Source organism: Lutra lutra, chromosome 2 (assembly GCF_902655055.1).
Source record: "Lutra lutra chromosome 2, mLutLut1.2, whole genome shotgun sequence".
Lineage (NCBI taxonomy): Eukaryota > Metazoa > Chordata > Mammalia > Carnivora > Mustelidae > Lutra > Lutra lutra.
The window spans coordinates 187,974,676-188,046,764 of NC_062279.1; the positions used below are offsets into that span (position 1 = coordinate 187,974,676).

The following is a 72,089-nucleotide window of genomic DNA, read 5'->3' on the forward strand; positions in this document are numbered from 1 at the left end:
TTTTTGTCCTCAGTCCTGAAGCATATAAATAGACATAACCAAAATAATTTTTTCCTTTTCTTCTGAGCATTAGCTTCTGTTGTTCCTGGAGGAATTTGATAAGCTCTGAAAAAAATATATATTCATATTTTCAAATGTGCTTTTCAACTAAAGATTTTAGTGCATCCATGTCCATGTGTTTGGGAGTATTCGTTCCATCATCTAGACAGCTCCATTTCTCCTTCTTTTATTTTCTTATCTCCTTCTTGGAAAGCAGCAATTAAATTCAGTGCTGTATCAGAATTAGAAAGTAACAAAAATATCCATGGTATTATCGTTTGGGTTCACACTGTTTTAAACCACAGTCTTGAAGAAGATTGAAAAATTGGATTTTGGGTTTGAACACTGACTGACTCACCAGTAGTTACCTTCCTGTGGAGATTAATGTTTTCTTCTGTGTGGAGAAAAGAATGACTTATAAGATGTATTTGACTGTTAGAGGTCGAGAACTCCTAAAATGGCTTTACTACACAATAATAGCTGTGATGTATTGTTTCTCTCTCTCTCTCTCTCTCTCTCTCACACACACACACATATGAAAACATAATTTGCAAAACAGCTCTGTAAAGTAGGTATTATCCCCATTCCAAAGTGAGGAAACCAAGGGTTAGGGAAGTTAAGAATCTTGTTGCAGGTCATGCACAAGAGGTAGAACCTGGCTTTAAACCAGGTTCTGCCCTCTGAGATGCTGCTTCTAACCACGTCATTCAGCTCCTTCCACTTCAGCAGGCCAACTTTCAGCAAAGTAACTTCTGTGGACCTCAGTTTCCTATACATTATAGAAGTTGGACTAGATAAAGAGGTTGGGCTAAATTATCTCTAAACTTTGTAGCTTAGACATTCCTTAAGTGGTCTTCCTCTTAGACATTGCCAGTTATGAGCAACAACATTATTTAAAGTAATTACTTTACATTTGGTTTTCAGAAACCATTTTCTTTATAGGAAGCAATAAGGAATCAAGGCTGCTGATAGTCCAACAGTGAACGATGAAGATAGGAGTTTTAACAATCCAGGCATTGGAGCTTGAGGTAGTTGGATGCCAGTCCCAGCTCTGACTGACACTCATTCACTATCTGAGTCACATAACATTTCTGAGCTCCTTGTCTGCATAACTGTGATGATGATATCTAACTTGAAGAGTTGTATGAAAATTAGAGGTAATGTTTGTTTTTAGGTTATCATTGATATTCAGTGAGTATTATCATCTACATTATTATCATTGACATCAGTGTTCTTATCAGAAGCCACAACTTAGTGATAGAAAAGGAAGAACTTGCTCTGATTTCCCTTGATATCTACTCAAAAAAAGGGTCTGAATTAAAGAACTGGGTCATGCTCAAAACTCTGGGTTAGAGCTAAGTGGATATAAGTTGAATACAGTATTTATTCATTCAACAAATATTAATTGAACACCTACTTTATAGCCATGTGGCTATTTTATTATTATCACTTATTGTTTTTTTGAGAGAGGGAGAGAGTATGGGGGAGGAGCAAGGGAGAGGCCGAGATAGACTCTTAAGCAGACTCCATACCATGTGCAGTGCCCAACATAGGGCTCGATCTCACAACCCTCAGATCATGACCAGAACTGAAATCAAGAGTTGGATGCTTAACTGACTGAGCCACCCAGGTACCCCTGCTATGTTGCTTTTTAAACCATGGATTTAACAATAAGCAAAACAGTTCCTGTTTTGTAAGTGGGCATGACAGAAATAGATATAAACTAAGTCCATAGTGATTAGGGCAATGATGAATAATAAAGCAGGGTAAGTGGAGAGAGTGTAAGTAACTTTTTTTTTAAAAGTTTTATTTATTTATTTGGCAGAGAAAGAGAGCCCAAGCAGGCAGAGCTGCAGGCAGAAGGGGAAGCAGGCTCCCCACTGAGCAGAGAGCCCTACAAGGGGCTCGATCTCACAACCCTGAGATCATGACCTGAGCCGAAGGCAGATGCTTAACTGGCTGAGCCACCCAGGCACTCTAGGAACTTTGTTTCATATATACAGTCATGAGAGGTGAGCTCTCTCATTAGGTGATATTTGAGGAAAGACCTAAAGGAGTGAAGGAGCAAGTGATGTGGACATCTGGGGAACATTCCAGGCAAAGGGAACAGCATGTGCTAAGACTTTGAGGAGGGGATGTGCTTCAGTGCTTAAAGAAGACCAAGGAAGCCAGGGTGTCTAGAGCAGAGTGCAGAGAGTAGAGTGAAGAGATGATAGAGTGATGGCAAGAGCCCTTCACCATTATTTCTTTCATTATTATTTACAACAGTCCAAATTGGGGAGAAGAGTAAAATGTAGGCAAGGGTTTGCAGATGGACCAGAGCCCCCTCTGCTTATTACCAGCTCAGAGATTTGGGGCAGGACACTTAGGTTTCTGAGCCTCAGAGTCCTCTGCTATAAATGATCATAATACCTGTCTGTTGACTTTACAGATTACTGTGAAGAACAGATGAAAATGCTCAGAAAAAAAGATGAAGTAGATGCTCCTTTGCTGGGGTACATGGCCAGGCTTCAGGCATGTTTAGGAACCTCCTGAAATTGAATGTGAAATTTGCCTTTATTATTCTCTCCCTAGATTCTCAAAGGTTTGTCGTCAGATTCTCAAAGGGTTTTGTGATAATGTTGCTGAAAAGCACTAACATCAGAGATGGCAGAGTTGGAATTATTTGCTCTGATCAGGTGTGCTATCCCTAAATCACAATAATGTTTTCAGTGCTCAAATGTGGATTAAAAATAGCCCTGCATAGAGTAGTGGTTCTCAGAGTTGAGCATGCCTCAGAATCATCTGGAGGATTTGCTGGTCCCCACCCCCAGGGCTTTCTGATTCAATAGGTCTGAGGTAGAAACTGTGAATCTGCATTTTTTTTTCAATTTGGAACTTAATTTATTTACATGGCATCTGTTATCACATGTGTCATTAATGAAAGGATATCACACACACAGAAGTATAGTTGACAACAATGTTACATTAGTTGCAGGTGTACAACATTGTGATTTGACAGGTTTATACGTTATGCTATGCTCACAATCTGCATTTCTAATAAGTTCCCAGGTGATACTGCTACAGCTGCTCTGGGACCCACATTTTATTTATTTATTTATTTATTTTTTTAAAAGATTTTATTTATTTATTTGACAAACAGAGATCACAAGTAGGCAGAGAGGCAGGCAGAGAGAGAGGAGGAAGCAGGCTCCATGCTGAGCAGAGAGCCCGATGTGGGGCTCGATTCCAGGACCCTGGGATCATGACCTGAGCCGAAGGCAGAGGTTTTAATCCACTGAGCCACCCAGGTGCCCCTGGGACCCACATTTTAAGCATCACTAGCATACAGTGTGGATAAGATCTAGACAGTTAATAGGCAGGTCATTGGAGAAGCTGCTAATGTCCCTGAATAGATAACAGTAATGGCCTCTACTTCAGACTTTTCTTTTTCTTTCTTTCTTTTTTAATTTTTTATTTCTTTTCAGCGTAACAGTATTCATTGTTTTTGCCCCACACCCAGTGCTCCATGCAATCCGTGCCCTCCCTAATCCCCACCACCTGGTTCCCCCAACCTCCCACACCCCGCCCCTTCCAACCCCTCAGATTGTTATTCAGAGTCCATAGTCTCTCATGGTTCACCTCCCCTTCCAATTTCCCTCAACTCCCTTCTCCTCTCCATCTCCCCTTGTCCTCCATGTTATTTGTTATGCTCCACAAATAAGTGAAACCATATGATACTTGACTCTCTCTGCTTGACTTATTTCACTCAGCATAATCTCTTCCAGTCCCTCCATGTTGCTACAAAAGTTGGGTATTCATCCTTTCTGATGGAGGCATAATACTCCATCGTGCATATGGACCACATCTTCCTCATCCATTCGTCCATTGAAGGGCATCTTGGTTCTTTCCACAGTTTGGCGACCGTGGCCATTGCTGCTATAAACATTGGGGTACAGATGGCCCTTCTTTTCACTACATCTGTATCTTTGGGGTAAATGCCCAGTAGTGCAATTGCAGGGTCATAGGGAAGCTCTATTTTTGATTTCTTGAGGAATCTCCACACTGTTCTCCCAAGTGGCTGCACCAACTTGCATTCCCACCAACAGTGGAAGAGGGTTCCCCTTTCTCCACATCCCCTCCAACACATGTTGTTTCCTGTTTGCTAATTTTGGCCATTCTAACTGGTGTAAGGTGGTATCTCAATGTGGTTTTAATTTGAATCTCCCTGATGGCTAGTGTACAGAAATTCAGACTTTTCTATTGAAAAGAAAAATACGTCTCTTTGCATTTTGGTCAGTGTGTGTGAATTCATTACTAACGCTGTCTTCTTTCTTGAGCAGCATGCCACAGCTCAACAACTCTTAACATCTTTTGGGGGGCCAAAATGGTATAATATTCCATCTGACAATATGCCCTCTATTTCCCTACTAATCTCACAGAGTGGCAGAGTAAGAGCCTTGCTGTCTCAAGCCCAGGAACTGGTAATGGCTGCCATGTGGGCTGAATGGGCCCTTTAATTAGGGAAGTCACAGGGTTCTCTGTAAAGCCTTTCCAAGAATTTGAAAATACATTTTCTTTTGAAAGAGACAGAAAGAGGCTTTTGGAAGTAAGTACTTTTTGAAGATATTTACATCAGTAGTGAATAGGGAGGAATTGAAATGTAAGCACCATTTGTAGCTTGGATTCTGTAGTTTTTATTGTGTAACATGGTCCAAAGCCATCCCCCCTATTCCTTCTTTAGGAGAATGATGCACACACGTTTTACATGGTGGTCCTGGACAGCAACAAATAACAGTGGCGAATAGCATTGAAATACAAGTGCTAACTGGCAGCCCCCAGGATGAGAAACACTTGGGCAAAATGGCACTGCAAAGCAGAAGAACATATTTTAAACAGGCTGAAAATGTGCTCTATGATAGTTAGAGTTAAATTTGGCTAATTTCATTTGTCCTCAGAAATGCCATTTTTCAAAATCTTACTTCATTGCTATTTTAATTTTCTCTGTCCTGCCCTCATCTTCATTTTCTGTTTGCCCTTAATCCTTTAATACATTCTTCTTATCTTTCCTTGACTGTTCCGAATACTGAATGTTTGGAGAAACTCTTTTTCAATCAGATCTTGTACCTGTCAAGGAACAGTAAATAAGCATAGTATTATAGATTCAATTTTAAAAAGGCTATTTAAGTCACATCAGTGTGAGCCATATTAATATCTGAGATGCTAAGGGACTTTCACAGACCTGGAACTTGGACGAGGCTGAAATGTCTTAATCCTTGAAATGTGGAAGAGGAAGAGAGAGAGAGCACCTTCACTTTTACACAAGCAAAACTTGTTTGTCCAAGGACATGTAGACCCTTAGAAGCACAAAGCAAAAAGCCCTTTTGCTGGTTGGGGGGCAATTTTGTATGTTTGCCTGTACAAGTTTCTTCAGTACCCCCAACAGCTATCCCCTTCAAAATCAAATAGGACTTACTCTCAAGCACTTGCAAACTATTTTTAAACAAGCCAGAGCTAGGGCATTAAAAATGGGGAATAGCTGTAAATCCCAGAAAAATAGTGTATGGGTAAAACTGCGGATATTTATGTAGTAGTTTTGGTTCCAAACATCCCCATTTCTCAAGGCATTTGAATATTTTTGGTTTACAAAATACTTCCACTTGTTTTTTTAATGTTAGAAGTGTCTACATTTTTATAACTCCTACTAAGGTATCTTATGTTCATTACTGTCTCCATAAAAACTAGTGATTTGGTGGCAGTGGTACACTTTATGAGCTGTCGTGGGATATGCTACATATTATGTTAAGGCGAGGAGGGAGAAGATGACAAACAAATCATAAAGTTGTTCGTTCTCCTAGACAATTTTACATCTGTTTTCCTCATTTTTTCACGTTTTAAATGATCTATATGTTTGGCAAAGTAAGATGTTTGTGTTGCTTTTTCATGCTTGGTGCAATTAAGGACCGTGTTCTTATCAAAACATACGTTTCACACAGTTGTGTGTGTTTTAACCAAACAATGAAGAGGAGATTTGGATGCTTATTTTGTTATGCCATTAACAAAGTCAGTCATTTCTGAGTCTCTTTCTCTGTTGCAAAGGGATAATAATAGCAAGTCCTGGAGGTCCAGGTATAATACTGACTCCAAGATATAGGAGGATGGTATAAAGTTTTTTGTACTTATCAAATTGCCCATGTGGTATTTGAGTTACTGCTGGAGTACAGTCCTTATTATAAATTAATACATTGACATTTTAGTTTGTCAGTTCATTTATGGACATTCGTTTAATGCAGCGTAATCCCACTTGGACCTGACTGCTTTTGGGCTAATTTGGGACAAAGATAAAGGTACATTGTATGTAAAGCTGGCTCGAAAGGCTTAGATTTACTTGTGTATTTTGAACTTTTGCACATAAATGATCACCATAATAAAAATTAAAAGAAAAAATGATACATTGGGATAAAACATTTATAATGAATGTGATGACTAAATGATTAATGGCCTCAGTGTAGAAAGAGGTCTTAAAGATTGATAAGAAAAAACTTGAACCACAATAGAGAAAAGAACAAAGGACATGAATAGGCAATTCATAAAAGAAGAAAATTAATGGCCAATAAGAATAAAAAAGTCAAATTTCATTAGTAATCAAAGAAATAAGAGCTAAAGTCAAACTCCGTTCCTCTTGATCGAGTTGGCAAAGATCTAAAAAGATAATGTTTAATTCCTACTTACTCAGTACAAATGGCTGCTTTTGCACCCTTAGGACGGCCCTGCGATTTTGGTGTGCACCATTGTACACACGGTCATTTCCTTCCTGGAAAATGCAACAATGGGGATGGAATCCAAGCTCTGGATTCCGGCACTCCAGGTTCGATTCTCAGTACTACTACTTAGGTCTGACCTTGAAGAGGCTGCCAGTTTCTTAAACCTTCTGAGCTATACAATGTGGATAATGGCTCATTGGCAAAGTTTTTGTGAAGAGGCAGTTAGTAATGCTTCTAGAAGAAAGTAGTGCTTAATCAATGGTACCTATTCTAGACTATTTTAGACTATTTTCTATAGCTTTAGAGACAAAATTTCAAAATTTGTGTTTTGTAATATAAAATATTTGACCCTTCAGAATATGTGTTAGATGCAAATAATTGGGCAGGAACTGTCTAATCAGTAAATTTCAGGCTGCTAGAGTTAGGGAACTGCAGTTGATGAAGCTACTGTATTTAAAATGTGAACACTGAACAACTGAGGACAGAGAGACAGAGAAAGGTTCTGATAATGATAAGCAGGTTATGTGTAAGGTTGTGGAAGAGCTTTGGAGCACAGAATAAGAAGACAGGCAAGACCAAGTCAGGAAAGCAACTGGCAACTTATGCCGGGAAGAGGTTTCTCTAATTGTACAGTGAGGAGCAATTGGAATGAACAATTATCAAGACATTTATAGTTTATTCTGTATATGTATAGACTTCATATCTACCAGTTTCATATCTATTCTGCCTGGGAAATAACAAGGCTTTAGGTCTCCCTCATCCAAAATGCATCTTTTCCCTTATTTGGGGGAATTTTTGCAGAATGTCCGTCGGTTAACTGAAGTCACTAGCTAGTATTAACTTCTGTCCATCAGCTTCTTCTCCATGCTGGCTCCCACCTGTCTATACCAGCTGCTGGCAGACTCTGGAGAGGTACTTCTTGTGGCTCTGACATGATGAGAATCCAGTATCCACACAGTGGGTGATGTCTTTGGGGCACCAGAATTAAGCTGGCTCCCAGCAGAAGCTGAGCAAAGGACCTCCTCATCTCAGCCATTCTCATCTAGGTCCTTGAAGTTGATCTACTTGTGCCCAGGGAACAAGTGGACCTGTCCAGGAGACTGCCATGGACAATGCCCACGTCTGGTCAAAATATCATCCTTATCTTCCTTTATGGTTTTCTCACTCTGTCAAAATGTTCTCTCTCCTCCCCCAAGTGTAACCATTTCCCTCTCCCCTTCTTATCCCAAAGTGGTCCTACAGGAGACCGGCAATATTGCCTGTGTGTGGGAGTGTGGTCTACAGCTCAGAGGCTTACCTAGCTAGTTCTAAGCCTACTTAAGTCTTAAAAGGGTCTTCATTCATTTCACCATGTAAAGGGCAGCCGTCCTCAATGTCTGTTTGTCTTTATAAAGTTTTCAGGAAAAGAATCTGCATCCTGATGGAACAAACTGAGTAAATTTGAAGTTAAAAGGAACATTCTGCTTCCTGGGGCTGGCTGACAAGTTTGGCAGGTCCTTACCCCTTCCATCAGGGCCTGAGCAAAGCTTGTTTTGGCCTGGGTGTGCCTCACTTTCTCTATGCTTCTGAATAGGTTATGCTTTCTGATGCTCCGTTTTATCAGCTTACAATTTTCCTCGGATAACAGCAAGCAATTTCTCATTTCCTTCCTCCTTTGATGTATGATCTTTCAAATATTCATAGATGTTTTCCCTGCCTTTTTGTTGTGAACTGGGGTATTTATCTTCAGTCCTTCAGTCATATCAGTTTTGCTATTCTGAGTTCTTACCCAAATCTAATATTACCCAGACTCTAGAAACCTTCAGTTGCTAAAGTCTGGTTCGCAGAGTGGAATAAGAAAGCAAAAGATTTTGGGCAAATGGCCTTGGGCCTTGTAGCCATAAACAAGGATGATATATTCCTGCCTGGACCGGACACTGTGTCATTTCTCTGAGGTGGAACCTCAGCTCAGGTTATACTGTCCAGTCTTTTTGTTTTTTTCTTGGGTGGAATGAAAACATTAAATTTAGGAAGCCCTGTGTTATCTTCTGAGTAGAATGGGGTTCACATGCAGGTGTCAGGACTGAGAGAATGGAGATGTAAGGAGCCAGCTCCATAACTTTGGGTAAGTGACTTAAGGTCTCTAAGCTCAGTTCTCTTAACTGTAGAAAGCTGATAATTTTGAGGATAACTGAAATGTTTGAACAAGGTTCTGACCGCTGGGACCATATAGTAGGCTCAAAATAACAAAGAAAGATTGCTGCTATTCATCTTGGAACTAGAGAAACAGTATTATTATATTCTACCTCTGCTACTCTCTAGCCATGTGACCTTCTGTCAATGGTCAGCAAGTTTTCTGTAAAAGGCTGGAGAGTAAATATTTTATACTTTATGTGCCACATCATCTCTGTTGCAATTATTTGACTCCGCCATTGTAGTGAAAGCAGCTGTAGTCTATATAGAAACAAATGGACATCATTGTGTTCTGATAAAACTTTATTGGTACACTTGAAATTTGAATAGCATCATGTCACAAACTGTTATTCTTCTTTTGATTTTTTTCAATCATTTAAAAATATAAAAAAGCATTTTTAACTTGAAGTTCACACAAAAAGAGGTGGTGGTGAGTGGATTTGGCCTGTGGGCCGTAATTTGCTGTTCCTTACCTTAGGTCCATACTACATTTCTATAACTTTTAGTTTCTTTTTGCATGAATTGTGCTGATGTGTATTTCAAAGAGGTTAAGTGCTTGACATATAATGGGTGTTCAATAAATTGTAGTTGTTATAATAATAACATTAATAGTAATATTATTAACATTAGAAAGTGGGGACTCATATGCTACTATGATCTATATTTCTCGTTTAATATGGTTACAGTTAAGGAAAAAGACTTCATTTGGTTGCTCTTCCACTTCCCTTATTTTGTTCATTTATTTTAGTAAGAAAGTATTGTTATCCAGCGGAATCCTAATAGCCAAAGAGTTCCTTTCAGTAAAGTAATGTGACTTTCTTTAAAGATTAGTCGGTTCCAGTTCACCCTAGGGTATTTTCAAAGGAAAAAAAAAACACATGTTTTTATTTGTGTAGAAATGGAAGTAAAATGTCTTGTTGAATATTTATTTCCACTGATCAACTCAGATAAATTGTTTTCTTTTTTAAAAAATTTAGTTTCAGTGTCATTAACATACAGTGTTATATTCATTGCAGTTGCACCATGGAGTGATTCAGCAATTCCATATATTACTCAGTGCTCATCAAGATAAGAGTACTCTTAATCTGAAGGGTTTGAAGAGGTTGGGGGGGGTGGGAGGTTGGGGGAACCAGGTGGTGGGTATTAGAGAGGGCGTGGACTGCATGGAGCACTGGGTGTGGTACAAAAAACAATGAATACTGTTATGCTGAAAATAAATTTAAAAAATGATTAAAAAAAAAGAGTACTCTTAATCCCCATCACCTGTTTCACCCATCCCCACACCCCCATCTGTTTGTTCTCTGGTGACCATCTGTTTGTTCTCTATGGTTAAGAGACTGTGTTTTTAGTTTGTCTCTCTCTCTCTTTTTTCCCTTGTTTTGTTTCTTAAACTCCACATAGGAGTTAAATCTTATGGTATTTGTCTTTCTGACCAGCTTACTTCACTTAGCTATATTCTATAGCTCCATCTCTGTTGTTGCAAATAGCAAATTTTCATTCTCTTATACAGCTGAATAATATTCCATCACACACATGCACACACACACGCGCACACACACACAGACACCTGACGTCTTCTTTATCCATTTATTTATCAATGGACACTTAGGTTACTTCTATAAATTGCTATTGTAAATAATGCTGCAATAAACATAGGGGTGCACATGTCTCCTCAAATTAGTGCTTTTGTATTTTGGGAGTAAATGCCCAACCGGGAAACTACTGGATCATAGGGTAGTCCTGTTTTCAATTTTTTGAGGAACCTCCATACCATCTTCCATAGTGGATGCACCAGTTTGCATTCCCACCAACAGTGCATGAGGGTTCCTTTTTCTCTACCTCCTCACCAATACTTGTTTTTTCTTCTTTTTTTTTAATTTTAGGCATTCTGACAGATATGAGGTGATATCTCATTGTGGTTCTGATTTGCATTTCCCTGATGATGAGTGATATTAAGCATCTTTTCATGTATCTGTGGACCATCTGTATGTCTTCTTTGGAGAAATGTGTGTTCATGCCCTCTACCTATTTTCTAATTGGGTTATTTGTTTCTTAGGGGTTGAGTTGTGTAAATTCTTTATATATTTTGGATACCAACTCTTTTTCAGATGTGTCATTTGTAAATATCTTCTCCCAGTCAGTAAGATGTCTTTTAGTTTTCTTGGTTGATTTGCTTTGCTGTGCGGAAGCTTTCCATTTTGATGCAGTCCCAAGAGTTTATTTTTCCTTTTGTTTCCCTTGCCTCAGGAGACCTGTCTAGAAACATTTTGTTATGGCTCATGTCAGAGAAATTACTGCCTGTGCTCTCTTCTGGGATTTTTATGGTTTCAGGTCTCACATGTAGGTCCTTAATGCATTTTGAGTTTGTTTTTGCGTATGCTGGAAGAAAGCGGTCCAGTTTCACTGTTTTGCATGTAGCTGCCCAGTGTTCCCAACACCATTTGTTAAGGAGACGGTCTTTTCCCCACTGCATGTTCTTTCTTCCTTTGCCAAAGATTAATTGACCATATAATTGTGGGTTTATTTCTGGGCTTTCTGTTTGGTTCCACTGATCTATGTGTCTGTCTTTGGGCCAGTACCATACTGCTTTGATTACTACAGCTTTGTAGTATAACTTAAAATCTGGAATTGTGATGCCTTCAGTTTTGTTTTTCTTTTTCAAGATGGTTTTGGCTCTTCAGGGTCTTTTGTGATTCCCTATAAATTTTTAGGATCGTTGTTGTAGTTCTGTGAATAATGTTGTTGGCATTTTGATAGGGATGGCATCGGATGTGTAGATTGCTTTGGGTAGTTTAGATGTTTTAACAATACTTGTTCTTCATCCAGGAGCATGGAATATCTTTCCATTTCTTTGTATCATCTTCAGTTTCTTTCATCAGTGCTTTACAGTATTCAGAGTATAGGACTTTCACCTCTTTGGTAAGTTTATTCCTAGGTATTTTATTATTTTTGGTGCTATTATTAAGTGAGATGGTTTTCTTCATTGCTCTTTCTTTTTCTTCATTATTAGAAAATCTGGAATGCATCAGATTTCTGGATATGGATTTTTGTACCTCCTGACCTTAATGAATTCATTTATCAGTTGTAGTAGTTTTTTAGTAGAGTCCTTGGGGTTTTCTATATAAACTATTTCTATATAAACTATCATGTTATCTGAAAATAGTGAAAATTTTACTTCTTTCTTACCAATTTGGATGCTTTTACTCCTTTCTCTTGTCTGATTGCTGTGGCTGGAACTTCCAATACTGTCTTGAATAAAAGTGGTGAGAGTATACATCCTTGTCTTATTCCTGAGCTTAGGGGAAAAGCTCTTAGTCTTTCACCATTGAGTATGATGTGAGCTGTGTGTTTTTTGTAGAAAGCCTTTATAGTGCTTAGGTACATTCCCTCTAAACCTATTTTGTTGATGGTTTTTTATCATGAATGGATATTATACTTTGTCAAATGCTTTTCTGTGTCTTTTGAAATGATCATATGGTTCTTATCTTTTCTCTTATTGAGATGATGTATCACATTGATTGATTTGCTAATATCGAACCACCCTTCCATCCCAGGAATAAATCCCACCTGATCTTGGTGAATGATTTTTATTAATGCATTGTTGGACTCAGAGTGCTAGTATTTTTTTTTTAAGATTTTATTTATTTATTTGGCAGACAGAGATCACAAGTAGGCAGAGAAGCAGGTAGAGAGAGAGGAGGAAACAGGGTCTCCGTGAAGCAGAGAGCCCGATGCGGGGCTCGATTCTAGGACCCTGCGATCATGACCTGAGCCAAAGGCAGAGGCTTTAACCCACTGAGCCTCCCAGGCGCCCCTCAGAGTGCTAATATTTTTTGAGGACTTTTGCATCTATGTTCATTGGAGATACTGCCCTATAGTTCCCATTTTTTGTTCTGTCTTTATCTATCTGGTTTTGAAATCAGGGTAATGTTGGCCTCTCAAATGAATCAGAAAGTTTTCTTTCTTCTTCTATTTTTTGAAAAAGTTTGAGAAGAATAGGTATTAACTCTTCTGTAAATATTTGGTAGAATTCACCTGTGAAGCTGTGTGGTCCTGGACTTTTGTTTGTTGAGAGTTGATTTGATTTTGTTGCTGGTAATTGGTCTGTTCAAATTTCTATTTCTTCCAGCTTTAGTTTTGGTAAGTTATATGTGGCTAGAAATTTATCCATTTATTCCAGATAGTTCAGTTTCTTGGCATATACTTTTTCATAATGTTCTCTTAGAATCCTTTTATTTCACAAGTGTTGTTTGTTATTTCTCCTCTTTTGTTTCTGATTTTGTTTATTTGAATCCTCTCTCTCTTTTCTGGATGAGTCTGGCTAGAGGTTTATTGGTTTTGTTGATCTCTTCAAAAAACCAGCTCCTGGTTTCATTATTCTGTTGCTTTTTAAAAAAATTTTTGGAAGTGAACCATGAGAGACTATGGACTCTGAAAAAGAATCTGAGGGTTTTGAAGGGGCGGGGGTGGGAGGTTGGGGGAACCAGGTGGTGGGTATTGGAGAGGGCACGGATTGCATGGAGCAGTGGGTGTGGTACAAAAACAATGAATACTGTTACATTGAAAATAAATTAAAAAAATTTTTTTGTTATCATTTATTTCTACTTTATTATTTTTTTTTTAAAGATTTTATTTATTTGACAGAGAGAAATCACAAGTAAGCAGAGAGGCAGGCAGAGAGAGAGGAGGAAGCAGGCTCCCTGCTGAGCAGTAAGCCCGATGTGGGGCCCGAACCCAGGACCTGGGATCATGACCTGAGCCAAAGGCAGAGGCTTTAACCCACTGAGCCACCCAGGCGCCCCTATTTCTACTTTAATCTTTAGGATTTCTTTCTTCCTGCTGGATTTGAGTTTTGTTTGTTCTACTTTTCCTAGCTTCTTCAGGTGTAAGGTTAGGTTGTTTATTTGAGATTTTTCTTGCTTCTTGGAGTGGTAGGTCTGTATTGCTATAAACTTGCCCTTAGAACCAATTTTGCTGCATGCAAAAGGTTTTTGGATCATCGTGTTTTCATTTTGATTTGTTTCCATGTATTTTTTGCTTTCCTCTTTGATTTCTTGATGGGCTAGTTCATTGTTTAGTAGCATGTTGTTTAACCTCCATATACTTGCGCTCTTTCCAGATTTTTTTTTCTTATGGTCGATTTCTAGTTTCATTGTGTTGTGGCCAGAGAAGATGTATGGTATACCTCTGATCTTTTTGAAGTTGTTGAGACTTGTTTTGTGACCTAATCTGTGACCTATTCTGGAGACTGTTCCACATGCCCTTAAAAAGAATGTGCATTCTGCTGTTTTAGGATGGAATGTTCTGAAAGTCTGTTCAATCCATCTGGTCCGGTGTGTCATTCAAAGCCACTATGTCCTTGTTAATTAGATGATCTGGCCACTGATTTATGTCAGGTGTTAAAGTCCCCTACTATTATGGTATTACTCTCAATTAGTTCCTTAATGTTTGTTATTAGCTGCCTTTTGTATTTGGGTGCTCCCATGTTGGGTGCATAAATATTTACAATTGTTATGTTTTCTTCTTGGATTGTCCCCTTAGTGGTTATATAGTGTCCTTGTTTATCTCTTGGTACAACCTTCATTTCACTGTTTTAAAGTTGACTTTGTCTGATAGAAGTTTTTCTATCCCAGCTTTCTTCTCACATCTGTTTGCATGACAAATATTTCTCCATCCTGTTGCTTTCAACCTGCATGTGTCTTTAGGGCTGAAGTGAGTCCCTTGTAGGCGGCCTATAGATGGGTCTTGTTTTTTACCCATTCCAATACCTTCTGTCTTCTGATGGGAGCATTTAGTCCATTTACATTCAAGCAGTTATGGATGGGTATGGATTTATTGCCATTTTGTTATTTGTCTTGTGTTTGGTTTTGTGGTACCTCTTTGTTCCTTTCTTCCCTTGCTCTTCTTACTTGGCTTTCTTTACTGATGTACTTTGATTCCTTTCTCTTTCTTTTTTGCAGACTTATTATTGGTGCTTGATTGGTGGTAACCATTAGGTTTGTATGTAACATCTTCTGCCTATAGCAGAAGTTGGTTGCTTAAATTTGAACTCATTTTGACTCTACTTGTTTTAGGTATATGCTGTCATATTTTACTTCCTTTGCTTAGGGAGTCCCTTGAGTCAGATTTACTGATTATATCAGATTTACTGATATTATTACTGCTTCTGAGTTTTCTACTTTTGTTACTCTTACTTTTGGTCTTTACTTTCCATTCACAGAATCCTCTTTAACATTTCTAGTATGGCTGGTTTAATGGCCATGAACTCCTTTCACTTTTGTTTGTCTGGGAAACTATATCCCCTTCTATTCTGAATGTTGGCTTTGCTGGATAGAGTACTTTGGCCACAGATTTTTCCTTTTTGGCACTTTGTTTTGTTTGTTTGTTTGTTTTTTTAAAGATTTATTTGTTTTTAGAGAGAATGCAGGTGAGTGGGTGGAGGGACAGAGGGAGAGGGAAGAGAATCTCCAACCGACTTCCTGCTGAGTGGGAAGCCTGATGCAGGCTTGATTCCATAACCCTGAGACCATGACCTGAGCTGAAACCAAGAGTCAGATTCTCAACTTACTGAACCATCCAGGGACACTTCTGCTCTTTGAGTATATCATGCCACTTCTTTCTGGCCTACGAAGTTTCTGTTGAAAAATCTGCTGATAGGCTTATGGGTTTCCCCTTGTATGTAACTACCCCCCCCCCCCCCCCCCGGTTTCTTTTAGAATTCATTGTTTATCACTGCTTTTTGCCATTTTAATTACTTTGTGTCTTGTTGTGGACCTCCTTAGGTTGATTTTATTGGGGGATCTCTATGCCTCCTAGATCTGAATTTATATTGCCTTCCCAAAATTCGAGAAGTTTTTGCCTTTATTTCTTCAAATAAATGTTCTGCCCCCCTTTGCTCTCTCTTCTTTTGGGATTCCTATACTGTGAATGTTATTACACTTGTTGGAGTCACTGAGTTCCCTATGTCTGTTCTCGTTTTGTATAATGTTTCCCTCATCTACTTAGCTTGGTTGCTTTCCATTACTCTGTCTTCCAGGCCATTGATTTGTTCTTATGTTTCTTCTAAGCTGTTCTTTAATCCATCTAGTAATTTAATTTCAATTATTATATTCTTCATCTCTGATTGGTCCTTCTTTTTATCTCCTTGTTAAGGATCTCACTGATGTCTTCCATTCTTTTCTCAAGTCCAGTGAGTATCTTTATGGTCATTACTTTAAATTCTCTATCAGGCATATTGACTTTATCTGTTTCATTAGGTGTCTTGCTATGATTTGTCCTGTTTCTTTAATTTTTGACATATTTCTTTGTTTCCTTATTTTGTCTGTCTCTCTGCATCTGTTTTTGTGTGTTAGCAAAGACAGCTACATCACTTGCTTTTAAAAATATGGAACACTTCATTTACTTATGTGTCATCCTTGGGCAGAGGCTCTGCCGATCTTTTCTATATAGTTCCAGTTTTCTAATATATGTGATGCCAAACTGAGTACTTTAGTTCCTTCCTTGATAAGTTGCCTTATCAAATGGGTAGTTGAATGAATTCCAATTTTATAAGCTCCCCATTCATTGCATAATAAATAATTTCTCTGTTCTTTTTCCTGGGTTCTTGTGAGGGAGCTTCTAAATCCTTAGAACTTTCCAAAGGACAGGAGTATCTTTGTTATTCATTGTGAGATCCTAGGATTACCTCTGAGTTTATGCTAATTCCTGATGGAACCCTAGATATCAACAGGGGGACTGGCCAAGTTGGAAAAACAACTGTGTGATTAGACATTAAGGCTTTGATTCAGGTGATATCAATGCCCTCCTGACCTTTGGGGAAAGGAGAAGGGCTGGAGATTGAGGTCTGTCATGTGGTCAATGATTATCACACCAAAGTTTAGTTGAGCCCTGGCTGGTAATCAGACATTGATGTGCTGGAAAGATCACATGTCTTAAAGACATAGACACTTTTTGTTTGTGACCCTCTTAGATTTTGATCTCTTCATTTTGGCATTCCTGCCTTATGTTCTTTTAATACAACTTTAATCATAAGTATATAACTTTCCTGAGTTCTGTGGATTATTCTGTGGACTTATATGTAGCTCTAAGTAATTTATAGAACAGCACTTATTTTCACAGTTGACTTGATTCCTTGTGTATATATTTCTCTTGACCAGACTCTAGAGGGGAAGAGGGTCAGCATGGGATTTAGGCAGGAAAGTTGTCTCAGTCCTTTGATTCAGAGTTCTACAAATATGACTTCTGAGTTTTATTGTAATGTTTCAGACTAAGGATTTATTTTATTATCCCACTTTACAGATGATGATTGTGAGGCTCAAGATATTGGAGAAAAACTTATCTAGTTAAAATTCAAGGCTCTTCCTGTGTATCAGAATGATGCCCTAAAACTTCCAATTGTATGAACTATTACATTACTGCTTACTACTTATATATTGTCTTTCTTAACTCATAATAATAATAATAATAATAAAATGACGAGCATATGTATTATTTACTATATGCTGAGAATGTTCTAAGTTAGTGTGTGTAAAAGTGTATGTATGCGTGTCTTGATGTGTTTGGGCTGCTATAACAAAATTCGAGACTGTGTGGCTTATAGACAACAGAAACTTACTTTCCACAGTTCTGGAAGCTGGAAAGTCCAAGATCAAGGCACAGGAAGATTCAGTGTCTGGTTAGGACCCACTTTTATCAAGGGAGCTCTCTGATGCCTCTTTTATAAGGACACTAATTCCCATTCATAAGGGTTTCATCCTCATGACCTGCTCACTTTCTAATAGCCACACCTCTAAAATAGCATCACACAGCTGAGAAGTGGTGAAATCTGTATTTGAATCCAAGTAGGTTGACTGTGGATTTCATATTCTTAGTGACTGATGTATGCTGCTCCTTAGAAAAATTGTGACGACAACTAATATACTGGGGGCAGTCACTGTGTGCTGGGCACAACACATGCCTGTGTTAATGTTTTTAATTGACATAGCCATCTGGTACTAGAGACTATTATTAACCCATTTTGTAGATGATGAAACCAAAGTACGGAGAGGTTAGGTACTTGCTGAAGGCCATCCAGTTGGTTTAGCAGAGCTCACGCTGCTGTGTAAAAGAATCACCCCAGTTCTTTAACTTGCTTGTGAAAGAATGTTTGGGTGACAAGACTGGCTAAGGGGAGGGTAGTTTCCCTTGTGTGGTTCCTTCAGGACATTGCTAAACCTTGTAGAAAGAAAAGGAGAGAAGTGGTTAGGGGTACCATTGAGAATTATTCATATATGCCCTTAAGTTAAGATACCAGAGATAATTCATAGATGGGAAGACAGTCCTGAGTTACTTGTGGCCAGCATTAAAACAGTAAATCCTCCATCCTCACAGGAATATGTTTCAAGGAGCTCCTTTCCAGTTTCTAGTGCTGAGAGGATTGTCAAGTGCCGGGTTTTCCTCTTGTTTCTGCCTCTCCAGGCAGCCAGGAGACAGATTGGGCTGCAGTTTTGCTGAAGCTGGCCATTCTGCAGGTTCTTCAGACACGTGATGGTGTACTTTTTCCTCACGCCATTATGCTGTGGACAGGAATTACTGACTTATACCCTCTCTGTCACATCTTTTCTACTTTCACAGCCTCTGTTTACAGATCCTAGGGGATCAAGCCTTACTTTTACAAAACTGCAAATTAGCTCAACAAGCTTTTACCATGAAAAGAAGAGACAAACCTTTTAACAAATACATCTTTTAATTGTTTAATTTGGGAAGAGAAAGAATGAACTATAAATAATTTTTACACGGGTGTGTACACAGATAATTATTTCTCTAAAAAGAGTAATAGAGACAACAAAGTATGCCTGGTGGGGTGAACAGCAGTATGCTGGCAATATTGATCTGGAGACTGGAAGCTTGTTATCAGATAAGAAATTAAAAAGAAGAACCACACAGCTCACTCATACTCTGCGTGAGCGCGTGGCATCTGTGCTCTGGGTTCAATGCTGGCTTCCCATCTGCTTGGTGACACAATTTAAGGAGTCAAGGTGGAGACTGTGATCTATGGGCTCATGGTGATTGGATCCTCACTCCTGAACTGTGCCTCTTTCTCAGCAGGGGTTGGTGACAGCTGAAATACTGATGTCCTCTTGGGAAGCATTCTATATCGGGACTCTTCAGGCAGGGAGGTCCCAGGAGAGGGCCGTCAGAGGTAGAATGAATGTCCTGTTATCCTGCAGCAGCCTAAATCTATTGACTTTCACTGGCCCCTGGCAGAGTTGTCAGGCACTAGCATTTGGCTTAATTTAGTGATGACAGCTCCAGGGCGAGGGGAGGTAGTTGAAGGCCAAATTGACAGGGTTGTGGGCTCTGCATCATTTCCTCTTTTCCTCTGTTTCTCATCCTGACACCTCCTCTTGTGTTTTACTTCTCAGTTAAATTTGTTAGTTGGTCCCAGCACCATCTATGCTGTTGTCCCCATCTGGGAACCCTAGAATCATTTTCCACTTCTTTCTTTTCTTTTTTTTTTCTTCTTTTTATCTGTTTGAATTTTATTGAGATATAGACATATAACTGTGTAAGTTTAAAATATACAATATAATGATTTGATTTAAGTACAAAATTTGATTTTTCTAACTTTTTCTTTCTTTTTTTTAATCATTTTTAAATTTATTTTCAACATAACAGTATTCATTGTTTTTGTACCACACCCAGTGCTCCATGCAATCTGTGCCTTCTCTAATACCCACCACCTGGTTCCCCCAACCTCCCACCCCCCCACTTCTTCAAACCCTTCAGATTGTTTTTCAGAGTCCATAGTCTCTCATTGTTCACCTCCCCTTCCAATCTCTCCCAACTCCCTTCTCCTAACTCCCCATGTCCTCCATGCTATTTGTTATGTTCCACAAATAAGTGAAACCACATGATAATTGACTCTCTCTGCTTGACTTATTTCACTCAGCATAATCTCTTCCAGTCCTGTCTATGTTGCTACAAAAGTTGGGTATTCATCCTTTCTGATGGAGGCATAATACTCCATAGTGTATATGGACCACATCTTCCTTATCCATTCGTCCGTTGAAGGGCATCTTGGTTCTTTCCACAGTTTGGCGACCATGGCCATTGCTGCTATAAACATTGGTGTACAGATGGCCCTTCTTTTCACTACATCTGTATCTTTGGGGTAAATACCCAGTAGTGCAATGGCAGGGTCATAGGGAAGTTCTATTTTTAGTTTATTGAGGAATCTCCACACTGTTCTCCCAAGTGGCTGCACCAACTTGCATTCCCACCAACAGTGGAAGAGGGTTCCCCTTTCTCCACATCCCCTCCAACACATGTTGTTTCCTGTCTTGCTAATTTTGGCCATTCTAACTGGTGTAAGGTGATATCTTAATGTGGTTTTAATTTGAATTTCCCTGATAGCTAGTGATGATGAACATTTTTTCATGTGTCTGATAGCCATTTGTATGTCTTCATTGGAGAAGTGTCTATTCATATCTTCTGCCCATTTTTTGATATGATTATCTGTTTTGTGTGTGTTGAGTTTGAGGAGTTCTTTATAGATCCTGGATATCAATCTTTTGTCTGTACTGTCATTTGCAAATATCTTCTCCCATTCCGTGGGTTGCCTCTTTGTTTTCTTGACTGTTTCCTTTGCTGTGCGGAAGCTTTTGATTTTGATGAAGTCCCAAAAGTTTATTTTCGCTTTTGTTTCCTTTGCCTTTGGAGACATATCTTGAAAGAAGTTGCTGTGGCTGATATCGAAGAGATTATTGCCTGTGTTCTCCTCTAGGATTCTGATGGATTCCTGTCTCACGTTGAGGTCTTTTATCCATTTTGAGTTTATCTTTGTGTACGGTGTAAGAGAATGGTCGAGTTTCATTCTTCTACATATAGCTGCCCAGTTTTCCCAGTACCATTTATTGAAGAGACTGTCTTTTTTCCACTGTATATTTTTTCCTGTTTTGTCGAAGATTAACTGACCATAGAGTTGAGGGTCCATATCTGGGCTCTCTACTCTGTTCCACTGGTCTATGTGTCTGTTTTTATGCCAGTACCATGCTGTCTTGGTGATCACGGCTTTGTAGTAAAGCTTGAAATCAGGTAACGTGATGTCCCCAGTTTTATTTTTGTTTTTCAACATTTCCTTAGCGATTCGGGGTCTCTTCTGGTTCCATACAAATTTCTGGATTATTTGCTCCAGCTCTTTGAAGAATACCGGTGGAATTTTGATTGGAATGGCATTAAAAGTATAGATTGCTCTAGGCAGTATAGACATTTTAACAATGTTTATTCTTCCGATCCAAGAGCATGGAATGGTCTTCCACTTCTTTCTTATTTCTCATGTCTGGTTAGCTATCTCAGTCTGGCATTTGACCCTTGAAACATGTTTTTCAGAAGAGACCATCCCTTCCATTACTGAGATCGATCTATCCGAGATCAGATTCTCCTCATAAAAGAGCTTCCTAACCAGTTTCTCTGCCATCAGTATGGCCCTCTCCAATTTAAGAACAACACAGACTCTAGAATGATTTTTTAAAAGTGCTGGCTCTCAAACTTTCCTGCATATATGAATCATCAGGGAGCTTTTAAAACTGATGTCCAGACCAATCCCATACCAATTAAATCTGATCTCTTGGGGTTGGACCTTGGCATTTTTTTGTATCTTCCTGAATGAATCCATTGTATTGTCATGTCTGAAATCATTGTCTGATCATACCTAATTCCATTTCTCTCACTTAGAAATTTTTAATGGCTTTTCATTACCTGCAGAATTGAAAGCTTGTACTCCTTAACTTTGAATTTCTAGACCTTTATGACCTGGCACTAACCATTATTTTTGTTTGTTTATTTTTTTTGGTCTTTAATTCTTTATTTAAATTCAATTTTATTACTATACACTATAATATTAATTTCAGGGGTAGAATTTAGTAAGTCATCAGTTGCATATAATACCCGGTGCTCATTATATCAAGTGTTCTCCTTAATGCCCATCACCCAGTTACCCCTTTCCTCTACTCACCTCCCTTCCAGCAACCCTCAGTTTGTTTCCTAGAGTTCAGCATCTCTTAGGGTTTGTGTCCCTCTCAATTTTCATCTTATTTTATTTTCCCTTCCCTTTCCTATGTTCATCTGTTTTGTTTCTTAAATTTCACACATGAGCAAAATCATCTTTCTCTGACTTATTTCACTTAGCATAATACCCTCTAGTTCCATCCAGCTCATTGCAAATGGCAAGATTTCATTCTTTTTTAATGACTGAGTAATATTCCATTGTATATGTATATACCACATCTTTATCTATTCATCTGTCAGTGGACATCTGGGCTCCTTTCATAGTTTGGCTATTGTGGATATTACTGCATAAACATTGGGGTGCAGGTGCCCTTTTGAATCACTATACTTGTATCCTTTGGGTAAATACCTAGTAGTGCAGTTGCTCAGTCATAGGATAGTTCTATTTTTTAAAATTTTGAGGAACCTCCATTTTCCAGAGTGGCTGCACCAGTTTACATTCTCACCAACATCCTTGCCAGACAACATGTTGTTTCCCAAGTTCCTAACCACTATTTTTAATCCTTTCTCTGCATCTTTCTATTCATGGTTCTAATCTACTCTCTTAGGTTACTCACTATTCTTTATATGTGCCACGCCCTTTCTTGCCTCAGTGATCTTGCTCATATTTTTTTGTTCTTCTAGGATTGCTGTTCTGTCATTCATTGATCCAGACAGTATTTTTACTATTTGCTATGTTAACACACCTTGTCAGGCAATGGTTAGAAAAAGAAGATGCTCTTCTCAGCCTCTTAGATCTTACAGACCTACTATAAATCTATATAATGTATATAATGTATAGATGTATATAAATATCATGGTTTTACTGTGACAGATACTACACAACAGAGGCCTACCATGCTGTAAGGGCTTATAGTGGGGGCCTGATCTATTTATAGTGGTGAAGGGTTTCTCCTGAGAAAGAGATGCTTGAGATTTCTTAGGGGACCTAATGGCTAAAGAAATAAAATTGGGTTTCTTACCTTAAAAGGAAGAGAAAAGACCATGATTATAGTAAACTCTTCTAGGATGAGTTCTAGTGGCAGAGGGATTGGTGTGAGCAATGGCAGGAGGAGGGCATGGCAAGGACACAGACTAAAAGAAGAGCTAGGTATCTTGACCAGATAGAGCAAGGGGGAGAGCATGGCGGTGTGAGATGAGCCTGGAGGGGAAATGGGGTGGCTGTAAAGGGCCTAGAATCCTGTTCATGTACTTTTGTTCTTAGAGCAGTGGGAAGCTGCTGAAGGGTTTTCAACAGGGGGATGTGGTGTTCTTGGTTTGTTTTTTTTTTTTTTTTTTTTTTTTTTTTTTTTAATTTATTTTTAGAAGATACATCTTGGTGCTGGCTGAAGACTAAATGACCTAAAGCATATAAAGCACAGTAGATGTGGATAGATCAGGTGGTAGCTAATTAGTAGTACAGGCCAGAGAGAAGTGACTTGAAGGGCTTGCTCCCATGTCATCTCTGTGCGGTGAAGCTCATCAAGAGGAAGAGAGGGGCGAGGATAAAAGTTGGACTGGACTGTCCATAGGTTTCACACTACATTCTAGACTACCCAGATGAGGAGGACTTCTTGATCTCTGGATCAGGATGAGTGACACATTCTATAAACCTCACAGCCACTCTTCGTTTCTTGAAAGCAGAGACTTTTCCTTCTCGTCATCCTTAATGAACACTTAGTGCTCCCTGGAATGAGAAACAGCATATGGACTTTTGGAGCCAGATAGCATGGGTGGGACTTGTAGCTTCACCACTTCCTAGTTCTGTGAGTTTGGGCAAATTGACTCATGTCTCTCTGCCTTGGTTTCCTCATTCCCCTCAAAAGGTTGTTGTACTGAAGGAGTTCATAAAATGTACTTAAACAGTGCCTGATATGGTAGGTACTACATTTGTGTTTGCCATTATTATTATTATCATTATTACTATTATCTCTAATAAGAGCATTTATCTCATTTTGTCAGGATCTGGTTGCTTTAGGAAGGGGCTTGAAAGGAAGTAATAAGACTTAAATTTTCATCAGATCCCTCTCACATGATCTATAGGATGTTTGTGTAGGCGGACTTTCTATTGTCTCTAATTTGCTCACCATGTTAGAGATTATGATGTTAATTTTAAGTAGCAATTGGACTGGGTAATGGGGACCCAGAAATTTGGTCAAACGTTATTCAGGGCATGTAAAGGTATTTCTGGTGAGGTTACCATTAGAATTGGTAGACTGAGTAATGCAAATTGCTCTCCCTAAGGTGAGTGGACCTCATCCAATCAGATGAGGGCCTGAATAGAATAAAAGGCTGGGTAAGAAAAATAGTCAGTGGTCTGACTGCTTCAGTCTTTTCCCTCCTTTGGACTTGAACTGAAATACCATCTCTTCTTGGGTCTTGAACCTGCCAACTTTGAGACGAGAACTACAACTTCCATTTTCCTGGGTCTGCAGCTTGCCTGGGAGATCTTAGGACTTGTCAGCCTCCATAATTTTATGTTACTTCCTTATAATAAATCTAAGTCTATCTGTCTGTCTGTTATATGTTATTGGTTTTGTGTCTCTGGAGAACACTGAGTAAATATAGAGATGGTGAGGAAGGGTTTCTAAATAAGGTTTTATTATCCTAGTGGAAACCCTAAGAGTAAGTAGTATGATCCAAACTAATAGCTGAAGACATCTAGTTAGCACTCCCTTTACATTTACCCTACTTAAAAAAAAAATGTCAATGTCATGACCATAGGAAGAAAGATCTCTAGCAAGTTTGATGCTGTATTTAATTATATGTGCCTCATTCATCATGCCCACAGGCTGCTTTCTAGCGGGACCCCTCTGAGGAGCCATTTTTCCTCTTGGTCTAGATGAAGTAAGAGTTAGATGGGTCCCCTTTTTCTCTTTCGATTCTGGGTCTCTGGCTCCTTTCCTTATCCCACATCCATCTTCACAGTGTAGAGTCCAAACAGAATATTTTATTTCTTTCTTAATTTATCACAGCTTTAAGGGAAACAGATGAATCTTTTTCTTTTTTTATCGTAAAATTACTACAACTTGTGTCTACTGGTACAGGATGCTTCTTTCCTATAGCATTGCCTTCCAGCAGAACACTGCGGCTCTCCTTTGTCCAAAGTCAAACTGTAAATCCGGTTACTTTATAACAATATTGAATGAAATGAAAATCTTTGAAGTTTCTCTTCTCTGACTTAACATTTGGTTGAGAAAAATGAAGTTGCCATTGTTTGAGCTGATGAAGATTAAATGGACTGCCTCTGAATTTAATTGAGTCTCTGTTTGAATAATATCCATGGTGGGTCCTACTGCAGTGTTTGGTGATTAATGGTGAGAACGAACAACAGTAACATCTGGACCCAAAGCTGTTCTTGGCTTTGAAGGTGTTCATTTCTTTGAGAAAAAGGATTCTCTGCATCATTGTCCAAATAATCATTAGCAGATAGATCAGCTGAGACATTTTAATTAAAGTTTCAGAATGTAGGGAGCAGAAAAGTTTCTTAACACTCTTTTTATGTATCCAAGTTAAAATAAAAATTATGTTATTAAAAAAGGATATAGGTTTCTACTTCCTCTAAGGAAGAGAAGGAAGGGTAAATTATGAAGTAGCATTTGTTTGCTCATGAACAGGTACACAATATTGGCCTAGGATATGTTGCAGTCAGTTGTTTTAAATATCATGCTGGGAAATATTTAAGAGAACTTTGAGGAATTACACAGATTTGAGACATAGTTTTGTCTGGTTTTATTATGTAAATTTTTATGAACTAAATAAAATAGTAATTATGGAAAATATTAGTGATGAATAATTAAGATGATATAAGAAATAAAAACATAGGAATGTTTTGGAAAATTTTGTTTTTACATGTTGACTATACTGGAATTATTACCGAATGTTGAGCAAATAAAATGACTTCTGCATCTGTGCTTATTATCATAAGCATTCCCTGGGAGAAGAGGGAGACAGCTAATCAAATATATCAACAAATTACTTGGAAAGGGTATCTTAACTGAAGATATTTTAGTTTAATGTTCAACTAAAAATATAAGGAATACATTTAACAGAGTAACTGTTTAGAAGATTTAACCATGAGGAGTTGCAGGATCTAGTAAAATGATTTACCTCATAGGGAGCAAGTGTATCTGACTCCCTATAATGTGAAATCTCTCCTACATGATAAGGATTTGACTTTTTAGCTTTGTCCTTGTTGGAATTGAAAAGCCCACATACTTTCTGCCCAAGATAAAAATACTTGCTTTGCACAGAATGACAAGTTTAGTGATTATCTTACATCGAGATAATAGTTTAATAAGGACATACTATTTTTTGTAGAATATGCAAGCACATCTAATTACTTTGTAGGGTTGGAGTCTGTTTAATTATTCAGCAAATAGTATTGAGCTTCTGTGTCTATAGGCACTATTATTTTTTTATGAAGAATATGCAAGTGAGTTAGATCTGGCTCTGGTCCTCAGAGAGCTTATAGTCTATGAGGGGAGATCAGAAAACTTGAATTAAAGGGAGACTATGGTAAGCATCACCATGGGTTGACAGAGAGCTCTCTCTGCTCATCAGAGTCATGAGTCATGCAGTGACCCAGGGTAATAGAGCTTCCACCATTTGCTGCCTCAGATGTTGCTGGTTGCCTGTCAAGAGAGAGGGTACTGGAGCATCTCTCATCACACTGGCAATTAAATGTTCAACCTAGAAAGGACACCTGTAACTTCCTCTACAACTCAAGGTCCAGAGACAATCACAGGGCTTCACCTGATCAGATAATGCAAATCTGTCATGTGCAAAACTACTTAGAACTAGAAATAAGTGGCAAGCAGAATTAATGGCTACTCAAAGAGCTAATCCTCTTGTGCTGGAATATCCAAATGCCCTTGATTCTGTGGGTTGAGATTAAATGAGAATATTTAGCAAGGATAATAATTTGGCTCTGGATTCATAATTCAACACAGATTCAAATATCTGTGCTGGTGGTATGAATCATGACATTTAATATTAAATAATAAAGATAGTTTCTTGCAGACCAACTTTAAAAAGGGATTTTTTGTGTCTGGTCTCTTGGTTGCTTTCTCTCTGTGATTGCAAGGGGCAGCAGTACATTTAATTTAAAGCAAAACACCTTCCTAAGCAAAGTGACTTGCTTGTCTAATGGTTCTTAACAAGATATCTCTTGGGCTTTCATTTTCTCTGAGAACAGAAGAGGGTTAAGCGAGTTACGAGGAGATTTTCAAATTGCTCTGCCTTCTGGGTTTTTGTAATATCTGGCAATGTTTGCCCCTCTCATTCTTCTTTTTCAATTTTTTTCAAAGTGATTCTTGTGTATTTGTTTCAACATGTGGATATTAAAATCATTTTTGTGTTTTTTAATGGTAATGCTATTTAGACAATAGAAGTAAACAGCAACAACCACAATAAAGCAAGACAAATAAAAGAGTTAAATTGAAACAAGTGTTAAATAATTATGTCCAAAACAATTCTGTAAATCAAGTGAAAATAGTTGAATAGGTTGACACAGCCACCAAGAGCAACTCCCTAACTAAGAATAAGTTTGTGGTGTGATGAGACCTTGGCACCACTCTCCATTCAACTGTCCCTGAGCCTCTCCCTGTTCTCTGTATGTGTGTGTGTGTGTGTGTATGTGTGTAAGGGGTGCTGGGCTACAGTGCTGATGTTGGGCAGGACTGGAGGGTAGACAACTGGGTTTTCCCATGTCCTGGAGTGAATATGAACATTCTTTGAACTCCCATGTCCTGGAGTGGATAAGAGCATGTCCCTAGGCCTGAGTTGGGGATCAGGCCCAGAGGACAGCTCTGTGGTCAGGGAGCCAGCCTGAGGATGCAAAAAAGGTAGAGGAAAGCCCCGAGTGTTTTTGTTTCATCAGAGGGTGGATATATATATATATATATATATATATATAAGTATATATATATATTTGAACCATGTGATATTGGGGTTGGGGTGAGTCACTGGGGGAAGCAGGGCTCAACTGAAGGTGGAAAAATGACAAGAGAACCCTACAGTCCTGCACTTACTTTGGGTACTCTTGGGAAAGGGGCTGGGTGGCCTGAGGATGACTCTTCTGTTTTGGGGGAGAGGGCCCAAGGCCCCAGACACTGAGAGCAGGGGCTCGAGAACAGGGGGTGGGGGGCGGGATCTTGTCTTTGTGATCACTGTACTTCAAGCCTATGTTTGTCATTACTACTATTCTAGAATTTTCTATATTTATAACATTCATTTCACAAAGGGATGATCCTTTGGGAATTATAAATGTATTGAAACATCTTGGCCAAATTTATGAAAGTCAGATTCGTAAGTGGCTTCTGAGACACACTAGAATATAGTTCATCTTTAAAGGTGACCTGTGGGAGGATAAGCAAGACTTTCTGAGCTATCACTGTCTTCTGGAATTCTCCAAAGTCTCACCATGCCACGAGAGAATATGTTTTATAAGCATCATCCAGAAGTTAGTGTAGAGTAAGAGTTTTATTATATGATCACTGGAGAGGTTTCAGATAGTCAAAACCCTACTTTTAATGAACAGTGCTAATTGCCAGTGGGATACCATGCCACAAATTCAGACACTGAAGTGTACTAAACTATAGGAAAATGTTGGGATGGCATTGCTTAGAGAAAGAGAGTTTATTCTGGACTTCAAACCAGGTACTTTTATTTATATTATTTCCTTCTATCCTCATAAGAAAACTTGGAGGCAGGTTTATTACACTCCTCAATTTATAGATGAGGAAACTCAAGTTGAGAAGGGCTTGCCAATTAGCTTTGAAATGAGATACATTGACACTCATGTGTGTTGAACTCTAAACCATACTCTTTCCATGACACCACCTGCTTCCTTGGATCATTTGGTTAAGGGAGGGGAGAAAGTGGGAAAGTGGAGAAATGGAACCAGGAAGATTTTGGCAAGGAATAGTATCTTAATCTACTTTTTGTCGCTTTCCATGGATCTTCAAAGCCTTCTACTTTTGACCTTGGTGCATTAAATCTATAGATACATAGTAATTTTAATCAAAGGAAAAATCATGGTTGGGCCTCTAGAATTATTCTGCTTTCCAGTGATCCCAAGGGCAACTTCAGGTTTCCTTTGTCTTCTGTAAAGGGTAGCCTGTCACTTTATAGAACCACTCACAATATATCACATTTTGAATTAAATTTAGTTTTTGAGTATCTATGACTTGTATTGGTTATATATATAAAAAATGTAAAAAAAAATATATATATATATATATATATATATATATATATATATATATTTGAACCATGTGATATTTAAAGGACTAGTTTTTCTTCTTTCTTCCCAGGTGTATTTAGCTTAGTTACCTCAATCACTAGAGGCTTATTTACTTTCTGTGATAGGTGGGTCCTTCCAAACAATCCTGACAATACAGAAGTATCCAAGGCCTGGTTTAGATACTCAAACTAGAGATTTCTTTAGAATATCAGAAATAAAAACTAGAGGTTCCTGGTCAAGGACTGAATAAATAGCTCATACTTTAATCAAACTTTGATGTCTTTAAGTGTAACAGGGACAACATGCAAAAATAACTAAAACCCCTTTCTCCTAGGAAGTGGCACTAATAAATCCTACACTTGTATAGAAAATATTACGGCAGAATCAGTACATTTCTTCTTTTAAAATATTTTGTTTGTCTATTTGACAGAGAGAGAGAGAGAGAGAACGAGCAGGCAGGCAGAGGTAGAAGCAGGCTTCTGGACATGGGGCTCATGACCTGAGCCAAAGGCAGATGCTTAACCGACTGAGTCACTCAGCAGTCCCCATTTCAATGCAATATAATGATAGCACATTTGCATAACACTCTTCAGTTTATAAAATATTTCCTTGTAGAGTCTCTCTTTGAGCTTGACAGCAATTCCACTAGGTAGGTATGACAGCTGGCATCATAGCCCCATTACCTGGTGAAAAATTAGAGAGTTAGAAAGTGTAAGTGACTTGTCCAAGATCACATAATCAGATATAGAATTCAGATTCTCTAAATCCAAAATCAGATCTTCTGAGCACTAAAGGACTGTACCTGTATGTTTGTGACCACTTATGGGAAAAGATTTCAGGGGCAGGTAATCCCACTTGTTCCAAAACAACACTTCAGTCCCCCTGTCCCCCTGAACAATAATGGTAGCTCTTATTCTACCATTAACTTTTGGGTGATGCTTATAAAGCATATGCTCTCTGTCACTGTCACTGGAAGACTTTGGAGAATTTAGTGAGGTAGTTAAAGGTCTAGAAGGTCTTCCTTGTTTCCCCAGTCCACTACCAACGTTCATATAAGTTCCGTATACACTCAGATAGCATTTCCCCAAATTATGTAGAATGTACTTCTTTTTTTTTTTTTAAAGATTATTTATTTATTTGAGAGAGAGAGTGAGAGAGTAAGAGAGTGAGAGCACAAGCAGGGAGAGCAGCAGAGGGAGAGGGAGAAGCAGGCTCCCTGCTTACCAGGGAACCTCATGCAGGGTTCTATCCCAGAACCCTGGGATCATGACCTGAGCTAAAGGCAGATGATTAACCAACAGAGCCACCCGGTGCCCCTATAGAAGATACTTCTTAACTGTGTGATCTTCTTCTTCTTCTTTTTCTTTTTTTAAATATTTTTTTTAAATTTTATTTTTTATAAACATATAATATATTTTTATCCCCAGGGGTACAGGTCTGTGAATCGCCAGGTTTACACACTTCACAGCACTCACCATAGCACATACCCTCCCCAATGTCCATAACCCCACCCCCCCTCCCAACCCCCTTCCCCCCAGCAACCCTCAGTTTAAAAATATTTTATTTATTTATTTGACAGACAGAGATCACAAGTAGGCAGAGAGGCAGGCAGAGAGAGAGGTGGAGGCAGGCTCCTTGCTAAGCAGAGAGCCCAATGCAGGGCTCGATCCCAGGACCCTGGGATCATGACCTGAGCTGAAGGCAGAGGCTTAACCCACTGAGCCACCCAGGTGCACCTGCTTCTTCTTCTTTTTAAAAAGATTTATTTACTTATTCGAGAGAGAGACAGAATGAGAGAATGAGAGAGTGAGCAGGAGGGGCAGAGGGAGAGGGAAAGAAAATCTCACGTAGACTCTGTGCTGAGCACTGAGCCTGACATGGGGCTCTATCCCACAACTTGAGCTGAAACCAAGGATTGGAGGGCTTAACCAACTGCATCCAAGTGTCCCTTAACTGTGTGATCTTGTACAAATTACTTAACCCCTCTGGGCCCAGTTCCCTTTGTAAATAAGGATAGTAACAATCCCTGCGGTGAGCATGAAAGAGTTGATCTATTCGAATGAAACATTTAGAATAGTCTTGGCACATAGTAGTACTCAACAAATGTTGGACATTATTATTAATACATGCAAAGTGCTTGACACCCAGTAAGTGCTCAGTAAATGTGAGTTTAAAAAATTAAGGAAAGAGGAAGAAAGGAAGACAAACTATACTGAACTCATAGCTTTTAGAAGGCAGGCCTTGATGACTAGAAAGAGCAGCAGAACTAACATCTTCCCTCCTCCCCCAACTTCTAAACGGTGACCCTAATGTAGCAGAACAGTGAACCTCTTCTAGTCCAGACTCTGCTAAAGTTTATCACCATCCATCAAGAAAATGCCAACAGTCCACTGGGCTGTGATTCACCGTGCCCATCAAAGGTGGTGCCGGTAATGACCTCTGTTGCTGCCTCCTTGAGTGGGGTTTGAGCTGGGTAACCCAGGCATTTACGGGCACATTTTTCAGGACTCTGAACCCCTGCTATTAAGAATGGATTCACAGGTACTTTCTCAGCAAAAATGACAGCAGTGCTTTTAGGAAGAATGTTCAAAAGCACGTTCACAAGACTGTTAAACCAGGCATGTAAGTAAATGTGAATTAAGTCATCATAGTCTGGCTAATCTCTAAAGAGAATTGCCTGCCTTTGAGCAGCTAAGAAAAATAAAAGAAAGGATTAAATTATTTGCATGCAGTCAAACTAAATGGTAAGTTTGTCTTTAGGGCAAAATGTTTATATTACTTCCTACCAGGGATGCAAACAAGCTATTGTGCGGCTAGCTAAGAAGATTAAGTACCCAGCTACCTGGCTTTTCAAAACACTAAGTTCTAATCAGTCCTTGAGAAGGAAAAAACGCTCTTATACAGTATAGGATATAGAAAACCGGAAGGGACTGAGTGAGCTTCTAAGGCTTATGTTGGCATTGGCACTTTGGGTCTGCAGTGAGAATTAAATAGCTCAGGGTGATTTGCTTTTCTTTAAAAGAATGGGTGGTAGAAAACCAGGGAGTAATCACCTCTCTAGCAATCTACTCCACAGGGATGCAAGAAATCAGAAGTAGGCGACGATAGATAAAAAAAAACCATGCTAGGTCTTCTTCTTTGAGGATACCGAGTCCCTGTTTGGGGTTTGATAGAATTCTTTCTCTTGAGAAATACAACATGAATTAATTTGACTTATATTAGTGTATAAAGGGAGATTGCAAAGTACTTTATAAAGAAATTATGATGACAGCTTCACATGAGGGGCATTTCTTCCCTAATGAAATTGTTGATATTTGGGGTTGATTGAAATTGAACATAGATTATTTTATTATTCACTGCTCCTCAACCCCAAACTTACTCTGACTTCCTTTTCTTTTACTCCCAACTTCCTCTTTCATGATATAGTGATATGTGATAATACTAATAACAACAATAATAAGAAAGATAGTACTTTAAAGAGCTAAGATAGATGGAGTGCTTGTTTTATGCCAGTAACTGCCTTATGCATATTTCTTTCCCGCAACGATCTTAAGAGGTAGAAGTTTTCATTAATCCCATTCTAAAGATGTAGGGAATTGATTATAATTTGTCCATTCTTGTTTAGCTGGTGAACAGTAGACTTCAGATCCAAACTAGCTCTGAATTACTACTACTGCTACCTCTACTGCTAATACCACTATGACTATGACAACAAATACCACCACTACTACTTCCTGCTATCACTGTAACAACTACAACAGCTTCTACCTGCAATTGCTCCAACAGCAACAGCTACCACAATTATGACCATGACTGCTGCTGCTGCTAGTACTGGAACTGAACACATACAAACATCAAGTTACATAAAGCTCAGTGATAAAAATAATTACGAGTCAGATATGAGCCTCTCTTTGTTAATGCTGCATCAGTAACTCCTCACGCTTTTCTGTTGAAGTAGTCCTACAGATAAATGAAAATGAGTAGAGGGTTTGGGCATGGCTTAAGACAACCCTATGGAAGACTAGAACTTTCTAGAAGCTTTGTATCTTTTCTTAAAAAAAAAACCCTCTCAAGTGTTAGTTTTTATACCATAATAAATCTGTATTGACTTTAATATAATTAAAAATTTTCCCCAATAGAGTTCCAGTAGAGTTGACAGAATAGAAGCTGTGCCAAGTAATCTAGTGAGTTTGTTTTCCCGGTGTACTTAGGTGTGTGAGTTTGTGCACATTAGACTGAAAAACATGGATGTATGATGGCAAATATTTGATTGACCGCCATAAGGGCTAGAAGTTAATGCCAGCTCAACCTCAAGATCTTTGTTCAAATGCTGTCTTTTTGAGAAAGGTTTCCCTGCTTCCCCTTGTCTTCTCAACTAGGCCAGTCCCTCTCTGACTCTCCCTCAACCCCAGACTCCAATTATTCTTGAATATTACTAACCCTTAGTAGTTTGTAAGACTGTTATAATTTTTTCATGTAAATTACCTGAAGGCAAAGATCATGTCCAGCCTTTCCCCCCACTGTTAAATTCCTGGTTTTAGCACAGTGCTGGACACATAGGAGGGGCCTGAAACTATTTGTGAAATGAATGAATAGGGACGCCTGGGTGGCTCAATTGGTTAAGTGGCTGCCTTCAGCTCAGGTCATGATCCTAGCATCCTGGGATCAAGTCCCACGTCAGGCTCCTTGCTCCGCAGGGAGCCTGCTTCTCCCTCGGCCTCTGCCTGCCACTCTGTCTCCCTGTGTTCCCGCTCTGTCTCTCTCTCTCTTTCTAACAAATTAAAGAAAGAAAGAAAAAAAGAAAGAAAGAAATCAATGAATAAAGAACTGTATGAGCTTCCTGAAGAGTCAGCTTTCCTCTGCCTCAGTTGGGTGCTGACGTGAGCAGCCTGTCTGGGTTTGGCAGTCTTCTTTTCTCCAGAGCCAGTACAACTGGCATCTCATTTATTGGTCATCTTTGGGATGTGAAGTGGTTCTCTTATTGTGATGTATTCATGTAAAACAAAACATGTATTGAAGTTTTAAGACATCATAAGAAATGTCATTTGGACAGGTGCCCATCTGGACACCCTGTGCTGGCTCCTGAGAACATTTTGGTGGAAGATAGCAAGATAGCACAGCTCTGACTTTCAACCGTGTGTTTGTACCTTGCTCAGAGTGATATTAAATGTGGTGGGGTGCCTTTAGGTAGAGGACACTATCTATCTTCTTTAGGAACTGACTGCTACACATGTAAACACTTTCCTAATGGAGTACTCTTTGGGAATGACAGATTTACCTCCTTTGGCCAGTCTTTTTTATAGAAACTTCAGGGAAAGTTGAATCCCCTGCAGGTTTCTTTTTGTTTTTGTTTTTGTTTTTTGGCCCTATACTATTTTGGTCAGCCCCTGCTGGGCTGTTTAAATAACACTGTGAAATTATCACTTATCTGGCACTAGGGGGGATAGCAATGTTCCACATAAGTAGATTTTCCAGATAACTGAAACTTATCCAGCTACATTGCAAACTTAAGAAAAAAATTACCATTTATATAAAGCCTTCTAAAATATGTGATACCCATCCCTACCTGCTTTTTAAATCTAAGTAAGGTGAATATATTTTACCTTTATCTTCACTACTCAAGGTCAGAACTTTCAACATAGAATCATATTTAGACCTGGTTGGGCCTTGATTCAACCATCTGGTTCAACTGTCTCAAAATAGACTGGAAGAGAATGAGGCCCAGAGAGCTCTTGTGACTTTCTGAAGACTGCACAGCTGGGCAAATAGAGATGTAGATGAAAATGCGGCCCTCAGCTCTTAGTTGAGTGCCCTTCTCATTGTCCTTGATAAGAGGTTCTTTAGATATGTAGGGGTTTTTATTTTTTCAATAAGTATCTGTAAGCTACTGTGTTTATTAAATTGTTTTTCCTGATTTTCAATTTTTTCCCCTGAATCCTTTGTAATTGAAAAAGTCAATTTTCATTTCTTGCTTTCATGATGTGTTTGCCTCTGTCCTGTCCTCTTATTTGGAGTACTTCTTTAGAGTGTGTGGTGGTGATGGCAGGCTCAGGACTTAAAAAATTCTTTTAAATAGAGAAACTTTACTTTTATAGGAGTGTTAAGTTTACAGCAAAATTGAGTGGAAGGTCTGGGGCATTCCCGTGTACCCCCTGGAGTGGAGCCTTCTTAATACCTTCTTGTATATCCCACAGTTTAGCACTGTATCTTGTACGCAGTAAGTGCTTAACAGAGTAGTTGTTGATTGGTGTGTTCTTCCATCTGTGTGTTGAGGAACCTAGTAATGAAGGATGTTTGAAATGTGTTTTAAATGAGAATATACTGCACTATAACGAGGTTCTGAGAGAGGGCCTAGGGGGCGAGATTATAAAGTATATCTGCTCTATGACACCAGTGTAGATCCTCAAAGCCCTTGCTTGCTTACTTGGGAGTTTGTAGGCCATTCTGGATAATTGAAGCCATTGGATAAAGGAAGTACAACTATAGTAGGAATGACAATTAAAATAACAACAATAATATTCTATAATTAAAAATAACAGTAATATTCTAATGAACAATGCTTGAAGCTAGATTTGGGTCTAGGAGTTAGATTTTAGAACTATTTGTGCCACCAATACATGGCTATGTCATGTTTACAGTTGTAATCTAGCATCTGGCCCAGGGCCTAGTTGTAATGTGGTGTCCATCATAGTCCCTAGTACCTAGGGACTAGCATATTGCCTTGTTCATAGAAGAAGCTCTGCCTCTTAGAGGAGGCATTGTCTGAAGAACACATTGAAGTTACCCAGGCAAGGGGAGGGATTGACTCAGAAAAGCACTTTACTCAGAGGGAAAATCAGTTACCGACCCCATTAGGGGAGAAAAGCCTCTTGAGAATGAAGGGATTATAGTCCAAGGTGAAACCAGAGAGATAAGCAGGGACAGTTCATGAAGGGTCTGAGAAATTTGCTAAGGAGCAGGAGTTTTATCTAGAAATATAATAAGGAGTCATTGGAGCATTTTATGTTGGGAAATCACATGGTCAGATTTGTTTTAGAAAGATCACTTGGGCTTCATGATGGAAAATTTATTCATTCTGCAAATACACACTGAGGGTTTGCCTTGTACTAGGCATTCTTCTAGGTGCTGTAGTCAAAGTTCCTCATCTCAAGGAGCTCACATTACAGTGCATGTTTATGTATATGGTGGCAGCAGCGGAAGTGGGGACAAGTAGACAGATGTACTTATAATTACAGGTAGTGACAAAGGGTTTAAAAAAAAAACAACCACCAAACAACAAACAACACAGAACAGAGCAGTAGAAGGTGGCCGGGGTGAGGGGAGTATTTGAATTAGATGATCAAGAAATGCCTCTCTGAGATGTGACACCTCCTAGGAGACTGAGAGCGGAGAGACCAGATGAGAGGTGATGGGAGGCTAAAGTAAGGTAGTGGTAGCAGTAACAGAGAAAAGAGGTCCAGTGGCGCCTGGGTGGCTCAGTGGGTTAAGCCTCTGCCTTCAGCTCAGGTCATGATCCCAGAGTCCTGGGATTGCGTCCCGCATCGGGCTTTCTGCTCGGCAGGGAGCCTGCTTCCTCCTCCTCTCTCTCTCTCTCTCTCTGCCTACTTGTGATCTCTCTCTGTCAAATAAAAAAGTAAAATATTAAAAAAAAAAGAGGCCCAATGACAGCAAAATTTAAGGAGGTAGGGCCTGTAAGACTTGAAAAATTAGATGTGAGAGATGAAGGACACAGGTGGAGATTAGATATGTTTCTGGCTTGAATAAATGGGTGGATGTTGGTACCATTCATTCAGAGGGGAGAGTAGGTTTGAGTAGTGAAGTGGATTTAGCTGTGTTGATGAGGTCAGTCGTGGGCATGTTTTATTGTAAAGCAACAAAAAACTGTGTCTATTACAATCCTACATCTTTTCTGAATGCCTGAATTCTATGCCTCATTTTCTCTATTTTGGGCCAGGCAGGTATGGGCAGGGTGTTCAGAGTCCTCACCCCCTGTCCTAGCCCAGCCCTTAGGGACTCTGGAGACTCCTTTGATAGATGAACAATCTGCACCTTGGGGTCAGCCCTCTGGTGATGACCAGATCACTGGCATGCTCCAGGATCTCACTGTATTCCAATGAAACCATGGTGATGGTGGCCTGGCATTTATGCCTGTGCAGGCATGACTATGGTGCCTTCACTGATGGCTGAGACCAGGTTCATGTCTACCTGCTCTGTCAAGCTGTCAGGGTGGTGATGGTGATGGTGTCAGTAGCCATTGTCTCTGGGCCCAGTCCTGCATAATGATCTGGTGCCTGGCTCTAGCCTGTCAGCTTAGACATTTTGGAAAGCATAATGGTGCCCCTTGATGGTTCTCCTCTCTCTTTTTTTAATTTTTTTGTTTAAGTTCCAGTTAGTTAACATACAATGTATTATTAGTTCCAGGTGTACAGTACAGTGATTCAGCACTTCCATACAACACCCAGGGTTCATCACAACAAGTGCACTCCTTAATCTCCATCACCCATCTCCCCAACTACCTCCCCTCTGGTAACCATCAGATTGTTCTGTATAGTTAAAAGTCTGTTTCTTGTCTTATCTCTCTCTTTTTTTTTTCTTTTGCTCATTTGTTTTGCTTCTTGAATTCCACATATGAGTGTAAGCATAGGGTATTTGTCTTTCTGTGACTGACTTATTTCACTTAGCATAATAATCTCTAGCTCCATTCATATTGTTGCAAATGTCAGATTCTCCTCTCTTTTAAAGTACTTGGAAGACTGAATTTCCTAACCTTCTTGAGGTTGCAGGGTCATATAACTGAACTAGTTCTGGGCAGTGAGTTATGAGTAGAAGTGACATGTTTTTGGCTAAGTCACTTAGATATTAGTGCAAGATCTTGCACTTAGTCTGTTACCTTTGTGGACCATGGAGAAGGCTTTGTGTTGGGATGGCTGGGCTACCCGGGTATAGACGTAGTTACTCTGGAGAGATACCCAGATCTGAGATAGACTTTGTATGAATGAGAAATAAACTTCTGCATGTTAAGCTACTATTTTGGGGTGGCTTATTATTGGAACATCAACTAACCTGTTCTGGTTAATATAAGCATGTTGAGTTTAATGTGCCAGTGGAATCACCAGGTGGAACTCTTCAGTAGGTAGTTGGATATACAGGGCTCAAGTATAGGAAAGGTCTGGAATGTGGATATAGATTGGTGAGCCATTCATAAATGTATGGTTGATGGGAATGAATGAAATCAATCAAGACAAGTGAGCAGTGAAAGCTAAAGACAAAGTTCCAGAAAGAAACAAAATTTAAGGAGAGGAGAAGAGAGAGAGAAACCCACAAAAAATAAAAAAAAGAGTGGCTAGAGAGATAACAGTAATGTTGGAGAGAGTGGTATGAGTTTGGAGAGGTAGAGGGGGAAGGGGCAGTACAAAGAGGTTCTCAACAGGCAGGGTTTAGGCACTGCATAGTTGAAAGAGAGCCTGGAGGTCTTGGGTATTGCATATGCAGAGACAACACAGTGCTTTTATTGGCCATGTATGTTTATTGGGTCAGAGTTGAAGCAATTGATGAAAATCATGGAGAAGTGAACCTCTTCTCTTGGTGCTGCTGTTAGGTGTAGGAGACATTATGAAGGAAGAATGGCAGAAATATCATTCATTTAATATAGTACTTATCCTTCTAGACATGGGACATATAGCAGGGAAAAAAGTTCTTGTTCTCAAGATACTCATCATTATTTCAAAGAAACAGAAAAATGTGTGATATTTCAGGTGATGGTAAGTACTAAAATTGGAAGGGAAGCATACATAGTAAAGTGACAGTGTGATAACTTATAAGGTATTTGGGGAAATTTGACACAGTGACATTTGAGCAGAGACCTGAATTGAGGGAGGGAGTAAACCTTCTAGAAATCTGGTGAGAAGTGTTCTAGGCCAATGAAACAGCAGAGGCAAAGGCCCTGGGGCAAGATTGTAGTTGGCACATTGGGGCAATAGCAGGTAGGCAGGGAGGACAGTGTGACTGGGGCAGGTGGGCTGGGGGAGGAGTGGCATGAGGTGATCTCAGAGGCTGTGAGGGGGTTCATGTGGACTTTGTGGGCCTTGAAACAACTGTGGCTTTTATTCTGAATGAGCTGTGATTCTCCTGGAATATTTTGAGTATTGAAATGGCTTGAAATGATTAACACTAAAAAAAATTACTCTGGTGGCTCTGAGAGGAGAGAAGAATAATTGTCAAGGGTGAACACAGGAGTTTCATTAGAATGTGATTGCATAAGTCCTTTATCTGGACTGGGTAATGGTGGAGGTGGTAGGAAGTGGCTGCATTTGGTTACATTTTGGTTATGCTTGTAAGATAGTATCAACAAGATATGCTGTTGGGCTGGATGGAGAAGAAAAGAGCAAAAGGGTTGAAGATAATTTCAAAGTTTTTGGCATGAGCAATTGGACAGATGGAATTTTTTTTTTTTTTTTTTTTTTTTTTTTTTAGAGAGGGAGTTGACTGTAGAAGAAACAGTTTAGAGAGGAAAATTTAGTATAACTTCCTTACGTGTTAAGTCTGAGACACCTGTGAGATATCTAAATGATGATAGTCTCTTGTTGGCAGTTGGAGACACAAAGCTAGAACTTTGGAAGAAATCATAGCTGGAAATATCAACTCTGAAGTTGTCGTTTTATAGTTGGATTCTTACCCTGGAAGCAAAGTGAAGAAGGTATTTCAAGGAGTAAGGACTAATAATTCCTGTCATAGCTGCTACTGTAAGAGGTTAGATGAAAGTTATGACTTCTGTTATGATAGATATTAAAAGCAGGTACAGTGAAATGGTTGGGGACAATATCTAGGTCAAGAAAGAATTGGCAGAGAGGAATTTGATACTGCAAGTATAAATACATATTTTAATTGAGATTTTTCAATAAAGGGGAAATGCTTGTTGTAGGGGAATATTAGATCTGGGAGGGACTTTCTAAAAGGTGATATTTTTATATGTTTGTATACCAATGGGAATGATCTAGGGAAGAAATTAAATGATGTATGGGTAGAGTACCAAATCCTTCGGTAGGCAAGAACAGAAGGGATCCAAACTATAAGTTGAAGGATTGCCCTCTTATAAGGGTGTAAACAGTTCATCATTTTAATAGGAGGGAAGGAAGAAGGTGGGTACAGATGCAGGCAGATTTATGATTATGGGAAGGTGTGAAATCTCTTATGACTGCCTCCATTTCCTCAGTGAATAAGAAGCTCTGTCATAGCCGAGAGAAAGGATAGCAGAAGAGATGTTGGAAGTTTGGGAGAGAAAAGGATAACGAATATTCCTCTGGAGAATGGGAGACTGTAAAACGATTAGGGAAGTATAACATGCGTGTCAGGACGCAGTAGAGTTCTTGAAGTTTGTAGTCTTGAATTTCAGGTGTGACCAATAACATTCATTATACGTTTGCCTACCTAATGGCTTCAGTGCCTGTGATTGAGGGGCAGGTTCAGAGTAGGGTTTGCAGTTAATCAGGGTTGGGGGTAAGGGATGTTAGAGCGTGTGCAATGTCATAAGTAATAATGGGTTATGGACTCTAGGCTGGGGTGGGGAGGGACAGGGAAAACATGGAGGGGTTGAATGGATTGTTGGAGTTGAGGGACTAGGGGAAGTGAGCCAGAGGGTTAGCAGATGGAGGTCAGAGAAGGGGATGCTTGAGGCAATGAAAGCAGTGTAATCATTTGTAAGGACAGTGACAGTGTGTGTGGCAAAGAAGGAAGCCGAGTTGGGGTGGAAGAGCAGATCATTGTAGGTGAGAAGGCAATGAAAATGAAAAGCCAACATACTGGAAGGAATTACAAGGAGACACTGAAGTTACCAAGAGCAGTGGTGGAGGGTGACTGTGAATCAGGTGCTGAACCTTCAAGGGATGAAGAGAAGTAACTTGTGGGTCTTTAGGTAAGTGCAGCAAGGAGGATGAACAGGATAATAGAACATTGATAGCATGACTTTGAAGGAGCTGGGATTCATGGAGGTGCACCCTGCATATATCTTCATGATGCTATCTTATTCTACATTTTGATTTAGTCTGTGCCCTTATTCTGTCTCTTTTACAAGCCCCATCTTACTAAACTGTGAGTTCATTAGGTGCAGGGACTGTGTTCTCATTTTTAACTGTCACAGTGCCTAACACAGTGCCTGATCTATAGCAGGCAATTACCACTTGTTGAATTAGATTGCACCAAATGTGGAAATTTAAAGATCAAGTGGCTAACAACCTCAGAGGATACAATACTGAAATGGAATTTACACCTAGATTTATTATGTGTACTAAAAACACAGCACTGTCAGCTAATCATGTAGTTCCAATTGTTTCTAGAGTTCCAGAGACATTAAAAATATAATTTGATCATAAATATTGCAAAGAAAAGCCTGGGGCCATTCTATTTGCATGGGAAGGTGCTGTTTCCTTGTTTCTATATGGCAGGGATAAAAATGTCTGAGAAGGAGCACCATTTGCTAGCTTTGACCACTTCCTAAATCCCGCAAATATTTGTTCATCCAAAATTGCCCTTTGAAAGCTAAAGAACAGTTTTATTTTGCAGAAGGAGCTGTATACCCTTGCGTTAACCATACCTAGGGCAAACTGGGCAATGCAAAAACACTGTTCTTGAAAATCTCCTCACTGTGTAATGGCATGTATATGATGAATAATAAAAGTAAGAAGAAAAGAGAAATTTTGATTGAAACTGTAAATTCAACTTAGATTTACTTCCATGACTTATTTCTGCAGCATCTAAATGTAAATTGTAAGCGTGAAGAACTATTTTATGTGATGTCCAAAATTACCTTTTGAAAACCATCATGCAATGTCAGCACTTCATTTCTACCACCGACATAGGTGATGGAGACAGGGAGCTACCACACACTGCAGCTTTCTGCGGGTAATTCACATTCTCCTTGTGTCTTTCAATTACTGCTGGCAAAAATGCATAACTAATCAACTTAGATCAGAGACACTTGATCTGTACTCTTTCTTTCCCCCTATCTGTCACCTCTTGCTCTCCTTCTATTTTCCCTCTCCCTCCTCTTTTCCTAGACACTCATAAACCAGAATCACTTAAAGATAATAGCTCCTTCAAAAATGCAACTCCACAGGATTTAATTAAACCTGAAGTCCTGGGCTGGCCTGGGGAGGTTGAAGTAGGATGAAATGAGACTTTGTTCAGAATGAACATGGTATTCTAGTGGCTTCAAGGTGTCTGAGACCAAGTGCATTTCAAGAGAGATTTGGCTTGTTGCTGGTTGTTTGAATTCAGTGAATTAAACCATGGCCTAGAGAGTTAGCAGTCCTCCCTTTTGTGTGACCTTGGCTGAGAAAGCGTTCTTTCTTTCCTCTTCCTTATCTGTAAAATGGAATTTGAATACCAACCTTAAACTCTGTTGTTGCTTAGAAAACAACTTCTTAAACTTTGACCTCCAGTATATTTTTCCTTGGTTTACTTACAAAGGCTAAATAACTACACTGGGTGTATTTCAATTGTTGTAGATATTTAGGTTAAGATGAAAGGGATTATTTTGTTACTGGGTATCCCATATTCCATTAAATCTTCTGGGGTTCTGGAGTAAGATAAAGTACATTAGGACAGAAGTTATTATACCCTTCCATACATAACTGTCCTTTGGGCAAACTGCTCATACGCAATTACTATTCTTGAAAATCTCCTGGCTGGCAGAATTATTTTAATAGTTAACATTGACATAATGCTTACTATATACTAGAGATTCCTTAAATAATTGATATATAGTAATTTATTTATGTGTCACCACAATTGTCTATCAGAGATGCTGCTAATTATTCCCAGTTATAGATAGGGACAGAAAACTTAAGCAATTTGATTAAGGACCTCACCAGTGTGTTTGTGTGTGTGTGTGTCTGTGTGTGTGTGTGTCTGTATGTGTATGCTCCTATTCAAACTTTCACAAAGATTTTATAATTTAAAAAAAATTACAAATACGTAAACTTTTTCCACAAACAACATGCCATGCTAAGGAGATCTTACTAAGAGACAGAGTTTGCTGCGAGAATATTTGAACTTCTAACTAGGAGAACTTACTTTGTCCTTTAATATTTCATATTGGTCAAAACTAGATCCTTGGTTGCCTCATTCCAAACCTCAAGTATTCCAAATTGGATATTTTGTAAACCACGGTGGTATAAACAACATTTTTTCCTTTTCCTTTCTAGATCCTTATACACTGAGAGCTGTAACGGGGCCACAGGTTTGAGGCTGGCACTTCCTGCCTGATTCTGCTCTTCTGGGAATACAACACGTGTGAAAAAGGCAAAGACCCTGCTTACCTACTTAATAGTGAGGGATACAGTCAATAGATAAGTAAATAAAACAATTTGTAATGGAATGTCAGAAATACACGTTCTGTGACAGCAGTTGAGCTGGGAAAAGGAAGAAAGCTGGAGGATGTGAGCAAGGCAGCTGTTAACATACGGGAGTATGTTCTGCTCAGATAACATCTGAGCAGAAAGTTACATCAAGTAAGGGAATGAGCCATGAGACAATCTGTGGAATGTTCTAGGTGGGAGCCGAATGAGTCAAGGCCCTGAGTCAGATGATGTTCTGTGTGCTTAAAGAACCATGTGGCTGGAGTGAAACGAGCAAAGTGCAGAGAGGAAGGTAATAAAATCAGAGGGCCAGTCTGGGGCCAGAACATAGTCTTTTGGTTACTGGGAAGACTTTGTGAAGGGAAGACATTGGAGGGTTTTGAGTCGGAGAATAACATGATCCAACTCACATTTTAGAGGGTCCCCTTGACTGCCCTCACAGTGTTACTTGGGAGCAAGTAAGGAAGTGGGGAGACTAATTTTGAAGTTGTTGCAGCTTTTTAGGTGAGAAGTGATGGCTTGGGCAGGGCAGTAGCAAGTGGAGATGGTGAGAATTATTTGGATTTGGGTGATATTTTGAAGATAGCTTGAGGTGCTTTGTAGATGGATTCACTGTGTGGTGAATATTAGATCATGTACGAAGATCTTACAACTTAGCAGATTTGTGTGCTAAAGAGTTCATATCTAAGGTCTGTTCCTTGAACACAGGGATCTTAATCACATTTACTATATGTTCCCTGAGATACAACAACACTCAACTATTTTGTTAGCTGTAGTCAAACTTTATTCTTTCCGTATTTAAAGCTTTGCATATCTTCTTTTTGATTTGGGGGATTTTTAAAAGCGATGTTATTAGTCCACCAAAACAGAAGCTGGTGAAAGGAAATGAATGACTTTTCAATGTATTCATGAAAATAGCAGGAAAATGCACAAAAAATTACAAGAAAACATTTGAGAGTGTGTATCTATTAAATAAATATGGGAGAAAGGAGCCCATGTGGAAGAAAAACAACACATAACATACAATAATATGTAAATTGCCCTTAGGGAATTACCTAAGAAAGGATTATTTCATTTAGCCGCATCAGCAAAAAATTGCCTGGCTTTATATCAGGAAAAAAAAAAATCCCTATAATCCGCTTTTAAAAGTGCTTGCTCCGTATATTATGCATGACATTTCCAGGCTGCCAAACTTGTGATTGAGCTGGTGATTAGAAGACAGTGCAGCACCTCCTTGTCTCTCTCTTCCTTTCTTGGGAGCAGAGATGCCTTAGCTCTCCTTTCTCTGAATGCCTCATGAAAGTCAGAAATGGAGCAGTGAAGGAGAGACATACATCGAACAGTTGATTTGGTTAAAGAGAAACACCTAGCAGGAATGTGCAGCGACCAAGACTGGAATAGTTGGCAGAGGGGAGAGAGAGTGAGAGGGGTCAGGAAAAAGCAGTTTTATGTGTAATGTTGAAGGTCAGAAGGGTGTCAGGTATCAGCAGTCCCTGGGTTAATGCCCTGGCACCAAACGAAATGAAGTCCCGTTTGATTTCTGGCAGCTCTGAAGAGAGGTGGCTCATTGTCAGCCTGCAAGTTTATATCGTGGTTACTTAATTGGCCTATTGAAGCAAAGGGGCTGCTGTGAGGTTGCAGTGGAAAAGGGGAGGAAGTATTGTGGTGTGTGTGTGTGTGTGTGTGTGTGTGTGTGTGTGTGTGTGTTAGAATTAAAGTGGTAATTGATTATGATTATCCAGTGCTCACCAGAATGGACCAGTTCTGAGCAAAATTAGGTTATGCTCCAGTAGGGCTCAGGGTGGCACAGGTAGGCATTATTTAATTCATCTGTGAGAAAGTGAGTAGCAGAGGGAGATAAAGTGGGTATTAATCAGAACTGTACGAGCTTTGGGATGGCTGCCTCTAAATCAATCCAAGGAATCATCTGGGAAATCAACCCCCGTTTTCAGCTGGCTTCCATGCTTTATTCTGGTGGGGGGATATTAGGAGCTTTTTTCAATCACTTCTTCCCAGTTTGGTTCATCCTGATGAACTCCAGAAAATTCATAAGTCAGGAGGAGTTTGCCCTGGCTGGAATTTCATTCCACAGTCTCTGAATACTGATGACCAGCAAGCATTACCGGACATTATCCAATAGCCCGAGGTTCTTCTGAGTTTGATCCAGGCACTATCAATGACAGTATTTCCCGAGTCACAGGATCGCTCTGCCAGTCTGGAAGCTATGGGCTAGTCAGTACAGGTGACAGAGCACACCTGAAATGAGGGATCAAATGAAGAACCAGGAACGAAGGACAGAGGGATCTTGCTGTGGGCTTAATAGGCAGTCTGGAGGCAGATTAATTCATGGACGTTTCTCTTTGACTTTTGATTATGGAATATAAGAGATAGTCTCATTGGCCTTGAGAAAAATTTTTTTGTATGTGTGTTTTTATTTTATTCTTTTTAATTTAAACTTTAGTTAATTAACATACTGTGCAGTATTGCTTTGTGAAGTAGAATTCAGTGATTCATCGCTTGCATTCAACACCCAGTGTTCATCACAAGTGCCCTCTTTAATACCCACCACCCATTTAACTCATTCCCCATCCACCTCTTTTCATCAAACCTCAGTTTGTTCTCTGTCATTAAGAGTCTCTTATGGTTTGTTTTCCTCTCTTCTTTTTTTCTTTCCCCCTTCCCATATGTTCATCTGTTTTCTTTCTTTAGTTCCACATATGAGTCATATTGTCTTTTTCTGACTGACTTATTTCACTTAGCATTATACACTCTAGCTCCTTCCATGTTGTTGAAAATGGTAAGATTTCATTTTTGAAAAAAATGTTTTGAAGAGGAAACCTACTAGTTTTGAATGTAGCAAGATTGAAGGATAAGAAGAAAAATGCTGCCCTTTGATCCTTAGGTTTTGACCACAGCATTGGCCTCCACACTGAGCCTGCAAGTCTCCATGTACATGTGGACCTTGGATTTGAGAAACCTTGCATTAAAAGTTATCCTGGTAGTACTTTAGGTTATCCCCACTGGGTAGTACTCCGTACTCAGTAAGGGGCACTCAGATAATCCAGAATGTGCTTATATTGTTTATGAAAAATCATTGAAATGAAGATATGCACTATATAATCGTAACAACTAAAGATTTCCAAAAACATATCCATGGATTCCAGGAGTCCATGAGAAAAGGTACTGGGTTGTAGGATTTTTGTAGAATTAATCCTGAGTCATATAAACTACTCCTTGGAGTCAGTAGGTAGCATCTCTGGTAGGAACATGCATTTCAGGTCTCCTGGGTGCTATAAGCTGATGCTCCAACACACTTAATGCATGCCCTACTAGTGTCCCCATCATTTTCTACCCTTTTTTGTTTCAAGGGACCTAGAATAACTAATAAGCCATCTTATATAGCCTAATATATATTACATTTTTTTTTCCTCAGAGTTAATGAAAGGGCTGATAATTTCTAAGGTAAATTTATGGGATTCAAAGCTTTTGAAGATGGTTTCAAATTAATAAAAATAAAAAGATTCATATGAGACAAAGTACTTGTTTATCTGACTATGAAAAAAAATGAATCAAGGGAATGGTGATTAAAGCCTAAATTATGATCTTTGGTAAGTAAGTCCCATTGAATTCAGGGTTGCAAAATACCTCTTCTCAATTGGTTGTTCTTTTTAATTTGTATGTTTCTTTTGGCATCTGTGTTATTTATAGACATCAGTAAAGATGGTTAAGATGTATCAGGTAGTATATATTTTTATAAATGTGTTTATTCTGAAAACACACATTGTTTCCCAATGCAACATCTTGGGCCATTCAAAAATCAAAGTTGCTCTGTTTGTTGTTGACTCATGGGCTGCTGGAGATTAAAATGGACCTCTAAACCCTGTTCATCTTTCTGTGTTTAAAAAAAGGAAATACAGAAAGAAAGAGAGATAACTAAAGAAAAATACTTGGTCTCTATCTTAATTAGGAAGAGGACAGTGGAAGGGAACTATAGGCAGTGGGCTAAATTTGCATTTGGGAAATATGAGCAATAGAAATATAGGACATAGCTCTAAGTATTACAGGTTAAGTGGCCTCTATTGTGCAGAGGCTAAGAAAAGAGAAGGATGTGGTTTTCTTGGGACTGTTTTTGTAGGTCTGTTCTCCTTGACATTCTTTCTCGGGATTTTGATGCTTTGTCCCATATGGAGGTGCCAGTGCAATTCTGGGTGTATGTGGCATAGTCACATTCCCTGTCTAGTAGCTCTGGTCTCAACTAGGTAGACAAGGTTCAGAGCCAGGGGAAAATTCAGGACACACTCAGGGATAAATGTGGGAAGTAGCAGGAAGGAGAGATCTGTTAATGTTTGGTAGCATAAACTTGAAAATCTGTTTGACAAAAATAAAACATGAAAGCTGGCACTGGTTTTCTTTCTTTGGTATTATTGTTGCCCACCAAATTCTGAGTGCATTTCCATTTCCTCCCACATAGCAAGTCCATTTCCAAGGCAGGCCTTTGATTACTCTTGATGTATTCTTGGTTAGTGAAGAAGATTTAAAACACCCATAAGGAAACTTCTGGGGAAGATGGTGGAGTAAGAGGACCCTAAGCTCAACTCATCCCATGGATATGGATATGACTAGGTAACACATCAGTGTATATAACCCAGAAAATGACCCAGAGACTGGCAGAACAAACTCCACAACTAAATGTAGAGAAGAGGCTATACTGAAGTGTGTAGGACAGGCAGAGACACAGTGGGGAGCTAAATGGACCTGTGAGACTGTCCATGAGAGGGAAGGAACTCTGGGCATGAGAAGGGAGAGAAACAGACTATCACACCAAGAAGACTGTGTGGGGAAAATGAATCCCCATAATAATTGGCTTTGAAAACCAGAGGGGCTGAATTTTTTGAGTTCTTACAACCAGAGGGTCTTAAATATGCAGTTTTAAAAATCAGCAGGTTGGGCTCTGGGAGAGCAGGGATTGGGTGCAATAGGAAACCAATTCCCTACCCTTAAAGAGACATCATGACAGCTCACAGAGATACAGCGTGGTAGCAGCAGTTTGAAGAACTCTTAAGGCAAACGGGTGGGAGAGTTTTTTGCTAAACTCACAGTTTGCTGAGGGACTTCTCTAAGGACAAAGGAGCTGGCCATTTTCTTCCACTGTCCCCCAGCATAAACACATGGCCACCTACAGAAACCAATGCAGTTGCATTCACTACCTTACTTGCTTATACCGCACCCCAGCCTCTCCAGCTGGGCCTGCCTGGGTCCTGGTGCTGCAGGTTCCCTTCCCCTGAAGACCAGTGCAAACCTTGTCAATACCACATCTCCCAACTGTATGCATTGGGAAACCCAAGTCCCAGAAATGGCAGTGGCTGCTCACCTTCCACAGAGGATTCAAAAACCTTGTTAAAACTGTGTGCCCTACCTATGTGAACTTTGTGGAGTGGCCTAGGTTGGCCTGGTTTTGGTGATGGCTGTGCATCTCTTTTGGAAGAGGACTGGCTTTACTGTGTTAAAAATGCATGCCCTAATGTCCACAATCACCAAACTGTGGAAAGAGCCAAGGTGCCCTTCAACAGATGAAAAGATAAAGAAGATATGGCCCATATATACAATGGCCCATATATACAAGTGACAGGATCGAGAAACATTTGTCATGCAAACAGATGTGAGAAGAAAGCTGGGGTAGAAAAACCTAATTCATCAGAAAGGATGAATACCCAACTTTTGCATCAACATGGATGGGACTGGAGAAGATTATGCTGAGTGAAATAAGTCAAGCAGAGAAAGTTAATTATCATATGGTTTCACTTACTTGTGGAGCATAAGCAATAACATGGAGGACATTAGGAAAAGGAAAGGAAAAGTGAATTGGGGGAAATTGGAGGGGTGGGGAGACTAACCATGAGAGACTGTGGACTCAGAGAAACAAACTGAGGATTTTGGACGGGAGGAGGGTGGGGGGATGAGTGAGCCTGGTGTTGGGTATTAAGGAGGGCATGTATTGCATGGAACACTGGGTGTGGTGCATAAACAATGCATCTTGGAACACTGAAAAAATAAAATTAAATTAAAAAAAAATGCATGCCCTGCCCACTACTTTCAAGAGCAAGATAGGAGCTGACTTTCCTAACACAACAGAAACAGACACAGAGACTTAGACAAAATAAGCAAACAGAGGAATATGTCACAAATGAAAGAATAGGACAAAATCACAGCAAGAGACCTAGGCAAAACGGAGATAAATAATATGCCTGATAGAGAATTTAAAGTAATAATCGTAAAAATACTCACCAGACTTGTGAAAAGAGTGGAGGACATCAGTGAGACCCTAACAAAGAGATAAAAAAAAACACCAATCAGAGATGAGTAACACAATAATTGAAATAAAAAATACTCTAGACAGAATAAAGAGCAAGCTAGAAGAAGCAGAAGAACAAATCAGCAGCCTGGAGGATAGAGTATTGGAAAGTAATCAAGCTGAGTTGATCAAGGGGAAAAACAATTATGCAAAATGAGAAAAGACTTAGGGGACTCAGTGACTCCATCAGGAGTAATAATGGTCGCATTATAGGAATCCAAGAAGATGAAGAGAGATTTATTTGAAAAAAAACACAGGCTAAAAACTTCCCGAATTTGAGGAAAGGAACATAAATTCAGAACCAGGAGACACAGAGATCCTCCAACAAAATCAACCCAAGGAGGTCCACAATAAGATACTCAGTAATTAAAATGGCAAAAAGCAATGAAAAAGAATGAATTCTAAAAGAAGCAGAGTAAAAGAAAATAGTTATACACAAGGGAAAAAGTTATACACATATGCTTATGCCCCATAAGTCTATGAGCAGATTTTTCAACAGAAACGTTGCCCACCAGAAATGAGTGGCATGCTATATTCAAAGTGCCAGAAGGGAAAAATCTGTGGCCAGAGTACTCTGTCCAGCAAGGCTATCATTCAGAATACAGGGAGAGATAGAGTTTCTCAGACAAACAAAAGTGAAAGGAGTTGGTAACCATTAAGCCAGCCCTACAAGAAATGTTAAAGGGACTCCGTGAATGGAAACGAAAGACCATAAGGAAGAGTAACACAAGTAGAAAGCTCAGAAGCAGTAATAATACCGGTAAATCTGACTCAAGGGACTCACTAAGCAAAGGGAAGTAAAGTATGACAGCATATACCTAAAACAAGGGGAAGAGCAGAGTCAAGAACAAGTTCAAAATAAGCAACCATCAACTTCAGATAGATTGCTATAGGCATACAAACAGATAGATACGTATAGGCATACATACAGATAGACTGCATACAAACCAATGGTTACCACCAATCAAGCACCAATAATAAGTTTGCAAAAAAGAAAGAGAAAGGAATCCAAGTACATCACTAAAGAAAGCCAACTTATGGTGAGAGAAGAGAGCAAGGGAAGAAAGGAACAAAGAAGTACCACAAAACCAACACAAGACAAATAACAAAATGGCAATAAATCCATACCCATCCATAACTGCTTGAATATAAATGGACTAAATGCTCCCATCAGAAGACAGAAGGTATTGGAATGGATAAAAAACAAGACCCATCTATAGGCCGCCTACAAGGGACTCACTTCAGCCCTAAAGACACATGCAGGTTGAAAGCGACAGGATGGAGAAATATTTGTCATGCAAACAGATGTGAGAAGAAAGCTGGGATAGAAAAACTTCTATCAGACAAAGTCAACTTTAAAACAGTGAAATGAAGGTTGTACCAAGAGACAAACAAGGACACTATATAACCATTAAGGGGGCAATCCAAGAAGAAAACATAACAATTGTAAATATTTATGCACCCAACATAGGAGCACCCAAATACAAAAGGCAGCTAATAACAAACATTAAGGAACTAATTGATAGTAATACCATAATAGTAGGGGACTTTAACACCTGACATACATCAGTGGCCAGATCATCTAATTAACAAGGACATAGTGGCTTTGAATGACACACCGGACCAGATGGATTGAACAGACTTTCAGAACATTCCATCCTAAAACAGCAGAATGCACATTCTTTTTAAGGGCATGTGGAACAGTCTCCAGAATAGGTCACAGATTAGGTCACAAAACAAGTCTCAACAATTTCAAAAAGATCAGAGGTATACCATACATCTTCTCTGGCCACAACACAATGAAACTAGAAATCGACCATAAGAAAAAAAATCTGGAAAGAGCGCAAGTATATGGAGGTTAAACAACATGCTACTAAACAATGAACTAGCCCATCAAGAAATCAAAGAGGAAAGCAAAAAATACATGGAAACAAATCAAAATGAAAACACGATGATCCAAAAACCTTTTGCATGCAGCAAAATTGGTTCTAAGATGGAAGTTTATAGCAAAAAGGCCTACCACTCCAAGAAGCAAGAAAAATCTCAAATAAACAACCTAACCTTACACCTGAAGAAGCTAGGAAAAGTAGAACAAACAAAACTCAAATCCAGCAGAAAGAAAGAAATCCCTAAAGATTAGAGTAGAAATAAATGATAACCAAAAAAAAAAACCAAACCAATGGAATAGGTTGATGAAACAAGGAACTGGTTCTTTGAAGAGATCAACAAAATTGATAAATCTATAGCCAGACTCATCCAAAAGAGAGAAAACTCAAATAAACAAAATCAGAAACAAAAGAGGAGAAATAGCAAACAACACTTGCGAAATGCAAAGGATTCTAAGAGAACATTATGAAAAAGTATATGCCAACAAACCGAGCTATCTGGAAGAAATGGATTAATTTCTAGCAATATACGACTTACCAAAACTGAAGCAGGAAGAAATAGAAAATTTGAACAGAACAATTAGCAGCAATGAAATCAAATCAGTTATCCCAAACTCCCAACAAAAGTCCAGTACCACACAGCTTCACAGGTGAATTCTACCAAACATTTACAGAATAATTAATACATATTCTCCTCAAACTTTTTCAAAAAATAGAGGAAGAGATAAAACTTCCTAATTCATTTGAGAAGCCAGCATTACCTTGATTTCAAAACCAGATAAAGATGCACACAAAAAAGGGAACTACAGGGCAATATCTCCAATGAACATAGTTGCAAAAATCCTCAATAAAATATTAGCAAACTGAATCCAACAATGCATTAAAAAAAGTATTCTCTGGGGCGCCTGGGTGGCTCAGTGGGTTAAGCCGCTGCCTTCGGCTCAGGTCATGATCTCAGGGTCCTGGGATCGAGCCCCGCATCGGGCTCTCTGCTCAGCAGGGAGTCTGCTTCCCTCTCTCTCTCTGCCTGCCTCTCTGCCTACTTGTGATCTCTCTCTGTCAAATAAATAAATAAAATCTTAAAAAAAAAAGTATTCTCCAAGATCAGGCGGGATTTATTCCTGAGATGGAAGATTGGTTCAATATTAGCAAATCAATCAATATGATACATCACTTCAATAAGAGAAAGGATAAAAACCATATGATCATATCAAATGATGTAGAAAAAGCATTTGATAAAATATAATATCCATTCATGATAAAAACCATCAACAAAATAGGTTTAGAAGGAACATACCCCAACATAATAAAGGCCTCATATGAAGAAACATTGAGCTCCATGGATTGAAAGAACAAATATCGTGAAAATGTCTATTCTACCTAAAGCAATCTATACATTTAATGCAATCCCTACCAAAATCCCATCCATTTTTTTCAAAGAAATAGAACAAATAATCTTAAAATTTATATGGAACCAGAAAAGACCTCGAATAGCCAAAGGAATATTGAAAAAGAAAGCCAAAGTTGGTGGCATCACAATTCCAGACTTCAAGCTCTATTACAAAGCTGTCATCATCAAGACAGTATGGTACTGGCACAAAAACAGACACATAGATCAATGGAACAGAATAGAGAGCCCAGAAATAGACCCTCAACTCTATGGTCAACTAATCTTTGACAAAGCAGGAAAGAATGTCCAATGGAAAAAAGATAGCCTCTTCAACAAATGGTGCTGGGAAAATTGGACAGCCACATGCAGAACAATGAAATTGGACCACTTCCTTATACCACACATGAAAATAGACTCAAAATGGATGAAGGACCTCAATGTGAGAAAGGAATCCATCAAAATTCTTGAGGAGAACACAGGCAGCAACCTCAGCCGCAGCAACTTCTTCCTAGGAACATTGCCAAAGGCAACGGAAACAAGAGCAAAAAATGAACTATTGGGATTTCATCAAGATCAAAAGCTTTTTCACAGCAAAGGAAACAGTTAACAAAACCAAAAGACAACTGACAGAATGGGAGAAGATATTTGCAAACCACATATCAGATAAAGGGCTAGTATCCAAAATCTATAAAGAGCTTAGCAAACTCAACACCCAAAGAACAAATAATCCAATCAAGAAATGGGCAGAGGACATGAACAGACATTTCTGCAAAGAAGACATTCAGTTGGCCAACAGACACATGAAAAAATGCTCCACATCTCTCGGCATCAGGGAAATACAAATCAAAACCACAATGAGATACCACCTCACACCAGTCAGAATGGCTAAAATTAACAAGTCAGGAAATGACAGATGCTGGTGAGGATGCGGAGAAAGGGGAACCCTCCTACACTGTTGGTGGGAATGCAAGCTGGTGCAACCACTCTGGAAAACAGCATGGAGGTTCCTCAAAATGTTGAAAATAGAACTACCCTATGATCCAGCAATTGCACTGCTGGGTATTTACCCTAAAGATACAAACGTGGTGCTCCAAAGAGGCACGTGCACCCGAATGTTTATGGCAATGTCCACAATAGCCAAACTATGGAAAGAACCTAGATGTCCCTCCACAGATGAATGGACAAAAAAGATGTGGTATATATATATATATACAATGGAATACTATGCAGCCATCCAAAGAAATGAAATCTTGCCATTTGCGACGACATGGATGGAACTAGAGAGTATTATGCTTAGAGAAGTGAGTCAGTCAGAGAAAGACAACTATCATATGATCTCCCTGATATGAGGAAGTAGAGATGCAACATGGGGGGTTTGGGGGGTAGGAAAAGAAAAAATGAAAGAAGATGGGATTGGGAGGGAGATAAACCATAAAAGACTCAATCTCAAAAAACAGACTGAGGGTTGCTGGGGGCAGTGGGGACGGGAGAGGGTGGTGGGGATATGGACATTGGGGAGGGTATGTGCTATGATGAGTGCTGTGAAATGTGTAAACCTGGGGAGTCACAGACCTGTACCCCTGGGGATAAAAACACATTATATGTTTATTAAAAAATTTAAAAATAAAAAAAGTAAAAAAAAATTAAAAAATCAAAAAACAAAAAATATAAAGCTCTGCAAAGAGTGAAAGTTTGACTTATTTTTTGTTAATTTGGTTACCTTTAATTTCTTTTTGTTGTCTGATTGCTGAGGCTAAAACTTCTAGTACTATGTTGGACAACAGTGGTGAGAGTGGACATCTGTGTCATGTTCCTGACCTTAGGGAAAAGCTTTCAGTTTTTCCTGTTGAGGGTGATATTTGCAATGGGTCTTTTGTATATGTCTTTTATGATATTAAGGTATGTTTCCTTTACCCAGAGGTTTTTTTCAAGAAAGGGTGCTGTATTTTGCCCAAATGCTTTTTCTGCATCTATTGAGAGGATTATATGGTTCTTGTCCTTTTTTTTTTTAATGTGATATATCACATTGATTGATTTGTGGATGTTGAACTACCTCTGCAGCCAGGGAATAAATCCCACTTGTTGGTGATGAACAATCCTTTTGATGTAATGTTGTATCCTATTAGCTAGTTACTTGGTGGGAATTTTTGTGTCCATGTTCATCAGGGATATTGATCTGTAATTCACCTTTTTAGTGAAATCTTTGTCTGGTTTTGAGATCGAGGTAATGCTTACCTTATAGAATGAGTTTGGAAGTTTTCCTTCTGTTTCCATTTTTGTTTTTCGGAACAGTTTCAGAAGAATAGGTATTAATTCTTCTTTAAATGTTTGGTAGAATTCCCCTGGGAAGCCATCTGGCCCTGGACTCTTTCTCCTACCATACACAAAAATCAACTCAATATGTGAAACAGGAATCCATCAAAAATCCTAAAGGGGAACACAGGCAGCAAATTCTTTGACCTCCGTCACAGCAACTTCTTGCTAGACACATCTTCAAAAGAAAGGGAAACAAAAGCAAAAGTAAACTATTGGGACTTCATCAAGATAAAAACTTTTGCATAGCAAAGGAAACACTCACCAAACTAAAAGATGACATACAAAATGAGAGAAGATAGTTGCAAGTGACTTATCAGATAAAGGGCTAGTATCCAAAACCTATAAAGAATTTATCAAACTCAACACCACCAAACCAAAAAATATAAGTCAAGAAATGGGCAGAAGACATGAACAGACATTTCTTCAAAGAAGACATACAGTTGGCCAACAGACACATGAAAAAATACTCAACATTATTCGGCATCTGGAAAATACAAATCAAAACTGCAGTGAGATACCATCTCACACTAGTCAGAATACTAAACTTAACATCTCAGTGAACAACAAATATTGGTGAGGATGCAGATGTAACCCACTTACACTGTTGCTGGGAATGCAAGCTGGTACAGCCACTTTGGAAAACAGTATAGAGTTTCCTCAAAATTTTAAAAATAGAACAACCCTACAACCCAGCAATTGCACTACTAGGTATTTATCCAAAGGATACAAACATAGTGATTTGAAGGGGCACATTAACCCCAATGTTTATAGCAACAGTGTCCACAATAGCCAAACCATGGAAAGAGCCCAAATGTTTATTGACAGAAGAATGGATAAAGAAGATGTGGTACATATAAGAATGGAATATCAGCCATCAAAAAGTATAAAAACTTGCCATTTGCAATGACATGGATGGAGATAGAAGCTAGTATACTAAGTGAAATAAATCACTCAAAGACAAATACCATATGATCTCACTCATATGTAGAACTTAAAAAACAAAACAGATGAGCATAGGGGGAGGGAAGGAAAAATAAAATAAGATAAAAACAGAGAGGGAGGCAAACTATAAAAGATTCTTAGCCATAGGAAACAAAATGAGGGTTGCTGGAGGGGAGGTGAGCAGGGGGATGGGCTAATTAGGTGATGGGCATTAAAGAGGGCACTTGATGATGAGCAGTGGGTGTTTTATGCAACTGAAGAATCACCAAATTCTACCCCTGAAACTAATAAAACAGTATATGTAACTAAATTGAATTTGAATAAAAAAAAATTAAAAAAAAAAAAGAAAAAAAATCACCCCAGCAGCTTACATCATATACAATGGTGAAATACTGAGAACTTTTCCCCTAAGGTCAGGAACAAGACAAGGATGTCCACTCTTGCCACTTTTATTCAATATAGTACTGGAAGTTCCAGCTACAGCAATCAGATAAAAGAAAGAATAAAAGCATCCAAATTGGTAAGGAAGAAGTAAAACTTTCACTTGATGACATTTTGCAGATGACACTATAATTTGCATATGACATGATAGTTTCCAGATGACATGATAGTTTATACAGAAAAACCCAAAGACTCCACCAAAAAACTACTACAACTGATAAATGAATATAGTAAGGTCACAAGATACCAAGTCAATATACAGAAATCTGTTGCATTTCTATATACTGATAATGAAGTATCAAAAAGAGGAATTAAGAAAACTATCACATTTACAACAGCACCAAAAACAATAAAATACTTAAGAATAAACTTAACCAAAGAGGTAAAAGTCCTGTACTCTGAAAACTGTAAAGCACAGATGAAAGAAATTGAAGATGACACAAAGCAGTGGACATATATTCCATGCTCATGGATTGGAAGAGTGATTTGAAGGGGCACATGCACCCCACTTTTTATAGCAGCAGTCTCCACAACAGCCAAACTATGCAAAGAGCCCAAATGTCCATTAACAAATGAATGGATAAAGAAGATGTGATGTGATGTGTGTGTGTGTGTGTGTGTGTGTATTTAAAAAAAAAAAAAAAAACCAACATGGAATATTACTCAGCCATCAAAAAGAATGAAATCTTGCCATTTGTTACTGTTAAAAATTTCAAACTACCCAAAGCAATCTACAGATCCAATGCCATCCCTATCAAAATGCCAACAGCATTATTCACAGAACTACAACAAACAATCCTAAAAGTTTATATGGAATCACAAAAGACCCTGAAGAGCCAAAACCATCTTGAAAAAGAAAATCAAAACTGAGGGTATCACAATTCCAGATTTCAAGTTATACTACAAAGCTGTAGTAATCAAAGCAGTATGGTACTGGCCCAAAGACAGACACATAGATCAGTGGAACCAAACAGAAAGCCCAGAAATAAACCCACAATTATATGGTCAATTAATCTTTGGCAAAGGAAGAAAGAACATGCAGTGGGGAAAAGACCGTCTCCTTAACAAATGGTGTTGGGAACACTGGGCAGCTACATGCCAAATGATGAAATGGGACCGCTTTCTTCCAGCATACACAAACACAAATTCAAAATGCATTAAGGACCTACATGTGAGACCTGAAAGCATAAAAATCCCAGAAGAGAGCACAGGCAGTAATTTCTCTGACATGAGCCATAACAACATGTTTCTAGACAGGTCTCCTGAGGCAAGGGAAACAAAAGGAAAAATAAACTCTTGGGACTGGATCAAAATGGAAAGCTTCTGCACAGCAAAGGAAATCACTGAGAAAACTAAAAGACATCTTACTGATTGGCAGAAAATATTTACAAATGACACATCTGAAAAAGAGTTGGTATCCAAAATATATAAAGAATTTACACAACTCAATACCCAAGAAACAAATAATCCAATTAGAAGATAGGCAGAAGGCATGAACAGACATTTCTTCAAAGGAGACATACAGATGGGCCACAGACACATGAAGAGTTGCTCAACATCACTCATCATCAGGGAAATGCAAATCAGAACCACAATGAGATATCACCACATACCTGTCAGAATGCCTAAAGTAAAAACCAGAAGAAACAACAAGTGTTGGCGAGGATGTGGTTAAAAAAGGAACCCTCATGCACTGTTGGTGGGAATGCAAACAGGTGCATCCACTATGGAAGACAGTATAGTGGTTCCTCAAAAAATTGATAATAGGAGCGCCTGGGTGGCTCAGTGGGTTAAAGCCTCTGCCTTCAGCTCAGGTCATGATCCCAGGGTCCTGGGATTGAGCCCGGCATCGGGCTCTTTGCTCAGCGGGGAGCCTGCTTCCTCCTCTCTCTCTGCCTGCCTCTCTGCCTACTTGTGATCTCTGTCAAATAAATAAATAAAATCCTAAAAAATTTGAAAAAAGAACTACCCTATGATCCAGTAATCTTACTAATAGGTATTTACTCCTAAAATACAAAAATAGTAACTTGAGGGGTTACATGTATCCTGTGTTTATTGCAGCATTTACAATAGCCAAAGAATGGAAGTAGCCCAAGTCCATTGTTGAATAGATAAAGAAGTCATAGTCACACACACAATGGAATATTATTAAGCCATAAATAAGAAAGAAATCCTGCCATTAGCAACAACATGGATGATATTAGAGTATAATGCCAAGTGAAATAAGGCAGTCAGAGAAAGACAAATAACATATGATTTCACTTATATGTGGAATTTAAGAAAACAAACAAACAAACCAAATGCATAATGCAAAAGAGACAAACGAAAATACAGACTCTGAAGAATAGAGAAGAAGCAGATGGTTATCAGAGGGTAGGTGTGGGAGGATGTATGAAGTAGGTAAAGGGGATTAAGAAGACAGTTATCTCGATGAGCACTGAATAATATATGGAACTGTTGAATCATTGTATTATACAACTTAAAAGAATATAACACTATGTTAATTGCAGTGAAATAAAAAACACTTATAAGAAAAACAGTAATAGTGCTTTTAGATATATCACAAAAGCAGGACATTAACAATAGGTCAACTTCATTAGGTGAGTTACTGTTCTTATAGTACTCATGAATAACTGAACTGACAGTGAAATTCTTTTTCATGATACTCAGAAATCTGATGCGGCAGGGTAAAGGGCTTTCTATGGTCACATGCTGTACATTAAACTGAAAAAAAAAATTCTTTTGGGTCCCTTGAATCTGTATCTTTTATGGAGGAATCTAAGCCCTTTTTTTCCTTCATATTCTGGATTACGGAAATAGAACACGGTTCTCTTGGTCTGCTGTCACATAGGATAAATTCCCATTTTACCCACCTGTGAAATAATTCACTTTGTGGAATTACTGGGGCGGATAAGAATAGCGGGATTGCCCTCATTTGTCGTAGGGGTGCTGCCAGTCTACGTGGTCCCTGCCATTATGATACATACTCAAGGAAAATGCAAAGTGACTTTAATATTGATTAAAAACAATTATCAGGAGGAAAGTAAATTCTCTGCAAATACTGAAAGTCCTTCCAAAAGGCATGGGTATAAATTTGTATGTTTCACTTGGCTTATTTCACTTGGCATTATAATCTAACATCATCCATGTGTATATTTTTTTTGTGTTGCAATTACCTGAACCATGATTGGTCTTCAGCACAGGTAAAAATCACTTGAGGACACAGAAATATGTGTATTTTAAAATGGGGTGTTTTTAGACATTTTCATCCATGACCTAAAACAAGTCAGTAATCATAAGTCAGGAGCACACATTTTAACAATAGTTAATAAAGTCTGTTGCACCTAGAGACACTTTCCATGCAGGATTATTGACCCCATTTACTTCCAGTATGTTATTTCAATTCAATTAATTATGTTAAGGAAATGATTTAAAGTGAAGAGCTATTAAGAAATCTCTTCACAAGCTGAATTAGTGAGACAGTAAGATAAGATGATGTATTTTTATTAAATGAAAGATTATCTAGACAAGACTCCCCATGAATTCATAGGATCAGAATTCTAGTTGATATTTAATTTTGTGACTTTCCAAAAGGTCACTTGGCCTTAGAACCTTGTCATTCATCTCATTAAATACTTCCTATGGTTCCCCATTGACTGGAATATGTTGAATATCCTGTTGGCAATCTGACTTCTTTCTGCATATACCTATCATTATACCCTGCTTGGATTTGGCATCTTAGCCTCAAGTATTTGCTAAGCTTAATATTCATGTTACTCTCTGGGAGGTTTTTTGTTTTTTGTTTTGCTTTTAATCATCATGTTTTTCCCTCGGCTTTAAAACCCCTTTTCCTCTATTTTCTCAGTTGAAATCCTACTTTAAGACCCAACTTAAATCTATCACAAAAAATAAGATCCACTTATCTACTTGGAATGAATTCTTTCCTTTTCTTCACTCTTAGCATACTGGTTTTCTATTCTAGCTACACATTAGAACCACTGGAGAGTTTAAGAAAATACTGATGCTTGAGTTTCACTTCCATACCTCTATTTTATGCACTGAATTCTTGAAATCTGCAACATAACCAGCAATAACCTTTTGCTCTTTACCCAGCTCTTTCTATACATATATGGCTAATATATGATATATCTGCTGGTATATCAAAATGAGCTTAGATGTGAATGAATGGGAGCAGCTCACTCCCTTGGATATGGTGGTAGTAAGAGAAGTCTTTGAAGCAGTTGCCTTTACCTGTCAATGCTGTGCCAGCCAGGTAGCTTGTGTCATAGTTCTAGTCAATGGGACTGGTGGAAAGCATGAGAATTTATGGTAGATATACTTGATGTGTGTGGAAAATCGAGCCTGAGCAGTCCTTCTGTAAAGCCTATGCAGATTAGTCTAGCAGCTCTTACTACAGCGGTTTTGTGGCTTACTGTAATTTACTGAGTCTATAATTATTTGGTATAATTATATTTGGTATAATTTGGTAACAATTTTTGGTAACATTTGGTAACACTTTTACATTGTAACAACCCCTTTCATGTTTTCTTGTTCATGTAAAAACAGTGAACCCCACAATTCTGCCACATTTCCTTTTTTAAAATTTTATTATGTTTTTTAGTCACCATACAGTATATCATTAGTTTTTGATGTAGTGTTCCATGATTCATTGTTTGCGTATAACACCCAGTGCTCCATGCAATGCGTGCCCTCCTTAATACCCATCACTGGGCTCACCCATACCCCCACCCCTCCTTCCCCTCTGAAACTCACAGTTTGTTTCCCTGAGTTCATATTCTCCCATGGTTTGCCTCCTCCTCTGATCCCCCCTTCATTTTTCCCTCCTTCTCCTAATATCCTAATGTCCTCCATGCTATTCCTTTTTTTCCACATAGAAGTGAAACCATATGATAATTGTCTTTTCCTGCTTGATTTATTTCACTCAGCATAATCTCCTCCAGTTCCATCCATGTTGATGCAAATGGTAGGTATTCATCCTTTCTGATGGCTGAGTAATATTCCATCATATAGATGAACCACATTGTCTTTATCCGTTCGTTCATCTCTTGAAGAGCATCTCAGATCCTTCCACAGTTTGGCTATTGTGGACATTACTGTATACAACAAATGTTGGAGAGGATGTGGAGAAAGGGGAATCTTCTTACACTGTTGGTGGGAATGCAAGTTGGTACAGCCACTTTGGAAAACAGTGTGGAAGTTCCTCAAAAAGTTAAAAATAGAGATGCCCTATGACCCAGCAATTGCACTACTGGATATTTACCACAAAGATACAAATGTAGTGAAAAGAAGGGCCACATCTACTACATTTCCTTAGTTGATTTCATTATCCATGGTTCATGATGACTAATTCATGACATATACTTTCTCCTAAAACTTTTATTACTCACTCCCTACTCCTCATTCTTGGCTGATGGCCTTGGTTTTTATTTCCTTGAGAAAGTATAAGGAATCAAGATATCCTCATTTTCTCACCAAGCAATTTATCAATCCACTGAATCTGTATTTATAGACTCTGTTTCCCTTCCTGTGGTATAGTCTAATCTCAAGCCACACCCTCCACTCATATGATTGCTTCTGCCATTGCCCTTCTTTCATCTGCTTCATTATGATCCTCTCAGCTAGGTCACCTGCCATCCTAAAAACAATTTCTTTCTTGACCTTTCATTTTCTCTATTAACCTTTTGTGGCAGCCTTGAGAATGTCCTTGCATATATCCTACTAAAGGGAATGTTCTTGACTGAGAACCCCAGCCTCAGAGCTTTGGAATCTATCCTGCCTTTGTACTGAGGTGATGTTTTTCAGACTGCTCCCCAACCAGTGACCGAGTTTGGCAGGGCTACTAACAGAGATCCCTTCTTGGTAGACATTAAGACTCCTTTGTTAGCCAACTCTGACTCAAGAACTGATGGCTTTGTTGAACCTTGCGTGGACTGCATGCTAGTCTCAGTCTAGGATGTTTCCACTTGACACTCTCTCCCTCTTTCCTTCACCAGGCATCAGAGTTGTATTTTTGGACCGCTATCCCTCTCTCCTTCAGCTCCTTCTCTCTTTTCCTGTAGGCAGCCCCCTTAGTAAAATCTGTACATGTTTAATCCAGGCTTGGAGTGTACTTCATGAAGGACCTGGACAAATACACCTCCTCACTTTTTCTGCTTTCTTTCATAACAAAGTTCCTCTTAGGAGTTATCTACCTATTCTCTCCAGCTGGCTCTCTCTTGAACCCTCTCCAGTCAAGCTTTTATCCTCACCACTCCAACAAAACTATTCTTGTCCAGTCACCCATGACCTTCATGTTGCCAAAACCTGTAGTCAATTTTGACTCTTCATTTTTTTACCAGCAACTACTGATACTCCTTTTTGAAGTACTTTTTCTAATTGTTAATCAGAATACCACCTTTCCTTTTTATCCCTGCTACCACATTTACTTCTACTTCATTCCAAGACTCCTTTGATGATTTCTCATTTCTGCCCTAAGTGCTTCACAAATGCTTTTCCTGCTGTCTGGAATTCTCATCCCAGATTTCCCCATGGCTAATTCCTTGCTTCATTTCCTTCTTTGTCTCTTCCAGATTACCTCTTTAGTAAGGCTTTTCCTGCCTATCCTATTGAAAATTGGAGCCATTTTTTATTCTTTCTCTTTACTCTGCTTTTTTCTTCTTTTAATCATGTTTGTACCCAACATTATATTATGTATCTGTTTTTACAACTGTCTGTCTGCCAGTAGAGTGTTGGCTCCGTGGGAACTGGGACTTTGTCTTTTTCATTGCTGTTTCCGCAGTAACCAGAATAATGCCCAGTACACAGTAAGCATTCAGTATTTATTGAGTGAATTAATTTATGGAATATGAAGCATATATGCCAGGGGGATAGAGAGAGGAGAAAGGGGAACAGTATGTATCATTTATTAGGATATGTCTCCAGATACCTGTCTTTTTCTCTTTTGTATTATAAAGAGACCTACTCACCGCAAACAGAAGAAAGTTCCACCATGAAAACACCAACCATACAGTGGTTACAACATGCTTAAATGTTAAGTTTACCCCAATTCTTCATTAAACAGCATTGTGTATTACTAACCTCTTGGTTGCAAAAGTAGGTCAGGGAATTTACCTTGAATAACATGTAGTGGGGACTGGATACTGAGTGTGCTTGGCGATTCTTGTTCTTGGGTCTCGGGCTACCACTGGTTTGGCTTTTTGTGTTGTGTCAGTGACACAAACCAGAGCTCCTTGGGTGCCCATAGGTCCTATAGGAAGAGACACAGGCAGCAGGCACAGTCCAGACTTTCTCAGGCAGCCCCTCTGTATGGGGCTGGAGTGTGAGGAACATAGCTTTCTGCTGGGTAATGAGAAGAAAACATTCTAATAAGGACTCACATTTGCAACATCTGTTTCATTTGGGTAATTTTAGATGGCTAAAACCCACATTTCAGAATGACGAAGGCTCCTATCATCTTACAAATGATTGCAGCGATGTCTCTAAGTACCCGCCACAGTAATTAATAGACTGTAAGGGCTAAGAAGAAATAGGGCCCTATTAAGCTCAGGAAACAGCAACCCTTTAGGGCAAACTGACACAGAAGAAAATAGTATAATGGTTTTTCTCTCTTAGAAAAGCCTAACAAAAAGTCTTCTCTTTTCCTTTTTTTAGAATTATAGAAGTGAGTGAAGAATTTTAATATTTCTATTAACCTTTTCTTATCCAGATATCTATGCTTAATTAATCCCTACCACTTCTCAAAGGAAGAACAACCTCCTTCAAAGAAATTTACATGGATAAAAATTGAATTTTAAAGATACGAACCAAACTCATTGTTACAAGACCTTTTTGCAAAGATAGCACTTAATAGAAATGATAGTGCTTTTATTTCTGGGTGGAAACCTGAGGGAGATTAGAAGCTGTTAATTGTGTTGCACAGATGATGAAATTGGAGGCCCATAAAGAATACTTTCTTTACTTTTCTACTTCTCACAGCACTTCCTATTGTGCTTGCAGCAAGTGCTTAATAGACATATCTTGAAAAAAAAAAAAGGCAGGACTATAAATGTAGACAAGAGTGGCAGAATAGAAAAGGTAACTCTGATTGTATAACATGTGGATCCTCTTTCATTCAATGAATTTTACTTTATTTTAAATATCAAGATAAAAAAACATTGAACAGATGGCAGATGATGGAGTGTTACTGTAAGTATAATCTAAAAGTGCTAACTTTGTAGGATTCCTATTTTTGTAGTTTTGTATAGTGAACACAGCACTTTGGCATGGATTATCTCATTTGATCCACAAAATGATCTCTTCTGAATTATATCCCCAAAGCCTTCCCAGACCCAAAAAGGGTTTCATAGTATTTCACTGCCACCTGGAAACTGATACTGTTCCAGAACAGGAGGAAGAAATGTTCTTTGCCAAGGAGCTGTGTGGTCACCATGGCTTTTCTACCAGGTATCAGTCCAGAGTGTTCTGTTTGCTAAGGTTAACCTGTGGATATATTGGTCTCAATATTCCAGACTGTGTTATGCTAATCAGGACAGTATAAGTTCTGCTGTGGTAACAAACAATCCTCATATCTCAGTGGCTTAACAGAAGAAAGGTTTGTTCTTGTTTACAGAGATGCCTACAAGTTCAGGTCACTTTCTGGGGTGACTTGGTGGTCTAGGCTGATGAGTGCTCACCATCCTGTGACTGTGCCGTTGGAAATGTGCACCGTCATAGTCACTGGAGCAGGGATGGACTGTGCTGGGAAGTGTATACTGGCGATTAAGTATTTTGCCTTTGAAGTGACACATATCACTTCTGCTTACCTGGGCATGGAGGTATAATCTTTCTATGTGCCCAGAGAGAGGAAAACCGGATATGGGTGACACTTAAGGATTTCTACCTCATATGGTTTTTCTTTTATCAGGGATTGCTGAAGTTTGTTTCTTTAACCTGAAATAGACTTAGCCAAACCAGTCAAGCCCCGTGGCCTTCTTCCACTGAATGTATTACAGCTGTTACTATCAAATGAAAGAAATGGGTGGCTTAGTTGGTTGAGTGTCTGACTCTTGATTTCACCTGAAGTCATGATCTCAGGGTCTTAGAATTGAGCGCCGTATTGGATTTTGCACTCTGTGTAGCATCTGTTTCTCCCTTTTCCTCCCTGCCCCCCCACTTGCTGTCTCTCTCTTTCTCAAATAATTAAATAGAATCTTTAAACAATTTTAAAAAATATAATGACAGAGACATCTCCTTTTTAGAACAATTATGTTGGGTCCCCAGTTTTCACTGATATCAGGTTGTGGTAGTCTCAGCATGATCCCAGAACAACCCAAGAAGTTCAGTGAGTTCAGTTGGGGAAGGAAATTGGCCTGGTAGTTTTGATAGTGTGTAGAAAAAGTAACTGGTAGATTGTCTGTGATACTCATTTTACAGTACATCATGAGAAATTCTTTTGCAATTTTGGAAAGTCTAGAAAATAGTAGAAGTAAGAAAGACTGAGGGTCTTAGATTGGACTCTCACTGGTTATGACCTGGTATTTAGTTTCAAATTGCAGCTTCTTACAAATATGATTTTCACCCCCTCGCATGTTGATCTTACACCAGATGGTAAATTTGGCTTAACAAATTGTTGGTCACTAAACAAGAATGTGTTTGCCCTACCTAAAAGCGAATTCCCTCTTGATAGCCTTTGTCCAAAACACAGTGATGGGGTTTTAAATCTGGTGCTTATCTTTGTAAGTATATATATAAAATATATATTTTATATATATCACTGGAGTAACTTGTAAAATTCAAATTCTAGGTCTCTACCCCCCAAAATTTTGAGTCAGTGTTGTAGAGCCTAAGAAATCATATTGTAAACAAGAATCTCTGTTGATTTTGATGTTTGCTAACCTACAGACCTCATTTTGAGAAACACTGAACTGAGTAAAAGAACACGGATTGGCTGGGAAATGGTCAGAATCTTGTTGTGAATTCTGAGCGGCCCTTAGAAATATCTGTATTGTCATGTAATTTGTTCAATATCCTATACAAAGGGCTTGGAAAACAGTCTGCATAGTAAGAACACAATGGACTTTCCAAGATTTGACTGCTAGAGACTGCTGTAAATTTTCTAAATAATCTGTACAACAGTTTTAGGCATTTCTTCTAGTTAATATTGAGGGCTTTCCACCCATTTCATTTACTGGTGCCCTTTAGGATTGTAGAAAAGAACAGTTGGCCCTCGATGAGGACAATGGAAAGCAAGTTGAATGAATCCCAAAATGGCATATTTTACTTGAAAAACATGCATTATGCTTTTTTCCAAGTAAACTGCACAGAAAAATGTAAATGAAGCATAAAGCTCTTATGAATTAGGCCCTAAGCGTTTTTCTTTTTAGCATATAAACTGCCACTAAGGATGTGATAGGAATGCATTTTCTACTATTTTTCAAACTGTAATTACGTTTCCCTAGTAAAACTCAAATACTTGATATGGTCCTGTTGCAACTGTACCAGACAGGTAATAATTGGAAAATTTAATGCAGAGTTTTATCTCTTAAATGCTAAAAGGTAGGGCTACTCACAGCATACAGAAGAACTGGCATTAAATATAAAAAGTGTGAACCTGGTGTTTCTCTATGATGTTAATTTTGCATTTGGAAGTGTGTTCCAAAGCTGTAGCTCCCTTTTAAATATATAAGAATGAAAGACAATTCCTCTCCTAACCTTCACCTAAAAGAGCCTATAATCTCCATCTACCATTCAGTAGTTCCATTTTTTTCACATTTACTGTATTTTAGGTTGGAATGTGATGCATTTAAGTCTCAGAGCAGTAAATTAACTTATTTAAGTAGCAGTGGAATAAAAGGAAGCAAAAAGGAGGGAAAATCTCTAGAGAGTACTATTCAATTGTATATCTAAAAACCATCAGAAAAGGGCACACAATAAAACTCATATAGAGAATTAAAAAGATTTGAGCAATGCTCTTCCTATCCCTCATCACAGTAGACTTTGTTAGCCAACATTTTTTTTTATTACTGTCTTTTTTATTCAGCAATTCTAAGACCTACACTACATTAAAGTTGTGTGAGCCTATACAGATAATGAAAGGCTCCTTACACCCTCTATGTGAATTGATAATACTTTTTTTGCAGACAGTGCAAGTTAAATAGTTTCCACATGGGCACATCATATGCAATTTCTATGGAAGAACCATAGAATCGCGGCTTTAGGACAAAGCCCATCATTGTCTGGAATATGATCTTACATTATCTGGAATATGTTGCTTGTAAGATCTAAGCATCTTACAAGAGCAAAATCTCTGAAATAATTTCTGTTACAATTTCTCATGAAATCTTTATCTTGACTTTGCATTTTCAGCTGGGAAAACTTTGATGCTGTGTAGTGCATATGAAACCAAATTCCGTGGCCCTCTGACATTTGTTCATCAGTACTTGAATTTTTTATGGGTTTCATCCAGACCTGATGCATGTTGCTTTTGTGTCTATCAAAAGAAATATCAATTTATTTTATTCACATTCTACCTTTCATGTCTCATTACTGTGCACATTCAATTACAAGGGACTTGTTGCAGAAAAACTTTGTAACCCTGAATTAAAGTTAGAATTCCTCAAAGCACTTACCACCTTTGGATGCATAAAAAAATAGTATAACTAAAAACAGTATAATTTTAATCCTTAAATTAGAGGTTGCATTTAGTGTTCTCCAGTAAATCAGATTGGAAACCATCTTACACAGTAGAAACATGGAACTTTTGACATCTGAGGAGAGCAAAAGCATAAGGATCAATAGCTCAGATTTTAGACTCTGACAGACTTCAAGTCTCTGTTCTCATATTTACCAGCAGTCTTGACCTTGGGCTTGTGCTCTGTGAACTCTCATTTTCCTCATGTGTAAAATGGGTAAGATAGTAGTTATAATATTTAAGATGGGCTACCTGCTGCATCAGACTTCTGAATGTATAATGGTTCAGACACAATATAAATTTGATTTTCATTCACTGACGATACTTGGTAGTAATAGAGGTGCCTCTTCTAAAGTTAGTCATTTGGAAACCCAGGCTGTTAGAAGATCTACTGTTTTCAATATGTAGCTTCCAAGGTTGCTGTAAAGCAGTATTTCATAAATTTTTTTTCATTTTTCCCCCGAAGGAGAAAAATTAAATTAATTAAACCTAATTAATTATAATTAATTTAACTTAAATTCTCCCTAATGAGATTGATTGAATACCAAGAAAAAAGATTTTATCAGGCAGAGTTGAGCTTTAAAGAGCCCTTATTCCCCTATGCAACTATTTTCACTTCTTGGGAGCAATATTGCTTTCATTGAGAATGCGTGAGTTAGAAGTTACCTCCATTCCAGCATGCTAGAAGGTGACAGGAGAATGTAGGAATAAACCTGAGAGTTATTTATGGGCCAGACCTGGAAGTATAAATCACTTCCATTAAATCCCATTGGCTACAATGTGGTCATATGGTCACTCCTTACCACAGGGGAGACTGGGAAATGTAATGTAGCTCTGTGTCCAGCAAAAAGAGAAGACACATATTTTGGTGAATAGCTGATGATTTTTTCTACTATTTTACTTGCTTTGTATGAATTGTTCCAAGTATTTAATTAACACTTAATAGGGATAAAGTATTTATTTAATGTCATGCCTAGTCCATTGTAAGCATTTAAGGTTTTTTGGGAATCTGTTTAGAAAAAAGGAAAAGTTAAGAAATAAATTATTTCTTGATCATTTAATCTATCAGAGAATGAAAGAAATGTTAGGGTTGGAAGCTATCTTAGAAACCACATAGACTAACCTCCCATTGATGGATTTTTGCTTGAATGCTTAAAGTAAAAAGGAGGCAACACTTTTTTTTTTTTTTACTATATCTTTAGTTACCTGAAAATTTTTACTCCAGACAAAATTCTGTATACCCAGACCTCCAACAGTCCCAACCAACTCATTAGTATTTGCTTTGCCCTCGTAAATTTTTACTCATTAATTCATTCAACAGAAGTTTTTTGAATGTCTAATATATATCTGATAGCATGCGAGGCTCTGGGGATTCAAAATCAAATATGTGCTCTTTGCTTTTAAAGTTTTCTGCCCTTCAAAACTCAGGGACTTTTGTCTTGGCCATTATTGTGCCTCCAGCCCCAACATAGTGCAGGTACTTAGCAAGTTACAAAATATGTGGGTGTGATAGTAGAGACAGAAAAGGAAAACAGGCAATGTAAGCATAATGGAATGAATGATACCAAGGAGGCAATGACTGGGCTCTGAGGGAGCAAGCCGGGAAGGGCACCTAATCCAGCTGGGAAGGAAGTTAAGAGGAAGTAACATCGGAGTTGAGTATTAAATGAAGGATATGTGATTTTGCCATGTTAAAGAATGGAGGAGGGGGATTTCTAGAAGAGGAAATAACACACTTGAGGCCTAGTTAGATGTGAGAGGACTTTTTATAGTATGGTGTAATAGGTTGAATAGTGTCCATCAAAAACTCATGCCCACCAGGAACCTAGGAATGTATACTTATTTGGAAATAGGATCTGGGGAGCTTGGGTGGGTTGGTTAAGCCTCTGGATCTTGGTTTCAGCTCAGGTCATGATCACATGGGTCATGAGATTGAGCCCAGTGTCAGTCTCCACTCTCAGTGGGGTATCTGCTTGAAGATTCTCTCCATCTGCACCCCCCCCCGACTCGTGCTCTTGTGTGCACTCTCTCTCTAAAAAGAAAAAAAGGAAATGGGGTCTTTGCAGATGAAATTAATGAAGTCGAAATGGATTCATGTAGTATTAGGGAGCCCTAAATGCACTGACAGCTGTATCTTATAAGAAGGCCATGTGAAGATACACAGAAACACAGGGACGATGGCCATGTGGAGATGGAGGCAGAGACCAGAGTTATGGTACCATGAGCTGAGGAACTCTAAGGATTGATGGGAACACAGAAATTAAAAGAGGCAAGGAGGAATCTTTCCTAGAGCCTTTGGAAGAAGCATGGCCCTGTTGACACCTTGATTTTGGCCTCCAGAACTGTGAGAGAATGAATTTCTGGTTTAAGCAGACCAGCTTGTGACAATTTATTATGGCAGCCCTAGAAAACGAATGCAGGTGGTCTTATTAAAGTACAGTCAGTGGAGTGTTAGAATGAGGGAGTTAGCAATCAGTAAGACTGTCCTGTGAGACTCCGAAAGGCTTCGTTGATATAAGTACAATAGGAACTTCTGAAAACAGATTTACTAGATGACCTGGTACTGCTACCCTCCATGCCCCACTGTACAGATGTGTGCCTGGACAGCTCTGGTTAGTAGGCTACTGTGTAGTTTGCCCATAACCTTCTGCTCTCAGGAGCTGAGCTATATGTTTACCAGGAACCAGTTTTTCATTCCCAAATCCATCCTAAATTTTTGTCCATTGTACTTGAAATTGTGCGATATTATTATAAGCTGTTTTATATATGTTATAGATCAATTATGAGTGTGAAAGAAGAGTTGTTTCTTTGAAAAATAATATCTTTTTGAAAGATGGGAGTATAATTAAAATATAAAAATCAACAAGACATACAGTTAGATTGCTTTTCAAGTGTCAATGTTTTGCATGCTAAAGGAGATATTTTGGGAGTGGTTTAAATAAAAATAACTTGGAGGGAATTCAGACAGTGACTGCTAGATGGACGCATGAATGCACACTTGAATGTTTGAAGTTTAAGTAAAATATTTAAGGCATGTATTTTTTAAAATGGTTTTCTACTTGAACCAATTTTTACACTTAATTTTCTTGATTGTATTAGACAAGAAAGTTTCTGTTTTACATTGGTAGAGTGGCTTGGGTAGGACTGTTACTGGGTGCTGGCTTCTGGGTTAATAGGAGCTTTCTTTCAATTGTAATGAGTGGAGCAAACTTCCTTCTCACCTGGCAGGTGGCTATTTTAGGAACTGAGATTTGGGTTCCCAGTGTCTTGCATTCTGATGTGGGCACTGACGTTCCCTTTATGAACAGTATCGTCGATGGTAACTTATTTCTGAGGCTCGGGAATCTACTTAACCTAAGTCACAGACGCCATTACTGCTGGACCCAGAAATGGAAACAAGTTCTTCTTTTAATCTACATCGTGTTCTTTCTAACGTGCCTCACCAACACAAAGGGAATGTTATTTCAGTCACTTTTTAATGGGAACAGTACTT

General features: G+C 38.7%; 1 non-coding gene across 1 annotated transcript; it reads right to left on the reverse strand.

Annotated features, from left to right (window-relative positions):
* Positions 1–16,332: 16,332 nt before the first annotated feature.
* Positions 16,333–16,434, reverse strand: LOC125094561 (U6 spliceosomal RNA). The gene has a single exon (XR_007125580.1). It is a non-coding gene; the product is annotated as a U6 spliceosomal RNA (small nuclear RNA).
* Positions 16,435–72,089: the final 55,655 nt, after the last annotated feature.